This window comes from Pituophis catenifer, unplaced genomic scaffold (genome assembly GCF_029215685.1).
Source record: "Pituophis catenifer annectens isolate HBS135680 unplaced genomic scaffold, rPitCat1.0.hap2 SCAF_2, whole genome shotgun sequence".
NCBI lineage: Eukaryota > Metazoa > Chordata > Lepidosauria > Squamata > Colubridae > Pituophis > Pituophis catenifer.
This window is the reverse complement of record NW_027256882.1, coordinates 80,910,455-80,982,543: the sequence shown is the minus strand read 5'-3', so window position 1 is coordinate 80,982,543 and position 72,089 is coordinate 80,910,455. Positions and strand designations below refer to the sequence as shown.

At 36.9% G+C, this 72,089-nt stretch overlaps 1 protein-coding gene across 1 annotated transcript; it reads right to left on the bottom strand.

Annotated features, from left to right (window-relative positions):
* Positions 1 to 34,485: 34,485 nt before the first annotated feature.
* RFT1 (RFT1 glycolipid translocator homolog) lies at positions 34,486 to 64,784 on the bottom strand. Its single transcript, XM_070933692.1, has 13 exons — positions 64,642 to 64,784; positions 60,450 to 60,535; positions 57,478 to 57,594; positions 56,318 to 56,507; positions 54,480 to 54,581; positions 53,739 to 53,873; positions 50,794 to 50,872; positions 49,207 to 49,257; positions 46,674 to 46,804; positions 42,898 to 43,042; positions 41,350 to 41,455; positions 35,601 to 35,850; positions 34,486 to 34,681 (listed from the first exon to the last, which is right to left on the bottom strand). Exons 1-13 carry the CDS (start codon positions 64,738 to 64,740, stop codon positions 34,514 to 34,516), a joined length of 1,659 nt encoding a protein of 552 aa, XP_070789793.1. The 5' UTR covers positions 64,741 to 64,784; the 3' UTR covers positions 34,486 to 34,513.
* Positions 64,785 to 72,089: the final 7,305 nt, after the last annotated feature.

Sequence of the window (72,089 nt, the reverse complement as noted above, 5' to 3'; positions counted from 1 at the left end):
TTCTCTATCATTAAAATTCCCATGAAAAAAATTGCACACTGAGAAATAAGTATCACTACATGATAAGACATTAAATTTAAGAAGGCCAAATTAAAACAGAGATTTAAAATATGCATAGTTTAAATATACGAGAAACAATAAAATAGTCTGAACTATGTATGACACCCATTTTTCAGGTAGTAATTGCCAAAATATTTTATGATAAATACATTTATTCAGGTCAATATTAGTAAATGAACATTTACTTGCCAGTATCTCACCTTTGCTGAGGGTCCTTTAAGCAACTTTTGTTCATCCTTTATCTTTGTCATTTGGTTCATCATGGTTTGTTAATAAAGGCCAAAATTAATACTTTACATATTTAATTAAATATTTCTTTGTTAATTACTCTCACAATGCTTGCAGAGCTCCAACTAGTATTTTACATAAAGATTATCTTCACATTGTAAGATAAAAAGTCAGTTTTAAATGGACTTTGAAAGGTGGGGGTAAAGTCTTTTGATCTACTGGAAGTATTCCACCTGCCAGTACTTATTGCTTCCTTACAGATGTTTATTAAGGTTATACCTGGGATGTATAATGTTGATTTATCATGATGTATCACTATTCAATTTCTATGGCATTAATATCCATAAACCAATATTATTTTAACTCATGAGAGCTACAGAATGACAAAAGTATGCATCAGTAGTGACTGGCATTTGTCAATCTGTGAAACAAAATGACTGTCACTTTTCAAAAATCAAAGCATCTCTTAACAGAGAAAAGAAGATGGATTAAGACAGGCTGCAGTGGCAATATTTTATTTTCAAATGCACTATCGTTGTTCACAACCTGCTCAAACAAAAAGGAACAGCAATAGTACAAACATAAATCTAAAATAAAAAATTGAACTAATCAAATGATGATAAAACACGATTGTTTGATCAACCATTGATTTACTGGCATACAAATATTATGAGATTCTTCTGCCCTATATGGCACTTAAGGAAACAAAATAGGGCCATCCATTCATATTGTGGCCATATCATTTAGCAATAGTCTTTTAAAAGAAATAGGAGTATTATTCAATCCATATTAGCCCTCTCTAATCATTCATCAAAATGCTAGCAGAACCAATGTTCAGCCCTGACCCACCTTGGTCTCCTCATGTTGATCAAAACAAATAATAAATAACATCTACCACAGCCAAGTTAACCAACAAGCACAATTAACATAACTATAATACAGGCTCAACCACATCCTCAGGACTCCAGGTACCACAAATATAACCTAATCTTCAAAAATTTAAAGAAAGCCAGCAGAGTCAGAACAAGTCTAATCTCTGGGAGAATCATGTTTCAGAAAGCAAGTACCATATAAAAAAGATTACCTTCCTAAGTCCTGCAAGATGACATTCTAATAGATAAGTATCTTTGCTTCCATCACATTCGTACATTTTTGTTCTTTAAATTTCTCACATCTCTTTTTCAGGATCCCATCAGCTCTGCAAAGCTATAACTTTCTCACTCTACCCATCTCCTCCCTCTTCTCTCAAGTATTTGTTTTACAATGCAAGCCTCATTTGTTCTTTCTAAAGATGAAACCATCACAGTATGTTTTTTTCCCCCATACCGGCCACTCACTTCTGCCCTCAGTCCACATTCATTCTGCAATCATTCACTCTTTATCTTTTCTGTTCCTGTCTTACCACATACACTTCTTAAAGCACCTCATTCACACTTCATTCAATCCATTTTTATGTTTCTCTTAACATATCCAACTCTCATCAAGAAGCCAGTTCTTTTATGAAGTCATTTTGCTTCTTTTGGTGAACATTGGTTTTACTGAATTGACCACATTCTACATACTACCGTTCTACTAGCATTTGCATGTTTTAAGATTCCTCACTCTATTTTCTTACCTTTACCAAAAACTCTTGATCTAGGTAAGCAGATAAGTCTTCACCATTTATGTATGATTTAAAATGATTCACTTCATTTTTTCAAAGAACAATCTTACTAAATATTCAGATTTACACTACTGACTGCATTATATAATCCTCTAACATCACCACAAATCATTAGATTCTCAGCCAGTAACATGTTATCATATGCATACAAAGTCACATACAATCATATCCCCAACCAATGCACATCTAAACTGATCATAGGGAATTCTTATACATTTTGCAGAAATTCCCAAGGCAATGCCACACATCCCTGTTCAACACTGCTCAGGACAGTACAGATAATTTTAAGCCCATTTTGGCCAAAATATATATTCAATCAATTATCCCCCAGAATTCTTATGCTATACTGTGCAAGATAGTTTCTATCTAGAGACTACATTCTAAATCAACATATTGTTTCCCCAATTCACCATCCAAGAAACAACTCAAAATGCAAACATTAACATGCATTGATTAAAAATGCAGAAATTATATAAGAGTACACCAGATATAAGTAGCAACTACCTCAATGTAATTGTTGTTAGTCGTGAAGTCATGTCTGACCCATCGCAACCCCATGAACAACGTTCCTCCAGGCCTTCCTGTCCTCTGCCATCTCAATGTAATGCAGTCACTTAAAAAGCAAGAATACTTGGGGGCATTTTATTTTACCTCAAGAACACCCATGGAAACAATGATTCTGTGACTCTGCATTTCTCCTTTTGGCTAGGTGATCTATCTTGTGATATATTACATTTCATTATCATCCAGAATGTACTGAAATTATAACCCTAGAATATTTGCATATCTGATCACTTACCAAACCTTTCCATGACCTGTTATTTTGTTTTCCTAGGCACAAACATTGTAATCCCTTGTACAGTACAGAAACAGATTGCAGCAAATGTAGTAGAAAAATATTTTATTGGAAATATTTTGATTAGGGCTACATGCAGGAATAACTCTTCGACTGATTTATTGAGGTGGTCCAGTTGCTTTCGTAGCATGGAGACAATAATTTGGTCCTTAACACCAATAAGACCAAGGAGCTTATAATGGACTATAGAAGGAATAAATCAGACATCCAGCCCTAGCTTAGCAATGGAGACCGAATGGAGCAAGTGGCCAGTTTTAAGTTTCTGGGTGTTATCATAAAAGAGGACCTGACCTGGGGCACTCACATTGCACTGAAGATGGCATTTAATTTCATTGTACCAGGTGCAACTACAATAGGACATTGTATAATAGGACGATGCTGACAATAGGAACATTGATTGGAATGAAAACCCCCCTTGTGGTCAATTGGATTGACTTGACATCTAGAAAAGTTGTACTCATGTTTAATTATTAGATAATTATTAGATAAGCCATAGCCATGATTTATTGAATAAATTGGGTGCATACAGTATAGTCATCCAAAATCAGAAACAAACCACTTGATCCGTTAACTAGGTTGATGTGTAGAGTTTTTAAACAAATCATGATTAGAAATTTCTATCCCTTAGTAAAGAGTGTCAATTCATCCCTCCTCTACTTAGTGGGTCTCAGAGATATGTTCTGGTATCCATTCACAAAGCCAAAATGAGTAGGCATCATGACTGCAAACTCCACCCTCTAGTACTTGCATCATGATACCGCATGCACGAATATAATAAGTGTGCGATATCATGACACATATTTTGTCACTTGTTTCTTAACTCACAAAAAGAGATGCACATATTTCTGAGGATAAAATGGGAGGGTTAGAATCAGACAAGCACCCTTAGTTCACTGGGGAAAAATTAACTGACTGATTGATTGATTGATTGATTGATTGGTTGATTGATTGGTTGATTGATGAGGTTTGGAATGGTACTTTATTTATTAAGACCTAGTCCTGACTTTAAAAGAACTGTAGGAAAGCTACAGGTCTCATACTGGGGAATGCTAATGACTAACAAAAATGGATTTGCTAGCACATGAGATGCAGGTAGATAGGACATCTGGGTATCATAAAGATAACAGAAGATTAGAACTGGCAACTTCAGTTCTAGCCCTAGATAACTGCTCAACAAAGCAAGCCAACAGGTATTGTGCATAATAAACCTGTGTGTTCTAAAATCCCAAAATCAGTTAATAAAGAGCAAACACCCCAAATTAATACTATCTAAAAATGCAGCCTTAACTGAAATGGAATACTGCTTCTGGGAACATAGCTACTGTAGATTGATGCTTGCAGTTTGCTGATGTTTTAGCCTGTTCTAAAATATCTATATGAATCCCCAAACAAGGAGATAGGGATGTGAGAAATCTTTTCCTTTTAACTCTCCTCTGAATAATTTCCTGTCCCATGGTCTGGAATTGCAGAAAATAGATCTTCATTTTTCTCTGTATGTTTCCTTTACTGATCTCTTCCTGTTTCTGCTTCCTCTGCTGCCCCTTTTTTGTTTCAGATATTCTGCTATCCTCCATTTTTCTCCTCATGGGAATTGTTTGTCATTTTGTTTTTATGTCTCCTTGTTTTTACAGATTTTCCATCCATCTTGATCTATTTCATCAATTCACTGGCAAAATGCTACTTCCACATCCTTAATAAAATAAGCCCTGTTTATTAGTATCAAATCAAGGACAGCCGATCTTATGATTTCCTCTATCCCCTGAAGGAGAAAGTTGTCAGCAAGACAAGTCAGCACTTTCCTGGAAGGATCACACTTGGCAGAATTTGTCTCCTAACAAATCTTATATTACTTTAAATTCCTCATCATTACAACTTTGAAAAATATGCAGTCTTTTTTCAGAAAGCATCACTCCATGTTCTCCTAGACTAGTAGATGTTATACTACTATATGCCAATAATAATGCTGTTTTATTTATTCCTCCATTTATCTCAACTCGATGCCATTATTGTTGTTGTTATGGTTTGTCACATAGTCAACCAGATGTTCAGACTGGATTTGGCATTTTTGTCTATCAATTGAGTCCTTTCCAAAGACCTGGGATATGCAGATGTGGATGTTTAATGGTGTTGCAGATATCATTGCAGGATGTAAGCTGTTCCAAATAAAGCTGCCTTATGCAATTGACTGATGGTGAATTAGTCATTGCTGATGGTGTTCAAGTGGTGTTCCAGTTATTTTGGGATTGCACCCAATGTGCCTATAACTACTGGTATTACCTTTTATAAAGTTTATTTATATAAACTTACTGGTATTATCTTATAAAAAGTTTATATTTTAAGATCATCTTCACTCTCTTAATGTATTCATTTCAAACCTTTTTCTTGACTTCCTTATGTTGATGTTGATGTTATTAGTTTGAAGGATGCCCAGGTATTTATAGTGATCATCTTTATCCAGGGTTTTAATATTATTTCCATAGGGCATCTTGATTCTGTCAGTTTTCACTATTTCTCCTCGTTCCATGGCAAGCATGGCACATTTCTCTAGTCAAACTCCATTATCTTGACTGTATATACAGACGGTGTTGAGCAGTGATTCTATTTCAGATAGAGTTTTTCCATATAGCTTCAAGTCATCCATGTAAAGGAGATGGGATCGTCTGGCAGATGCTTTTAATATTTGATAGACATGACCTGAGTTATTCAGTATTGTGGACAGAGGAATCAGTGCAACGACAAACAGTAGCAGTAATAGTGATTCTTCTTGGAAGATTACTCTCTTGAAACATCAGAATAGGATAGAATAGGAAAGGTTAACAAACCTTTCCTATTCTATCACCATTGACCAGCCACCATGTCTTCCATTGTGCCATCAAAGCTTCTGATGTTTCTACTAACTCCTGTTATTTCTAGGCACTTCATTATCCAATCATGTGGCAGGGAGTCAAATGCCTTCCTGTAATCAATCCATAGTACATTCAAGTCGAGCTTCCTTCTTTTGCAGTTTTCCAAAATCATCTTGTTAATTAGAAGTTGATATTTTGTTCCTCTGCTGTTTGGGCAGTTTCCTTTCTTCTTGGGTGGAAAGAGCTTATTTTTAACCAAATGCTGTTGGACTGCATCAGCTATCGCACTAGTTAGTAATTTGAAAAATGTTGATAAGCAGGTAATTGGTCTGCAGTGGCCCAATGCTGCCCCTTTGCCGCATTTTTTATCAGGTAGGTTTTGCCAGATGTCAGCCACTCTTCTCTTTCTCTTTTTCCTCCTCCTCCTCCTCCTCCTCCCCTTCCTTCTCCCTTCTCCTCCACAATATTTTTTATGGAGTCCTTGTTGCTCTCTGAGCTTAGTAGTTTGTTTGCAGATGTTTTATTAAGTAATGAAACATCTTTGAGCAAATAACCAAGCTCGCAGGACACCAAGGACTCCACAGTTCAACCACGAGCTATATATATTTTCTTCTACTGGAATATTTTTATTTTTCTTTCCTCAATTCACTGGTCATAATTCTTGCACAGAAGAGCCTTCATTATTTATATATATTTTGTTCCTGTGTATCAGTTCCCACATCTTTGAGAAATTCATTCGGGGCTGAAAATCCAATCAGACATACAAAAGGATGTGTTATTCATTAGTATCAGGTTAATACTAATTATAGGAAAAAATAAATAATAGAGCAATTATTACAATTTATAAATACTGCAACAACTGAAAAAAATGCCCTCTTAAGTAAGAGAGACTTTCATGAAAAGGTCTAAATGGCAATGCTGTAAGGGACTGAACCATCTGCCAAGTTTTGCAGCAACTCCACTATTGGAGTTGCTGCATCATTGTGTGTGATTCTGCCAGAATTAAGACACAAACATTAAGTACAAAGGTCACTGAGCACCCCTTGAATTTTCTTGAATAGTTCTTGAGTTAATCCCACTGTGTTTACCTACTATAAAAGAAAAATAATGTACTAAATGTCTAACTCTCCTCCACAGTCTGACACCCCTCTTCATGTGACTTCCTAAGGCTCTTACTCAAACTATACCCTGTTCCCCCCAGAATAAGACATCCCCTGATAATAAGCCCAATCAGGCTTTTGAGCGCATGGTAATAAGGCCAAGTGCTTATCTCAGGGTTCAAAAAAATATAAGACAGGGTCTTATTTTTGGGGAAACACAGTAGAAGAAAGCAGAAAGTGGCATTTTCCTTTCTGAGTTCAGGCAGGGTTTTGGTATTCATTTTGTGGGTCTTATAAATCACTAGCTTTCAGATTAAAGTGAGCTAGTTGGCAATTAAACCTGATTCTAATGCAGAACTGAGTATATATTCACAAGTCTTCAACACTTAACTGGTTGAATGCCTGAATAAAGGTGGAAGGTTAAATCCGAGGCCATCATCATGTATTTTTTTAAAAGCATGGGTTCCCTGGAAACATATTAGAGGCTACTTTTCAACAAGAAAACTGTTAATGCCTAAAAAGCATATAGTCTGTCACTTCTATCTTTACTTCCTTTATTCCAGCAACTCAAGATAATGTAGACAAAACTCACTCGCCAAGTTTATGCTCACAATCAGCCTGCAAGGTATATTAGACTGAGAACTCATGGTAGTCCCAAGGTGATCCATTGACCTTCATGACTGAACAGATTTTTGAACCTAATGCAGAATTTCTACATATCATTTGAATGTGCCCACTTGGCTGCTAGCAACCCTTAAGATATGGTCATCAGCTGATTAAAGGTAGCAAAGCTCATAATTTCCTATTAATGGAAAAGACTGATACTGCTATCACATAGTTTTACAGAATTTGTTTTTATGTCTCAAGTAGCATATGATAAGGAGGTCATCAAAAACAATGAACCATTGAGAGCCTTTTTATATGAACATGACTTACATTCTGAATGTTGGATATTAGGCTCTGTTCTTTATTCATTTTGGCTTGATAACCAACTTATCTCTTTGTCTCTCTGAGAGAGGGAGGGAAGGAGGGAGGGAGGGGGGAGAGAGAGATATATATACTTTCTTTCTTCTCCTTATATTGGGAGCTATCTTCATGGACTTACTCTTTCATATACTCCAAGTCAATCGTAAAAATGTAAAGTTGGCTTTCTTAGAAAGGAGTCATTTGAGACTTTAGACTTTAGTATAAGATTTCTCTAAAGCAGGGGTGTCAAATCACGGCATCATGGCAGCGTCACATGACATATCGATATTTTTTTTTCCCTTCGCTAAACCGGGTGTGGGCATGGCCAGCACGTGATGCATCCGGCTCTGCTCTAAAGGCAGAATATTAGACCAGGATCCACAGCACAAATACCCCAAAAGATTTGTTTTCCCTCAGATTTCCAAGAAATCCAAAGCTCCCTAAAAGCAAGTCTCTTCCAGGGCTCTTTCCCACAATGTCTCCTCATATAGCTCCCTGCTTCTGACCATAATGAGGGAAAAGATGAACTGCTTCCATTCAAATAACTTTCAAGATTTCCTAAAGCAATATCTAACCAAATTCCATTCTTTAAGATTTCCTAAAGCAAGACCTAACTCCAAATCCCCATTGGGGATGGATTTTTTTTTCATAAGAACTTACTAAAATGCAAGCATTAAGCAGAACAGAAATAATGTTTAAGAAATATAAATTTGAGGAAAAGAAAAGCCAATAGATTCACTCGTCTATGGTTGATGGCTCTGAATGCTTAGTCCTTAAAAGGTATTCACTATGTTTGCAATGCTAACAAAGAAAGATGCATCTTGTTTTATGACTATTTTTAACAACTATATGACAAGGAGATATATGCTGGTCCTTTTCATACTGGGAATTGCTGTAGCTGTTGTATCAGGGCAGACCAGACAGCTTTGAATCGTCTTTAGGGCATTTCCCAAATTTCAAATTTCAGCCTCAATTGTATGAAAAGAAGCTGAGGATTTTCTAGGGATGAGCGTGTGCTCATCTTTAAAACCAAGTGTGCATCTCTTCTAAGGTAAGATAAAATTAGTCTGAAAAACATGCATAGTTTCACAAAGAATGCAGTATTTTGCAGGAAAACATATACTGTAGGTGAAGAGAAATACAAGTGCTATTTTTAGTGTGGAGAGTTCCTTTAGATCTACTGCCCTAGAACAAAGTGCAGAGGAAGTGAGAAGAAAAGAATTATTGTTAAACTTTAAAGCAATCTCCCCTCCCTTGGGCCTTTTGAAAAATGCAAAAGAATTTGGCACTTATAATCTCAATGTGGCTGAAAAGATCCCAGATTGAAAAGCACTGCTTTAAAACCATGGTTGGTTGTAATAATACTAGCCATAGTATTTTCCTCCATAATGATAAAACATTACACTATTTGAAATAAAAAGGATAGCCAGAACTGTTAGGAGCCAGAAGGTGCCAATAAGATAATATGACAGCTTTGTGTCTGAGATGACGATATTCAGCAAAAAAGTAGGATTGTGATCAGCCCTTTAATTCTACCCAGGGACTCTGGATTTAGTTTCTTGTTCACATTTAATAGGTTTCTAAGGGACAGCTTCAGGAAGCTCATTGTAAAATTTGAAGTTTTTGATAAGCCCACCATCAACGTTTTACATTTTGCGACATATTTGAGGGATAAGTATTTTCAACAATTACACTAATTGTAAATGCCCCATAAATATAATTAATGTCTTCATTTTCCAAAATCTAAAACGGCCTACTGCTGCGTACTGTTTTTGTTCCTTCTCTGGCCACCTGTCTTTTCTTTGTCTCTTATCTATTTTTAGATGGTAAACTGTGCAGTCTTATACTTATCTATTGAAAAGCTATACCACTGAGTTCTTTGAGGTTTACTCCCTGGAAACAGAATAGACAATTGCAACCCAAAGACACTTTATTTTTTGAAATTCTATAAAGTACTAAAGTAGCTGCTATACCAATAATATTTGGTAAAAATGGCTCAATAGAATGAACTGGTACAGCTTAAAAGAACATTTTAAAAAGTCACCACCAAACTAACAGGTGACTTATTCACATGTACGTCTGCTGGAAGATCCCCACTAATTAGCTTTCTAAATGCCCCCCCCCAAAAAGGAATACCTGGATATTCTTGGGCTTCAGCAGAGTATTTTTCAACCTTGGCAACTTGAAGGTGTGTGGCTGGGAAATTCTGGGAGTTGTAGTCCACACATTTTCACCAAGGTTCAGAAACACTGGTATAGATTAATCTCTAAATGTAAAGTACCTACAATAAGTCAGTGGTTCTCAACCTGTGATCTGTGTCCTCTGGGGCGCTGAAATGTCATCACAGACGGTCTGCAAAGGCTTGAAGTAATGTTGTGATTTAAATCTTAAGTCTGTGGCCACAAAAAGCATTTAAAGGCGATCCATGGTGAAGAAAAGGTTGAGAACCACTGCAATAAGTCATTCTTGGCCAAACAGAGGGGCTCTGAAATGCAGGACTCCCAGATGCTAATCATTCTTACAACCTCTGAACTCTTGTATGACAGACGCTGCTTCCTATCAGTCATATTTCCTCTACCTTAAGGTTCCTTCATGAGGGGCCCCATCAGCATCACTGTATTACATTTCCAAAGATGCTTCTGGGCCAGGGCCACCCTTTGTGGGTGGATAAGAAACATCATCACAGAGGTAAATGGAATATTTTCTGATCCGGCAGTCAATTCATGAACAGGAAAGCATCCCAATGGTGCTCATTTCATTAAATTGCCCCTAATGTGCTCTCCTAATTCAAAATGTAACCACTGCCCCCCCTTCCTCCCAATTAGATGTCCTTACCATTCAAAGTCCCTGCACTTCTAGTCTTCTGTTTGGATTTCAGTCATATTTTGTCCTCTTGGATTTTACCATTTTGAACAATTGGTTTGGCCAGCCCATTTCTTATTCCTACTACCAAATTATTTAGATTGTTAATTAGACATAGAATTATTTGATTAAGTAAAACCAATTTTTTCCAAATTCAAATTCTTGATGGATCCTACTGAGAAAAATCCTTTGTGAGAGATACAGGTATAAATCCTGTACATGAATGGCTAGTTCCCTAAGAGACTTGGTCCTTTTACCTCCTGATTGCTTAGCTGTCTCAGGAATTTTGGTGAAAGTCTATTGTTGCAATTGAGAAGTTACAAAGTCTACCAGATCACTTTTCTCTTTGTGTCTGTTCATATTCTCAGAAGTAGATAAGGCAGAGCTTCCTTTCACAGAAACTGTTCTTAGCTTGTCATTCCAGATGCTTTTTAAAATCTCGAATATGGTGTTTTACTAATTTACTAGGATGAGTGCTAAATGAATGAGCATGTAATGTTCTTTTAAAGTCTATTGTATTTAGGCTCAATCATCAGTGCCTATTTGTATCACAATTTTAAAAATTCATGTGCAATTTATCTGCAATGTTTCTTGATACATTTTTTTAAATCCGCAATGATATAGGGTCTTCTGCTTGAACTGGGGTTTGGACAAGAAGACCTCCGAGGTCCCCTCAAACTCTTTTATTCTGTTAACATTCTGGTATATGATTTCTTGATGAGGAACTACATTGCAATATTTGGAGTGGTGTCCTTCTCCAGAAACAGAATTTTAAGCCATACAACCTGAATTTAGTGAAACCAACCATTCCTAATCTTTTGATTTACTTCCATTGACATCTTCCCCATTCCACCATTTCATGCATGACTATCCGGCTGGTATGGTAGTGAGACCTCTAGTCCATATATTTCCTCAAATGAAGTATAGCAGATGGAAGTTTTTACCTTTGGGGTAACAATTTCTCACCCAATTGTTTTCATGATGTCAGCTGAACTGATTTATTTCTGACTCTGTTGTAGTTTATTGAAAAACTGCAGCAAAGCCAGTTCTGAACATCCTTTTCTTTTGAAGTTTTGAAAAAGCTCCTGCTACACTTGACTTGCTCCCTTTGGAGACAATTTTTGTTTAATCTCATTTCTCGCTTAGGGTTGCACTCTCCGGTCAGGCACTCTGCAGCAGCTGCAGTGAAGCTACTTGTCCCTGACCCCCCAAAAGCTTCAGCTGTGAAGTGCATCCATTGCCAAGAACATATTATTTTTTCAATCTATTTAACCATCTATTCAACTTTTCTGGCAACCTGCAACCACGGTTACCGAATTGCAAAACTGCCATTGTGCTATTTAATTTTAAAGGTCATGGCACCATAAAAACCAGGAAAAGGAGGGGGGGTTTCAGTGACGGTGGTGGTAGTTGTGATGTTTGTGGATTTCTTTACATTTGTTACAATTTTATTTACTTTATTATTTATTTTTCTTTTACGAATTATTATTCATAAAAGCCTTCCATTCCAGAAGACTCGGGCAGATTGTAGTTTCTAAATATTCAATCAAAACAGCTGAAAGGATTAAAAAAAGAAGAAGCCCAGACTACAAACAACCATAACAATTTTTTAAAATGACAGGGATTGCACAGACATATGGAACCAGGAACACTGTTAGGTTTCAGGGCCTTCCAGAATCTCAAGACAGTGGACAACATACATATCTCTAAGAGTATGCTGTTCTGGAAGAACACAGCATATTCTCATTGCTCCCACAATGTTTAAATTGAAGGACCTGGAGCACACTCACTCTACCCAAATATACCAGGAGACAGAAATAATTGGAGATAAGTGGTCCCTCAAATTATTAGGCCCCATAATTTTCCTTGACCAACATAGCTTTTTTAATAGCAACTACTCTGTTTCAGACAGCCATGGTTGAGGGGGGATTAGGGGTAATTCAAGAGGCAGGGCACTGATTGAATGATATTCTTTGTACAATCCTATCAGTCAACTGGAGGGAAAACAGGTGATTACTATTTGGCTTATGTTGTTTATGAGCAGGTCAGCTGTCATATTTCAAGGTCAACAGAATGAATATGATCAGAGTCATGGCAAACTGCTTATGAGGAGCTGGGAGGTAGCTGGCAATAGGGAAACACCCTGAGCAATTAATTGTAAGAAGAATTCATTTCAGTTAAACATTAGAAGATACTTTCTAATTGCAAAAAGATGTCCGACACCAGGGCAAATTATTCTGTGGGTGCTGAGTTCTCCTTCCCTGAAGAAATATAAATAAAAGCTGGGAGGGTAAGATAAGTATCCCTCTTGTTTTCCTTTCATTTCAGAGAGCAGGGAATTAGTCTAGGAATATCTGTGATCCCTCCCAATTCTGTGATTTTGAATTAATAGATTCAAACAAGCACATGTAGACTTCAAAGTATTTATGCATCCATTTGAAGAAGGAAAAAACAACTGTAATTAAAATTTTGACAGAGAGAGCACTTTAAATAATCTCTTTAATAGGAAAAAAAGAGTGTTATGTGTGTTCTCTCTTTTCTTATATAGGAATATTTTATTTTAGAGCAGGAGTGGGAAACTGTGGCCCTTTTATGACATGCTGGCTCAGGAATTCTGGGAGTTGAAGTCCACAAGTCATAAAGGGGCCATAGTTCCCCACCTCTGTTTTAGAGGGGGAAATATCAGTTATAGAACTTGTGATCATTTGGATGTCTCAGACTAAGAGAGATGGGAAATCTTTTGGAAGGTAGAGTAAATATCACAGTCCACGATGCAGCAGGTCAGATAATAATGAGATCATCTCTTGGTGTAAAAGGAGTGGTGGGCCAGTTATCTGATGTCAACAGGTGATGATAAAGGAAAATATATGCGTTCTTTCAAACCTGCTACCCAAGATCTAAATGGCCAAAACCTCCTATGGAAATAAAAATAAATGGCTATTTTATCTTCCTCTCGCTAGGCTTGCAGTATGCAAACCAATTTCCACAGCAGAGAAAACAGCATTCTGAATCGCTTGTCTAAATACTAAGATTCTGCCACTGGCATGGTTCATGCTTTTAAATTTGTAAATTATCTAGTATTCTTATTTCAGTTTGCATGCTTTTTCATGGTGGGGCGGTTGGGTCTAAAATTGTTTGCTTTAAAGCCATATGTCTTACTGAAAAAAAATCAAAGCGTACAAAAACTCTTATTATGCTGAAATGGTTTGATCCACTTAAGGCAAACTGCTGTGTGTGAGACAGAGGAAGTGCATGCTCGTACAGTACTAAATCCCCAGGTACAAAGAAAAACCATTTTATTCTCTTTAGCAACAAGTGTGTGTTTTCCTTGTGATGTGGTTTGACATCTATTCTTGAAGGTACTTTTCCTGTAGTCCATCCAAAATAATTTAAAATGAAGCTAAAGATTACACACTTCTCCTGACCCGATTGTCAGCAATCAATTTAGCTACTTCATTAAGAAGAAGCTTCATTGTTTCATTATGTTAAGGATAGCGTAAGGAAATAAAAAAACATGTTTCTGAAGTCACAACAAAGGGTTTCCTTTGTAGAAAAGAAGAGCTTTTTATAGATTACTAGCGCCACCTGCTGATAGAAGAAAGGAATCAGATTTGTTAACATTTTCTATTGTTTTTCTTCTCTAACCCATAATTAAAACCCACTTTTTTTTTTTTTTTTTTTTTTTTTTTGAGGCCTTTGAACTATGGTGCTGGAGAAAACTCCTGCGAGTCCCTTGGACTGCAAGGTGATCAAACCAGTCAGTCCTAGAGGAGATCAACACTGACTGCTCTTTAGAAGGCCAGGTCCTGAAGATGAAACTCAAATACTTTGGCCACCTAATGAGAAGGAAGGACTCACTGGAGAAGAGCCTAATGCTGGGAAAGATTGAGGGCAAAAGAAGAAAGGGACGACAAAGAATGAAGTAGTGGATGGAGTCACTGAAGCAGTAGATGTGAGCTTAAATGGATCCAGAGGATGGTAGAGGACAGGAAGGCCTGGAGGAACGTTGTCCATGGGGTCGCAATGGGTCGCAATGGGTCGGACACCCACTTTCTGACAGTATCAATATACACAGAATACTTTATTCAACCCAGAAACTCATGGTTTGAACTTCATAATATTTTAAATGAATGCTTCCATTAATGATAAGTCAGCCAACTTTGAAAAAAGCCAAAATTATTCAAGTAACCCACCTTAGAATCGTATATTGTCATTATAAATTATTTATCTTATGTCAATCAGAAAGTGAGGATAAATAAATCAGTTAAAATGAATTACAATAGGAAAAGAACATAATACTTCCAGATGAAAATAAGATGTAAATTGCACTTCAGGAATGTTGTTTTATTTTTAGCTATTGTAGAACCAATTTGACTTGGATTCAAGAGCGAAGCAATGCCACACTTTACAGAGTAGTTTATTTATCCCACTTGTTACTTGTTTTCATATACTGTGCACCCACATACATATATAAAGACAAATTAGTTAGAAAAGACCATTTTTAGTTCAGCCAATATTTTAATAGGCATTTGTTAATATGACATTTACTAACATAAAAGGGAAACAATGTTTTATACAAATTCAATAAAAGATAAAAAGTACGAACATAAACATTTTCCCCACTCCAAAAAAACACATTTAATGCCAAAACATGCAACCCACTAGTAATCCTAATTAAATAAAGTAGGAAAAATGTGCTGAAAATATATTGAATATTTCAGGAGGGCATCTTATAATAAGTAGGTACCAGCTGTTTCCATACATAGTTGTGGTATAACTGGAGAACCTTGGTCTAGTATCATCACAAGCTCACAGGCACACATTCTGGAGGGCAACCTTTCAAAAAAAATGATCTCAAACTGTTCAGTCTTTTATATATCCAGATTCCTTCCTTCCATTGAGGACCTGTATATTTGTCAAAAAGAGGGCTGTAAAAATATTTGCAGACCTCTCGCATCCTGGACATAAACTATTTCAACTCCTACCCTCAAAACGATGCTATACAGCACTGCACACTAGAACAACTAGACACAAGAACAGTTTTTTCCTGAACGCCATCACTCTGCTAAACAAATAACAAACACTGTCAAACTATTTACTAAGTCTGCACTACTATTAATCTTCTCATCGTTCCCACCACCCATCTCCTCCCACTTATGACTATATGACTGTAACTTTGTTGCTTGTATCCTTACGATTTATATTGATATTGTTTCCTGATTGCTTATTTGTATCCTATGACTATCATTAAGTGTTGTACCTTATGATTCTTGATGAATGTATCTTTTCTTTTATGTACACTGAGAGCATATGCACCAAGACAAATTCCTTGTGTGTCCAATCACACTTAGCCAATAAAAATTTCTATTCTATTCTATTCTATTCTATTCTATTCTATTCTATTCTATTCTATTCTATTCTATTCTATTCTATTCAAGATTAGCTACTAAAGCAGACAATGCAGTGACTTCAGAACTGGGCAATATGTTTGTGATTGTCTGCCTTCCTAAAGCCCAAACTCCTATATATTACAACAGTTGAAACTTGTCCAAACATATTTTACAGCTTCTGGATGAAGCCCAAGGGGTTGATGTCTATTTGGGACTTATACATAAGATAAGACAAATAAAGTCATAGCTGGTATTAGAATAGATGGAAACAATGGGTTTTTTTTTTTTAGATGATGGCTTTTGATTTATAATTGCAAGATGTCTTTCATGCCAACGTCTGTCTTCAAATATAAATAACTTAGTATTATTTACCCAAACACTATTTAGGACTATATCTTTAAAAAGGAAGTCATTTGCCTACAAAGAAACAAATGTGGAATCTTAATAGATGGCACACAGTTGGGAGGCATGAAGAAAGCATGATCCATTCTATTGTAATGGGGTTTTTTTCATTGCTTAGGACTGTGTCTTCTGTAAAACAACAGAGATCAACCTCATAAAATATTAGTTATGCTGGAAGGAACAAAAGGATGACATATTGTAAATAACTTGTTATGCTAGTCTTTTACATATTTACATTTTTGTGGTGGGAATTAATTCATTAACTGTAAAAGAACAGCAGCTAAAGCCCATATTGCCAAAACCCAGATAGTGCAAATATGCCAAACTATTTTTAGTTTCTCGTGGATGCAGACACATTCTGTTCAAAGGTCTCACATGCCCATTAAAAAGGCATCTGCATTGACAGCTTGAATGATAATTCATGCAATTAATAAGAAGTTCATCAAAACCAAGAAAATTGTTATAGTTGCACCAAATAGTTTTTCTTTTTAAAACAAACAAAAGTAATGCTCTTCCCTCTAGAAAAAACATTTTCACAAAGAGGATCTCAATCCGCCAGCATGTTGGAAGCCACTTTTATTTTCATATAATTTTTAATAAATACATTTAACTGAATTAAATAAATTATTTATTTATAATTTATTTAACACGTGTATTTAAATAAATTATTTATAATTTATTTAACACATGTATTTAAATAAATTATTTATTTATAGCAACATATAATAATATATTTGTTTAATACATTTTTAATCAATCTATAGCCTCAAATGCCTAATTCTTATGAGAAACTACATCAATATTGGGCTTATTGTCCAAAGCAAATGCACCATTTTTCTCATACCTTAAGCCTTGCTGTACATCCTGCTGTGAAAATAAACTGGAATGCAGTTGGAAGAGTTGTAGCATTTTATTCAAATTCTACATTATAGTGCACAATGCTAGTATCTAAATTCTTCTGGCAATTGCTAAAGCAAGCAGCTAGGACTAATCCATTATTTTCTTTTAAGGGTTGGTGGTTGTTTGTTTGGTTTTTTTTTTTTTTTTGTCTTTTCAAAATATTGTGTCTTTCAAATACCACTTTGAAAACGTCACCACTTCAAGCTTCATGATAAGAAATGTCAACCTCAGACCTCCAGAGGATAACCCAGGGCCAGTCATGCTACAAGGAAACTAGCTGGCACCTTTTTCTGAAGCACTGACATGAGAATCATATCTCTGCAGCTTACTTCTTACATTATCACTGATCAGGGCTTAACCTAAGCACTTTTTTGCTAGCGGAAGAAGTGTCAAGACTGACCTGTAAATTATGTCTCACGCAGGGAACTGATGCGCTACAGAAAGTCTACAGTATATTCATTTAAAGGCAGACAGGCAGATACAGAAATGTATGAACATACTCAAGACTGAGGGAAACGTTTTCTTAATGCTACTAGAAGGGCTGCCTTCCATTAAACATTAATGTAAGTCAGGCACCTTTATCCTTTCCCCCCCCCCAGAAAATGTATCTCCATATAAAGTTATGAAATATTAAATGCCAGAATACATTTTATATTTTATGGTAAAAGAATAAAATGAAGAACTTTATTTTTAACAGCATCAATACAGTGAGACATGTGGAGGTTTGTTATGAGATGGATAGCCAGCTGTTCCTGCAAGACCGATGTCTCTGCATGGTTCCTGGGTAGCCTCCCATCTGACAAAAATTAAAACACTTAATTCTAACAATTGAACAGTATTATATGTTTCAACTTTCTCCATCAGGTAGGTTTTAGAAGTATTGGGGTTACAGTTCCCAATGATCTGGAAAGACTACTTTCTCTACCAGGTAATTAGTAGCTAATATTGCTACTAATTAATATATTAATTAATATTAATACAGTAATATAATATTACTAATATTAGTCATGCCAGCCACATGACCATGGAGACATCTTCGGGCAGCGCTGGTTCTTCGGCTTTGAAACAGAGATGACCACCGCCCCCTAGAGTCGGGAACAACTAGCACATATATGCGAGGGGAACCTTTACCTTTATCTTGATTGCCCTCATATGACTTCTGGCACCAGCACTCAAAACTCTTTTTTTTTTTTTTTTTTGTAAACGTCATTGCTCCTGCACCTACAGCTGCCACTGGAATCTGCTAGAATTCCACAAGTGGCTATTGTATCTCGCTAGAAACCAGTATAATGCAAATGACGACAAATATCCCTCCATCCTTTTGGTAGATATTTGATGCAGGAGTGGAGGAGCAGCTGTCCAGTGCTGAACTCAGTCAGTAAGATTCAAAGGCAATGGGGATCATGTCAACTCAATGTTTATATACCCACAAATTTTCATGGACAAAAATGTAGTTAATAAATTTACCACAAAAATGTCTATTCATTCAGCAGCGTGATTAAGGGCAGGCAGGGCAGGGCAGGGCAGGGCAGGGCAGGGCAGGGCAGGGCAGGGCAGGGAAGGGCAGGGAAGGGAAGGGAAGGGAAGGGAAGGGAAGGGAAGGGAAGGGAAGGGAAGGGAAGGGAAGGGAAGGGGAAGTACTAGTTATATGATGAAGTAATCTTAACCCACCCATAGACCTCTGAGTAAATGTAATACATTAGAAGAATTAGTTTCCAAACCATTTTAGTTCAGTGGCAACAGTGGTAGAATATGAAAATTATTTACCTGTGCCATCTTCCAGGGTGGTTTTGACTTCCCAGTCTAGTCTACAGTCTTAGGACTTTCGGCTGATCTCCTATAGAGACTAACAAGTTCCAAGAATTTGAATCTGTATCTGAATTTGAAAACAAGGCCTAGCCCTTTCAGCTTTTCAAAATGAACCACAGATGCAACTCAGAATGTACTGTATTTTATTGTGCTCTAAACTACATAACCCTAGTATTCCAGAAACTAGTTAAATTAAAATATATTATCAATAGTTGGAGAGGTTTTGTTTTGTTTTGAACCAGTGTGGATTCCTGGTGACTGCCTGGATTAGTCCCTGTAGTTTTCTTGACAAGATTTAAGAAGTGGTTTACTCTTGCCTGCTTTCTAGGACTGAGAGAGGCCCAACAAGCTGGCTTTGTGCCTAAGGCAGGACTAAAACTCCAAGTTTCCCGACTTCTAGCCTAATGTTTTAACCACTACATCAAACTGGCTCTATCACTAAGAGTATAGTAGATTAATATAGGGACTAAGATGATGGAAGTAATGTACCATTTCAAGGTTGAGTCAGCCTTCCATCCTTCCTAGGTGGGTAAAATGAGGACCCAGATTATTGGGGGCAATATGCTGACTCTGTAAACTGCTTAGAGAGGGCTGTAAAAGCACTGTGAAGCAGTATATAAGTGTACAGTAAGTGCTATTGCTATTGCTATTTCTAGCAATATATCACTCAGCCTTCTGAGGTAGTCCAGACAAGAAACACACTCAGAAGTATTAGCTCTAACTTTATTGTAAGGTTATATTAACAGAATCTTGCAAGTCTAAACATATATCTCTCCCATCTCATCTGAATAGAATAGAATAGAATAGAATAGAATAGAATAGAATAGAATAGAATAGAATAGAATAGAATAGAATAGAATAGAATAGAATAGAATTCTATTGAGTTCCTTTTGAGTTCCTTTTGAGTTCCTTTTGAGTTCCTTTTGAGATGTTCACCACAACCTCATTCCTTCTGCAGATTCAGCTGCCATTTGTCTGACCTGTAAGAGTGGGTGGGCAATGGCAAAATTAACTTCATAATGCACCATTTTTTTATAGAATAGAATAGAATAGAATAGAATAGAATAGAATAGAATAGAATAGAATAGAATAGAATAGAATAGAATAGAATAGAATAGAATAGAATAGAATAGAATAGAATAGAATAGAATAGAATAGAATATTTTTTTTATTGGCCAAGTGTGATTGGAAACACAAGGAATTTGTCTTGGTGCATATGCTTCAATTTATGATATAAAATACAAAATTACAAAAGCAAATAGGGGAGGGAAAAGGGAAGGGAGAGATGTAGAAAAGAAGAGAAAAAAGAAAAAAACAGGTGTTGACTTCCAACTTCCTTTGGTGCAGTAGAATAAGGCAGTAACATCAAACTCAACTTTTTATTTTTACATAATAGTATAAACTATCCATTTCTATAATAACAAATCTATCTAATCAGTAAAACCAAAGTTTTGGGGGCTTTTTCCATCTCAAGCACAAAGTCCAGAAGTGGTTTCCAAGTAGAAACAAATGTACTTGTGGTGTTGTTGTTTTCTTTGATCAAAGCCTCAACTTGGTCATCTCTGCTAACTCCATCAACTTTTGCAGCCATTCATCCATTGTGGGGATCAAAGCGTCTTTCCATTTTTGTGCATAATGCACCATCATTAAAATAAAGTCATTATTATAGCTGGGGGGAAAATGACTCAAAGTTCAAGTTTCAGACTAGCTTGGGAAAAACTAACTAGAAAAAACTGATCATTAAAACAGAAACTCTTAAGCCTTCAATAGGCATATGAGTCTTGCTGGGTTGGGAGATTGGGTGGGAAAACATATATGGCAGACACATCCTTTCACCAACTCCACATAACTAGCTGCATCTCTCAGATCTTCAGTAATTCAGCTGTATGTCTTCATTACCACACAAACATCCCAACCAAGATCAACTGAAATCTAATTAACACAGAAAGAGATGGGATTCCAGCTTTGGACATAAAGTCAAAAGCCAAATAATTCATCTCTTCGCAGTATTAACACATCACAAGTCATAGGCTCACAAACACTGGATAACTCAAAAGACTATAATGGCTCTGTTCTTCCCTTTCAGAAAATAGCTTTATGCAAATTTTATGCCAACATTTTCAAATAATGGAAAACTCATATACAGTTAGTCCTTGATTTATGACAACTGAGACCAAAATTTCTGTTGCTAAGCAAGACATTTGTTAAATGAATTTTGTCCCATTTTCTTGCCATAGTTGTTAAGTGACTCATTGCATTTGTTAAGTTAGTAACAGGGTTAAGTGAATCTGGTCAGAAGATCAGAATAGAATAGAATAGAATAGAATAGAATAGAATAGAATAGAATAGAATAGAATAGAATAGAATAGAATAGAATAGAATAGAATAGAATAGAATAGAATAGAATAGAATAGAATTCTTTATTGGCCAAGTGTGATTGGATACACAAGGAATTTGTCTTTGGTGCATATGCTCTCAGTGTACATAAAAAGGCATGATACACTCATCAAGAATCACAAGACACAACACCCAGTGACAATCATATGGTACAATAAGCAATCAAATCATACTAAGAAACAATCAATATCAATATAAATCACAAGGATATAAGCAACAAGTTATAGTCATGCAGTCACAAAAAGTATCACATGACTCCAGGACATTATAATGTCATAAATATGAACCAGTTGCCAAGAATCTGAATTCGTACTGATCAAGTAACCATGGGGATGCTGCAATGGTCGTGTAAAAAATTGTCTGTTTTTTCAGCGACACTGTAATTTCGAACCATCACTGAATGAATTGTTGTAATGTTGTAAATTGAAGACTACCTGTTTATAGAAAACCTTGCATAATTTCTCTACTATAATCAAATGTCCGTTTACATAATCAAATTAGTAATACAATATCAAACATCAAAGGACTTACATGTCAGAAGCCACTAATCGTCAGTCAGTTTAGTCCCTTGGAGCATGTGGGCAAATGTCAAATGCAGACTACATTCCTTCAGGTCTTTCTAGGGAAACTAAGAGTATGAAATAAATAAGTATTTCCTCTGGTGTAAGCAATAGTTCAGTCTGACATCTTAGTGACCCCCGACTTTCAAGTTATTGATCAGCTCGCGCTGGTCCTTTCATGTTCAATCCTAGAAGAGATCTACAGCATTATTTCTTGATTGGTCTGATATGGAACAGCTTTCACATAATTGCATTTCCAAGAGCAAGTAACAATAAATGTATCGATAACAGAAATTAGATGTCCAACCACTGCAGTAATAGATCTCCTACAGCTATGATTCCATAGGTGTAATAGATTCAAGTGAGATGCTTAAAAATGAATATACAAGCCTGCAAATTAGTCTTTCTGCAGTATCTTTTCATTCTGACAGCCGTAACAATGTAGCTGAAAGAGCTCCTTTAGTGCCATTTCTATCCATCCTTCAGCAGGTAAGTGGTAGCAGAGAAAAACAGGGAAACTTCTAGCAAGGGCTCAAATGACTTTATGAATAGTAGTGGTTGTGGATAAACAAACTGAAAGCACTGAAGATAATGAAAGAGCTCTTTGCAGATGGGTACAGTGAGCATAAAATCACCAAATGCTGTACTCGCACTCAGAGGCTTCTGAGAATGAATAGATATTTTCAGTCCCCTATGAATCATCTCCAGGCACAGAAATCTTAAACAAGCAAATAATAAATATGATGTATTATATCAAATTAATATCAGTAACTACTACCTGATATTTACCTTCTTTTTTTTTCTTTTCTCTCATTTTTCTACCCAGTCTGCTTAGTTAATAAAACTTACATTATGAGCAACTGGCAATTGTTGCATTCTATGCTGCATCAGTTAATATGATTTTATTGTGACTTATTGAAATTCAACGAATCCCAGAAGACTGTGCTGATGTTTTGGAAGCAATTAATTTTTGATTGATTTAATTCACTCTAGTACAGCGTGTAAACTGTTTGTGGATGTTTGAATAATTCTATTATATATATAGGAAAACATTGCAGCCAAATGATCTGGAAATTAATTGCTGTTGTTTTCAGTAAATGTAATTTATTGCAGCCCTAATTTATTTATTTATTTATTTATTTATTTATTTATTTATTTATTTATTTATTTATTTATTTATTGGTTCGATTTATATGCCACCCTTCTCCAGAGACTCAGGGCGGCTTACAATGCGTTAAGCAATAGCCTTCATACTTTTGTATATACCTGCTTAGTAGGGCTTTCGGGCCCCCCTAAGCGGTGTTCTTTTTATAGAAAGTCAGTTTATTGCCCCCACAATCCGGGTCCTCATTTTACCTACCTCAGAAGGATGGAAGGCTGAGTCAACCTTGAGCCTGGTGAGATTTGAACTTGCAGTAATTGCAGGCAACTGGCAGCTAAGTGCTACTTAACAGCACTTTAGCCCGCTGCGTCACCAAGGCTCCTATTGTGGTAACTTATGCAGTTATTTTATGAAATAAAACAACAAAGTAAATGAACTTTGTCTTTAAAAAAAAAACGAATGGAAAGAAACAGAATGCTCCTTTTGTGTTTCAAATGATCAACTTCCCATTGTACAAATGCAATCCAACCGAGTGGCAAAAATAATTAAACAAACAAACAAAGTAAAATCAAGGTGAAATGCTATCCTTTGTCAAGGATCTCTTAGAAAAGCTCAAAACATTAATACTACTTGTCTAAGTAGAAACCAAGATGAATATACATGCCTAGGTCAGTGGTGGGTTGCCCCCAGTTCGGACCGGTTCGCAAGAACTGGTAGTAAAACCAGTGGAAGCCCCTGCCCACTACCCCGGATATCATCATCGGCGAACTGCACATGCGCAGAAGCAAGGCGAGCGAAGCGAGCGCATGCGATCTCGTTGTGAACCAGTAGTAAAGGTAAATAGAACCCGCCCCTGGCCTATGCACAGAAACATACAATGATGAATCAAGAAAGATATACACATTCAGTGAAATAGTTATTTTTTACTATATCATTTCTCCATGATCTTCCTCTTATATTCAGACTATTCTGTAATGTGGGTTGGATTCAAAGCCTGTGACTGTTTGAAAGGCAGTAATCAAACTGTATGGCTGAGCAGTGGCTGAAGAGAAAAGTCCTGGTCTATGTCAGGGGTGGAATCCACTTATCTTTGCTACCGGTTCGCAAATGGAAGCGCACACGTGCACTCACTTGGCTCATGCGCAGAGCATCAAAAATGGGATGTGATGATGTCTGGGCAGGTGGGCGGAGCCTCCTGCTGATGGTGCTACTGGTTCACCCGAACCAGATAGAACCGGCTGCATTTCACCACTGGTTTATGTCTAAACCCAACCCTGACACCAATTCCAGATTGGAATGTTGTCATTCCAACATTCTAGTTGGAATGTGTTTTGTTTCCTGATCTTGGTGACAACAACACAATTTCACCAAAAGCCAATTGAAGCTAGATATGAAAAATTCAGTAGGAAGTGAAAAGAACAGGCTGATATAAACCAGGATCTCTTTCCTGCAATTTCACACATTCTTAGGATTTATTACACAAGCATCAGGTTGGAAGGGGAGGGAAAATAAACCTGATAACTTGATAACAAGCTAAATTCTGGATTAGAGAGAGGTGTGTATAAGATGCTTCATCCTGATGTTCAAAGAACATTTTTACAAAATACGCACAATGTGCTAGAAAGCAAATATCTCTTATATGAAAGGCAGTGAGATTAAGCTAATGGAAATTGTAACACCATCACTTTGGTAACAGTAAATTCTACTGAAACAAAAACAACAGTTCCCCCAAAATGCTCTATAAAATACTATATATGCATAGGTTCCATGCTAATATATACACATTCAAGTAAATGCTAGAATAGTAAGAGAGGAATATCTTTAACATTTGGTATGTTGCCAACAAGAATGTCAGGCCTGAGCAGTTATATTTCCTGGCAATAATCAAAGCAGTTAGATTTCCTGACATAGTCCTGACATATAGGTAGGCCCACAATGTCCTACATATAATTCCTATTTCACAGGAAATACATCATGAGGAAAATGTACCGTATTTTTCAGAGTATAAGTCGCACAGGAATATAAGACCCACCTACCTTTTTTGGTGAGAAAAAGAAGAAAAAGAAATCTCCCTCTGCCTCTGAGCAATTTTGCCTTTTTGCAGCAAACAGCCTGCTTTACTTTCAATTTTGTTTTCAGCATAGCTTGATTAGCACAAGGAAAAAAAATCTGCTCCAGCAATTTACCTCTTTGCAGCAAGCAGCAGAGCCCTGCCCAAAACAGCTGAGAGCAAATCAGCTGAGAGTCGGGAGGCCGATCTAATCAACTTGTGCTAATTAGATTGTGCTGAAGCTGAAAGGAGCTGTTTTTTCTTGCTGTTTGCTTGCACGGAGGTAACTGCTGCGAGGCAGAGGCCAAAGGGTGGGGGCCAGTGGGTGGGCGGGGCTACATTTGGTGTATAAGACGCACCTAAATTTTCACCCCCTTTTAGGGGGGGGGGAAAGGTGTGTCTTATACTCCGAAAAATACAATAACTATTAGCCGGATGTTCCACCCAACAAGGCCACAACTTGCCTCCGAATAGTCTACTTGCCTCCAGCTAAATTCACTGAAATGGAGGTCATTTTAATATTCCCACAATGCAATGAACCTAGTGTATGGAAAGAAAGGGGGAATTTTAAAAAATGACATTAACAAATCCAGTCAACATGATCTAATAACTGCATTGCTGGCATGCTGCTGCCAGGTAGAATCCCAATAAATCATAGCCAAATCCCACCCTCTCCATCTTGGTTACTCAGAGAAACCTGGTACAGCCCTGAATCTAGGATTCATCCACATTTACTCATGGAAGTTTCTACATAAAGTGCTTCTTTCACCACGGCAAAAATTCCATCATTATTGGACGTGTTTGTTACAGTTTCCAGCTAATGTTATTCAAAGGTTATTGATTTTAAAGAGAAAAAATGTGACTTTAATCAATATATATTTATACTACTGTCAAAAAGAGGACTGAACATGGCAAAGAGCCATTGCTCTTAGCAGAGGGGAAGCAATTGTAGAGAAGAGGCAGAGTACCAAATACAGCAGATTCAAGACAAAAACATTTCCTCCTGAACAATGAAACATGTCAATCCATTCTAGATACATCTATTATTTTGCTACTGTTTTTCTGCACACACCTTCCTCACTGGACGTATGGATTATTCTTCCATATACCACAGCCAGCCCTGGAATTGACTTGTGCTGGCCAGGAATTAGGATATTTTTTAGCCACCTGTAAAATGTACAAAACAGGTTCTTCTTTTGTGGCTAGATCACAAACTGCCAGAATGAGGCCACCTTCTTGGCTTTGTTATTGGCCAAAAATAAGTCATTATCAGTACATGTTTCTGGTAGTAGCCAACATACCAGCAGATGGGCCAGGTTCTGTGTCTCTCCACATTCACACAGCATGTTGTTATATCCTTCAGCCATATCCTCCTTTAATGTTATTCCTTGCTCAATGGTCTCCTTCCTCCATCTTTTAATTAGATTTTGTTCTTGTGTACCCTCAAGAATGTTTGTTCTTGCCATAAAGCTGTTCCTAGATCTGAGTCAGTGGGGCTTGGGGCATATGTCCATTCAAAGGATGTTAATCATTCTCTTGCTTAGTTCTCTCGGCATCTGATGCTACTTCTCTCCTGATCTTAGGTGTAGCAATACTAACGAGAAAATATATTTTCTCAATTGGTGTAAATTTGAGACAACCTGTCATTAGATATACTGCTTCATTGAGGGCACTATCAACTTGTTTTGCATGTGCAGATGTGCCTCACCCTGAAGCACATACTCTGTTGCAGAGATGTTCAAAGCCAAAGCTGATGTGCGCAATGTAGATGGTTGAGCTCCCCATGTGTAGTTCATCAATTTCCTGATGACAGTGTTCCTTGAGCTGACTTTAGCCTTTAGTGTTCAGGCAATGCTGTTTAAAAGAGAGCTGGACGAGATAGATAAAGAAGCAGAATAACCAATCTAAAGCTTAAACCTATAATCTTTTCTGTCTCTTTTTTTCCCTGCAAATTATCACTAGATAAATACTTGATAGCTTTCATATATTGTATTTCAAAATTTGAGCTTTGACACTTGGTATTTATACTTGATAGCCGCATGCAATTGACAATAAATGTACACTGAAAATGATATGTATCATTAGCAGCAATTTACACATATCTGATGAATAGATAATATTCCAAGATGTACTGTGATCAACAATTAAATCAAGGAGTAGTTTTCCCAGGCAAATGTTGCCATATTACAAATGGGGCATTATATCTTTCTTTTCCCCCCTTTCTTGTTCCATCCAGAATTCACTGACAGCATCAACTGCTTTCATGACAAAGCAACATTATATTCAGTGGCTGCATTTTCTTCGCACCTAATTCACAGATGCAGAAAAACAAACAAATCCACAGAAGTGATTTATGAAATTGATTAAAATGATTGGGCACATATTCTTAAACATTGTACTTCAATCTTGGTGCTGAACCAATTTGTTATCAGAATAGTGTATTTGCTTAGCACCCTTTGACTTCATAGCACATCATTTTCTTGGTCTCAGTTTCAGTCATTACATAAACATTGCCTTATCAAATTAAAAAACAAACATATAACTAGAATTAGATAAATATTTGCAGAGATGACGTTCCTTAGTTGGGTTTCATCCTTTTCCAAACAAGTTGGCTCACTCATCTTGAAAGGCAGCACTTAAGGATAACACCAGTTCATAAAAATTAAAAGGATCAGGACTAATTCTGACTAGAAAAATGGAAAAACCATTATAAGATGGAATATGTTCAAACTGGTTCACTCCAAACTTTACTCATGGGTCCCTATATGGAAGGATCACACTAAGATTTTAAGAAAGCATCTTGCATGTATTAATTAGTGTTGCAAGGATGAAAAGGAATATGTGAACCCATCATTAAAAAATCAAATATTATCACTACTTGTTCTACTGTAATTGTAAAATGAATATATGTTATATACATATACACATACATTACTCCAGAAGTTTAAGGCAGCATATATAGAGAGCATTTCCTCCTCTAATTTTTCCTTTCCTGGAGGTTTGAAGTAAAATGGTCTTTAAGATACTACATTCTAACCATAGTTTCACCAAGGTTAGAATTATGACACTCTAGGTCTAAAAATAAAAAACTTGCTGTTTAGGGTTGTACAAACCTTGCATTAATATCTTGCTCACTTCCAATATGAGCTGCCTTGTTGGTTTTGTTTGACTTCAATACTCTTCAATTGAAGAAATTGACTTCGATTTCTCCCAGCACTCCAAGAGTCCTCACAATCCTTCAACCTTAGCAATTTTATGGCTTCTGGACTTCAACTCCTTGAAATCCCCAGCCAGCATGAGAAATTCTAGTGCTTGCAAAATCAGGAAGACGTGTTTGCATCCAGGTAGCCTCTAGTCAGAAGCTTCTTCTAGCTTTTGCAAGTAACAGTGGAAATGAGAGAGAAGGTAACAAACAACCACCAACATAACATTTATTCGGGTTCTTCATTGAGGCAACCAGCTAGGAGGTAGGAGTCTAACAAAATGTAGTTTTAAGATATCTAACGATGTAGTTTAAGACATCTGAGGAAGGCTAAGGGGAATTTTCAAATTTCTTATTGTTACAGTTCACAGAAAATTGCGTATTGTTTCATAGAGGTCTTTGTTGTTGCAAGAATATGCCTTACCAGAAAAACAACCCCTGATATTCTGACAAATAATCATTATGAATCCTATGATTGACAAGAACAGGGAGAAAAATGATAAAATCCCTGGAAAGTAAAATCAGTCCGTTCACAAGGAATATTTCTTTCCAGAGCAAAGTGTCAACTCTCCAGAGAAAGTTTGAGGAAGAAAAGAAAGCTGGGACTACTTTGTGCTCTGTTTTTGGTGAACCCAAGATCAGTGCAGATAGTTGTATACGGATCTGCTGACATCTCAGTTCCTTGGTACTTTTAACCAGTTCAGTGAGAAATAAAGTTGTTTATTTGCAAATGTGTTTCTGAAATGCAGGTTTTCAGTGTCTATTTTCTTCAACTGCAATGAAGTTCCAGTGGAGACCATTATTTTCCACAAATTAAGCTGACTGTTCTCACCTGGGTAAATAATTCCATTGTTTCTTGTGCTGATGCTTTTAGCTTTTTTGTTTCTATATAACTGTTTCCCGTTTTTGTAATTAGATGCTAGCTCTTGAGCACCTGTTCTGTTCCTGGCCTAAGTCAGCCTTACATAGGTTGTTGAATTTAATGGGCTCCCCTCCTCAAGAAGACTTTGCTAGATGCAGACCACCAGAGAAATAAAACCAGCCCATTCAAAAGCATAATTACATTTTCAGTAGAGACATGTTTGGCATCAAGCTGAATATACAAGCTGTGAGTGCAAAGTGAATTAGAATTCCAATAGGCTTTCTTCCTTTTTTCTGAAATCTGCCAGAATTGTTATGACTTTACAGAAAATGAGCTAAGCTACTCTCTGCAATCCATGACATTCAACTTAGTTAATAGAAGAATGAGTGGAAATAACCATAACTACAATTGAGATATTAACCTGGAGTCTACCCTCCAGATGTGAAGTCAATTACATGCTGAATTGTTTTTGGTTACTGCATAAGCTGCCTCAGTCATTAGTTTTTACACATTTCTTTATCATCAGTAGGTAATGCATGATTTGTTTTGTTCTTATTGGGACTCATCAAGTGCATAATCATTATAGTTAATATTGTACAAAAGTAAGTTTGGCCTACTAGTTTTGGCACCAGGCTAGAAACCAAGGGACTATGAGTTTTAGTCCTACCTTAGCATGATAGATGGCTGGGTGACTTTGGGCCAGTCACTTTTTCTCAACCAGCAACATTAGGTTCAGGTGAAAAACTAGCTGGTCAATTCCTGTCACAACAAACAACACTAGGTTGAACACCCACACAAAAATTGCTAGGAAGGAAAATGCTAGGAAGAAAAAAGTTCTGTTCAAACCTCTACATTGGGTATTGAACTCATAAGCCATTGTGCTTTATAGAGCGCACCTAGATTTATGAGCTATCATGGCCTTTGTAGTTAAGATAATCCAGAAGAGAGATATATGGATGAGATTTTACTTACACATGGTAGTGACTTCTTGATTTATCAAAATCCACAAGCAAAGAGGAGCAAGTCTGCCAAATTCTTTGCTGCAATTAGCAAAGCACCTGGCAACCACGGGCTTCAGGTACCAAGGTTTTACTGCATCAACCTTGAGTGGGCAGAACTGATCACAACTGCCAAGAAAAAGATCCTCCTAATTGCATGAGTAATCTCTTTAGTACCAACATATCCAAGTCAGCCCAACAACCATTTGCTTCATTTCAAAACCAAATTAACTTTTGAAAATGCATGGCCATATGAATTTTTAAGGGGGGGATGCACTAGAAATTCTATCCTTAGCATTCATTCAGCCGTGCAAGCATTGCCAAATGATTTGTTGGCAGATCATCTCAAGTTACATTTGCCAAGGGCAAAAGTTAATACATGTAAATACCTTCATGAATTAGCCATGTAAAAAGAGAGCCACTTCTAAAGAATAGGCATCATTTGAACCAATTTCCTTCATTGTTACTGGTTTTAAAGCAAGCTTCTTAATATGCTATTAAAATAGCATTTCATTAATGGATCAATTTGGTTCATTATTGCTGCATTCCCCTGATATTCCATGGCTTTTTATTTGAAAACTAAAATGAAATAGTAAAACTGATTGCCATTAAGTAAATGAACAGTGGGAGAAGATGCAATTTGGTATCAGCAACTGCGTCCCTTCTGAATTTCACCAAACGTATTTCTGCTATTATTCATCTTTAATTAGCTTTATTAAAATATATTTTGTAAAAAAAATTATATAAAACCTATTTATGATAGATAGGTAGGTGATAGATAGATAGATAGATAGATAGATAGATAGATAGATAGATAGAGATAGATAGATAGATAGATAGATAGATAGATAGATAGACAGACAGACAGACAGACAGACAGACAGACAGACAGACAGACAGACAGATTTGTGCATACAGAAAAAAGACTGCCATTTAATTGACAATATATTCAAAAATGCTTGCTGGTTATGTAAGCCTTTATCTTTTACTTGTTCTGCAATTTCAAGAGCACATAGAACCAATCTATAGCCTTCTTGCCATTTGAATATTTGTGCCTAATCCATATTAGTTTGTGCTTATGTCTCACTGACACTTCAATAACCACAACTACTGAAATTCAGAATCTCATTTTAATAACATTAAATGCCTTGCTTAGATCACATCACAAAGCATAATTGTAAAATACCTTAGAATTCCTACCCTGTCCAAAGGAGGTTACTCACTTGAATGTTGAGTTGCAGGATTTATGTTTTTAATACAGAGTTACTAAAATACTGCAATTCCAAACACAGATTATTTTATCAAATTAAAAGAGAACTAATCTGAAATACTTTATTCTGATCCTTACGAATCTCAAACCCATGCACCCTTAAATGTATCGCATAGACAGATTCTTGAGAATGATGGATATTAAAATCAAATACATTTGGAGAGATCCTCTCCTTTGGGAAGGCTGTTTAAAGGACAGTCGTAAATTTAGCAGGCAGCAGCAGCAATATATTCTATAGTAAGAAACAGAAGCCAATATTTCTACCAACCTTTGATTGAATACATCCTGTGCATGCCAATCTTTCACAGGAACATGGAAACATTTTTCAGGAATGAAAAGGCCTTCAGTTCATCAAAAGCACATCATTTTAATGTAACAGTTATGAACTCGGAACACTGGAATTAAATTTATAAATAACAAATTCAAAACGTAGCTTTTATTTATTTATTAGATTTCTATACCGCCCTACTCCCTAAGGACTTTTATGATCCAGTACTGGATCATTACCAGCAAAGAGAGGCAGAGAGGAAACTAGGTTTACTGGGTCCTTCCTTGCCTAGAAGTCCTCCCACCCCTTAAAGTTACAGCTATGAACTAAGGATGCTGTGGAATAGCAGAGTAGTTTGTGCAAGATTGTAGAGCAGGGGTGCCAAACTCAATTTCATTGAGGGCTGCATCAGGGTTGTGTTTGACCTCGAGGAGCTGGGTGGGCGTGGCCAGGGAGGGTATGGCCAGCTTGACATTACTTGTATTGGGGGCATCTGTGGTGGCCTGAGTGCTCTGCCAGCAAAAACTGGGTTTTCGTTGGCAGAAGCACTGCGGGACAGTCTTTTGCTGTTTCCAGGTCAGCACCATGGGCCAGATCTAAGCACCCCATAGGCCGGATTCAGACCGCGAGCCTTGAGTTTGAAACCCCTGATGTAGAGCATTTATGGCTCTGAGCAGGAATATGGCATGGGAAGATCAGCTATTCCTATTGCTTCTGAAAATGCCACTGACTTGTTACTCAAGAAAACAAATTGAATGTGTCTTCAAAGGTTTCTTGGAGCTTGAACATGATAAAGATTAATGATATTTATCCCAAGTGATTTAATGATACATAATTGTCCGTGACTTTAATAAAACATGCTTTACCTGAGCTTTGCTACTGAACTGTAATATCTGAAATCGAAGGAAACATATTAGCTGCATGTTTTATAGAAACACTTAAATTTGTGCTTTATTTACTGATGCAAGATAATCATAACATTAAATGTTATGTTACTAATGCTTTCCATGCTAGAGTTATAGATATCAGTATATCAGTCTTTCCAGATTTATTTTTTAACACTTTAATGTGGCTTTTGTTCTCATTTTCCAAATAATTTTTCTTATTCCCCTTAAATTTGATGTTTTAACATGGTTTTATATGAATTGTTTTTTTTTAAATGGAATAGAATATTATAGCAAATAACACTTGATGTTACATTTCAAATATTTATAAAATATATTAATATCCGCATTTGCTTATATTTAAGTTTTGTATAAAAATGAAGTAAAATCCCTGACAATCACTTATGATTTTTTAAGAAAAAAAAATCCCCATATGCTTGCTTTATGCTTACTTTAGCAGTAGAGTTAAATTACTATTTTAACGCCTGAATAATATCTGGTTATTCCTTCCCACTAACAAAACAGTTTTCATCCGACAGATAACAGTATATTTCACCCATGTTTTTATAATCATCTCAAATCAATTCATCAGTCCTCACAGACTCTTCAATGAAATCCTCTTCATTGAAGGTTATGGACCATATTTTACTTCACTGGTCTGCTGTGATTAGATTTTTTTTGAACTTCACAGTCTAAACAGAGAAAGAGAATGACTGGCTCAAACTCACCCAGCTGGCTTCGATGCCTAATTGAGGATTTGACTCTCTTCATTCCTAGTCTAGCACGTTACCCACTACACTACACTGGCTCATTCCTCCATGTGTATCATTAAAAGCAGTGGCAAGTTTCAAAAATTTTTACTACCAGTTCTGTGGGTGTGGCTTGGTGGGCGTGACATGGCTTGGTGGGCGCAGCTTGGTGGGCGTGGCAGGGGATGAATATTGTAAAATCTCCATTCCCTCCCCAATCCAGGGGAAAATTACCGCAAAATCCCCATTTCTTCCTGATCAGCTGGGACTTGGAAGGCAGAGAATAGATGGGGGCGGGGCCAGTCAGAATTTTTACTACCGGTTCTCTGAACTACTCAAAATTTCCGCTACCGGTTCTCCAGAACTGGTCAGAACCTGTTAAAACCCACCTCTGATTAAAAGGCATTCCAAACAAGCAGAACCCTCTGAAGCAGTAACCTCCAGCATAAAATATACTTAGAAAACAACTCCATTCACAAATTGCTGGCACCTGGCAAAGTTGTCAATTTAAAATGTTTCAGGCTCAAAACCTAATTTTGTCACCAACTACAGGTAGTCCTCAACTTACTAATGTAATTGACCCTCGGATTATGGTTGTTAAGTCATGGTAGCTGTTTAGAGGATCGCCATGTGACCATGATTATTTTTAACAACCTTTTTGCAGTTGTAAGCAAATACCATATTCATTAAGTTAATGCCATGGTTGTAAAATAAACCCGTTTTCCCCAATGGACTTTTTGTTCTTGTTGTTGGAAACCAGGAATAAAAATGCCAAAAGTTGCAGTCATATGACTGCAGGATGCAGTAAACAGCCATAATTGTGAGTTGGTTGCCAAGCATCCAAAATGCAATTCCGTGAACTCAGAGGAAAGTACAGTCATCTGCACTCCAAAATCAGGTTGTACATAGTTCTGGGGAGGTCCATTGTAACATTGAACGGTTGCTAAATGATAATATGTATGTATTATCCCTGTATGTCTGTTTCAATATTTCAATCAGATAATCAACTGAAATATTACATCTTTATACATCTTTATATAATAATTATCCATTTAAATACAAATCCCTATATCAAATACATACTTAACATTATTTTAATTGTTCTTTGGAATATCTTGATAAAATATGCATTCTAACAAAATGGATTAGGTTTGTCTCTGTGAAAAATATTGTCGTGAGAGTTGCCGTAAGGCAAAGTGCTCCAACTGTGACATGAATTAATCTGGCCATCCACCCTTTATCACAGCACAGAAACACCTATAAGGAAAAGAAACTGAAATTACTATGACAAAGAAAGCAAACCTAATTTACCACCAGGTTAATACTTTTGATTCAAAGGTAAAGGAAAGATGATATCACCTACAGACTATATAATCTGTTTCCTAATCATTTTATTGCAAAATTGTTATGTAGCAATAGCAATAGCACTTAAACTTATATATCGCTTTACAGTGCTTTACCTCTCTAAGCACTGACAGAGTCAGCATATTGCCCCAACAATTTGGGTCCTCATTTTACCCACCTCGGAAGGATGGAAGGCTGAGTCAACCTTGAGCCAAATTGCAGACAGCCAGCAGTCAGCAGAAGTAGCCTGCAGTACTGCACTCTAACCACTGGGCCACCGTGGCTCATATTGTATAGTTCAGATATCACTTAAAAGTAATGTCTGATCCAAAACTATTCACAACTTTAGCAGAATGGAAGCTGCTAGAGACAGTGCAGCATGATAATCAGATACAAAGCCTTTAAAATCATTCTAATAAAGGTAATTGATCTCCTATTGACATTATTTCTGAACCATTTATGGAATAAAAACCATGAACCATGCGCCACCTATTTCATAGATACATACAGACACACTAAGTACATGGAGACAGACACCATATTCATTCAGATGTATTTGCAAGTATGATCTGTATATACGGAATAGCAATATGTCATTTATTCACTTTGCTTATTATGGCTAATGCAATTTATTTAGCAATACTTTTTTTCTCTAGGCTCAGAAACCCAGAAAAGGGTATTTTAAGTTGACAAATTCAGAAGATGCAGCTATTTTGACCTAGTGGGTTAAAGAAGAACTTCACAAAGTGACTCCCCAGTCCAAATGGTAGAAGGAAGTGCTGGTTTAGTCACCTGCTTTGAAACAAAGTTGGAAGAAAAAAATATCACCCACCTCTGAAACCTTAGTGCTCATTCCACTGATGAGATAAACAATAACCAGGAATCGTGAAATAAGAAGGCCCTTCAAAGGTCTGTAAGGGCTGCATCCGAAGTATCTATAAATGTAGTGGAGGCTGTGTAAAATTCGGATCCCCATATTGAAGCAGTTGGCAAGGACAAATCCTATGCTCCCTAGCCAAGAGGTCAAGAAATAGGACATGCACAAAAATGCAAAGGACAAAGCCAGCATAACAAAGTTGTACCTAAAAACAAAAATGAAAGAAGTGAAAACATTTTACACCACTTCAGCATCTTAGCAATTTAAGGTCTTAGAGATGGAATTATTTTTAGGCTACTTTAAGTAAACCTCTAACTTGTTCATATGCAGATCTCATTGGCTAGGAACCTAAACAACCAGCAAGTCGGTGGTGCAGCGGACTAAGTGCTCAGTGAGCCTCGGTGGTGCAGCAAACTAAGTGCTGTTAAGTGCTAGCACTTAGCTGCCAGCTGCCTGCAATTAATGCGAGTTCAAAACTCACCAGGCTCAAGGTTGACTCAGCCTTCCATCCTTTCGAGGTAGGTAAATTGAGGACCCGGATTGTGGGGGCAATAAACCAACTAAACAACACCGTTTGGGGGGGCCGAAAGCCCTAATAAGCAGGTATATACATAAAAGTATGCAGGCTATTGCTATAATGCATTGTAAGCCGCCCTGAGTCTACAGACAAGGGCGGCATATAAATTGGACTAATAATAAATAGGTCACTGCTGAAACATCTGCAGATATATGGAGTAGGTGAGTTCTAGTTCTCTTCTTTGAGACCAACTCAGGAAGTAAATTAAACCATGAAATTTTATTCACGTGTTGAATTTGTGTTTGGCTCATTTTTTGTGTCTGACTTTTGTAAATTGATCATCCTTTAGTTCAATCCTATTCCAGACAATTTATTAATCTAATCTATGAGCAGCAATATTCCAGATATGGCCAGAAGAGAAAATTGTTTTATCATTTTCTCCCATCTATCACCCCACCTTCCAAAAACTTAAAAAGAAGAAAAATGCATTTCCTATTGACAATTGTGGAAAAAAATACATTTAAAATGTTTATTTCATAATGAAAGAGACCCAGATTAGATCCACATTATAAATAGATTGAGATACAGCATATGCACTGCTTTGAACATTGAGAAAATGTTCTATATAAATACAAACCTCACTGAGACTCAGTACTAAATTATGAGCTTTTGTATCTTTTTTTATTCTCTCTTTTCTATCTTTTGTTGCAGCCTCAAAAAGACTAAAAGCTTGCAGGCCTGTATTCAATATAAGCACAGTTTACCATCACACCCAAAGTATAGCAAACTTGAGGTATAGAGCTATGGCAGAGAAAACCAATTACCAACCACAGCTGCTGATCCTGACTTACTCGCTTAACTATTATTACAAAGATTAACATTAGTTTTGGATTTAGCTATAATGATAAAAGTATGTAAGTTAAACAAGAGGTTAAAAATGTCTGATCTCTTGACATACATCCAGAGAGAAAGTTTGTGTATGTCATACTAAAGAGTAATTTAGCATTATGTCCAAATCAGGTGATATAAAATGGGATGATATAAATAACAGCACACAAGCAACCATCATAAGTTTGATTAAACTTTTTTTATTTAAAAAGAAGGCTCTACTGAAAAGCTGACGAAGTCTAAAAACTGAACTGAAAAATAGATAGTCTAAAGGCAGCCACAAATATGCATTGAATGGTAATTGAATTGACTGTCCGTCAATATTAATATTTCTGTTATGTGGATATGAGTTTATAAACAGTGACATCTATTTATGTCAATTTAAAATGAAATATTTAATAACAGTACCTTTCTCTCTGTCCACACCTTTATCTACAGAGAACTGTTTTGCATTCCACTGATCAAACTGAACCTAAACAGTATCTTAAATATCCTTTTAATATTACAATGTCTCTGCTTTCCTCACACTCATAGGATGTCTACGGAAGTTCTTTAATTCACAGACTCCCATGCATGGGAAGTGGGAATTAATAACAAATTCATTAAAACGAGGATTAATTCAATATTATTCTGATCTTGAACCAGAATGCTGTAATGAACATCTTCAAGGTTTTTGCCTTTCTCACTAGAGGATAGCTTTACTGGGAATGTACAATTAATCACATCTTACAACTCTCTGAAATGTATTTTACTTGATCAAAAGTCAATTTAAAACAAAATTATGGAAGCTGCACAGTGACAGGAATTTGCAGAGAAGCCTACATCAGTTTAAATATGTAATTCAAAATGTTAATAGGTTTAATTAATCATTTGTTTTCAGTGGGATACGTTCTTTATAAAGTTAAATTTGACTGAAATATACAAGAGACATATCCTTAGTCGATAAAGTTAGCATATGTAGCATCAGATTTTTTTCAGCAGAAGAAAAACAGAAAAGGTTCACTGAACAAGTGTTATTTACTTATAAAGTTTAGAAGCAAAGTTTTATTTGTTTATGTATAAGACCTCCACAACATATGGTGCTGTCAGAACAAAGTTAGCAATAGGCTGGCAGCTATTATTATGCCAGTCCCAGTACTGAAATTAGTTCACAGCCATAACAGAAAGACCTAAGGCAGACATTTAGGATGAAGCTTATTCTCGCAAGAAGCCACTGCACTGTATTTTAAAGGCTAACCCTTTCACCGAAACTTACAATTTCACAAATAATTGTTCTGTTTCTAGCAGAGTCTGTGGAGTGAGTACAAAGTTTAAAGATCAGTATCAATAAGGATCATGGCATCCAAAATCAAGCAGAATGAGTTTGTTCACTGTGACCGAGGATAGCATCTTATTTGTTTCATCACACCAGTGAACAGTGGAGAAGTAAATACTGTACTAATGGCTATGCTTAGTGTAAGACTTTGCACTTTATGTATTGAAAAAGACTATTGTTAAGTTCCTGGTGCCATTTTATAAACCATTGATGTGGATTAGCATTTCATTGTATCCCTGTCAATTTACATAATGCACCACTCAGAATATGACAGAAAGGCACCATACAAATAAAAAACTTCAATGAGGGATTGCTAGGAATATTTGAAAATCTGAATATTTTAGCTATGTGGATGGCTGCTTATTGGCAAATGAATCAGTTAGGTGTTCACTGACTGCTAAAAAAGCAAGTCACATGTATACTCTTCCTTGAAAAGGAGTTTCATAAACATAATGGACCATATCTAGAAGTAACCATATGTTTATTACTATATACTATATATTAATGAGCCACGGTGGCGCAGTGGTTAGAGTGCAGTACTACAGGCTACGACTGCTGATCACCGCCGGCTGCCAGCAGACAGTTTGGCAGATCGAATCTCACCAGGCTCAAGGTTGACTCAGCCTTCCAGCCTTCTGAGGTGGATAAAATGAGGAGCCAGATTGTTGGGGGCGATATGCTGACTCTGTAAACAGCTTAGAGAGGGCTGTAAAAGCACCTCTCTAAGTCTAAGTGCTATTGCTATTTCTATATAAGAAATATTCAGCTAAATAGTGACTGGAAATGGCAGGGGAGCCTATCTATATACTACTAAAGCTACACTACTATCTTTTTTCAGATAACTGGGTAAATCAGTGCACCATAGGGCAAAACATTTTGAACCAAACAGAATAACTTAAAGAATGCATTCAAAATCTGGGACCCATGCCTTTCATGGAATTTTATAAAATTGTTTAAAACATTTTATTACATAAAAATTATCATAAAACAGTTTATGACATAACAAATTTTTGTATGCTGATGTTTGACTGTGCTATACGGTTCAACAAGGGTTATTTTCAAGGCAGATATATCTGAATGTGTCCCATTTTGGGGGGAAGGCAGTACATAAGAAGTTCTCTCATTGTTGAACCCAACAGAGAGACTGCTGGAGGGAAAACAAGAATAAAGAAAGAAAGCGGCCAGAAACTTAGAAGAAGCAGTGTGAGTTTGCTGTAGTTTGCAGTTGGTAAGCCCCTTAGCAAAACCCTAAAGGTTCAAAATAGGAAGGTACAGGAAGAATGCTGCTTTAGGTTTTCCAAAGTTCCATGAAAACTTTACAGAGTTCCATGATAGAGGGAAATCACTTAAACGCAGTTTTGGGCACCCATGCTAATTTTTCTAAGGTTTAGTGAAAAGAGCAGGGTGGGTCAGCTAAATTTCAGAAGGAAGTCAGCAAAGGTTAGCAATAGAAATAGCACTTAGACTTATATACCTCTCTATAGTGTTTTACAGCGCTCTCTGAGCGGTTTACAAATATCAGTATTTGCCCGCACAATGTGGCTCCTCGTTTTATTGACCTCAGAAGGATGGAAAGCTGAGTCAACCTTGAACCAGGCAGGATTGAACTCACGGCGGTGGGCAGAGTCAGCCTGCAATACTGCATTCTAACCACTGCGCCACCAGGGCTCCTTCAGGTTCAAAGATTTTAAGTAAGATTCTATGGCCTGAACAACTCTGAAAGCCTTTGTTCATTGATTATTTTCCCTGCTCCAAATACAGATCAGGCACATAAAAATTAATTAAAAGTTTATAACTAGAATGTTCTCAACTCTTCTTTAAAAATAGGCCAGTATCAAATATTGTTATAGATAATGAGGAATTTATTAATAAATTCTGTTATAATTAGGTGAGTTGTTTTATGCTGTAGGAAAATAAATACGCAATAGGAACTGCACCAAGAAACCAGTTTTATTTATTAGGACCTCAAATAATTTGTATTATTAATAAAATACTTTTTTAAAAAATAGCTAAGATTCTAACCAATTCAACAAACACTTCCCTCCAAATACAGCTTGGGATTCTATCCTACAGACTTGAAATTTAGTCCTTTAATATAGATGTAGCTCTCGACTTATAACCATTCATTAAGTGGTTGTTTGAAGTTACAATGGTACTAAAAAAAATGACTTATTCCATACAGACAACCATTGTAGCATTCCCATGGTCATGTGATGACCATGGCAACTGGCATATATTTATGATAGTTCCAGTGTCCTGGAGTCATGTGATCACCTTTTGCAACTTTCTGACAAGGAAAGTCAAGGGGGAAGCCAGATTCACAGTAACAACTGTGTTACTAACTTAACAACTGCAATGATTCGTTTAGCAATTGTGGCAAGAAAGGTGGTAAAATGGGGGTAAAACTCACTTAACTATTTTGCTTAGCAATGGAAGTTTTGGGCTCAATTGTGGTCATAAGTCAAGGACTACCTTTATTAGAAAACAATCTAGTATAAATAATTCACAAATCATTATCCTTTTTGAGAATTGTACTCATGAATATCTCCTATGCCTAAATGGTAGAACGAATGGAATGAATGGAAGAATACAAGATTCATGCCCAGGATCACGTTGATCCTCAACCCTCAAAATACCCAGGCAATTTCATTTAGTGGGGACACCCCTAATTTGACTTTAAGAAGCTTAATTAAAATAAATCCTTCAACTCCAATTGATTATACACATAGGTGAACCTTCAGACACTAGGTGAGTTATGTACATAAACTACTTATCTAGCAATCAGTAAACTTCCCAGTTAAATTAGATCTTTCAGTTCTTGAATAGTTCGTCATGTAAATGAATGCTTTTTCCGATCCATGAGAGAATAGCTATCAAATTTAATAAGCTATTACTTATTCTGAGGTTCTACAAACTGGATTCTCTTCCTCATTCAAAATTACAATTAAAATTAACTTTTGGTAATTGTGGCAATTTTACATTACCTGTCCACTTCTTCTTTAGACATTGACGCAAAGGTAAAACACTCTGTTATCCCATTAACAGCAAGCAGCAAGACATACAAACTATACCAACGAAGGAGAGTTGGACCTGATTAAACATTGTGACAAGTAGGTAAGTTAATCACACATAACCTTAATTTTGTACACAAATGCAAATAAAAATATTAATAAATTATAAAAACACAATCAATTTAGAGTGTAATCTAGCCATTTAAATTTTTAGTTTAATTCAAGTATTCCATTTCAAAGCAAACATAGTATAAGAAATAGTATCAATAATTAGGTTTGAATATGGGTAAACTCTAAGTGCAATTTATTTTTATTTAGTTATTTAATGTATATGCTGTCCATTTCACTGTTAAGACAGCTCTGGGCTGCTCCTTTTTTTGGTCTCCATCAATATCAGAGAAAGCTTTACTAGCCAAACTAAAGGCCTCAGAAAGCCTGTTGCAAGCCAGATGGCTGCTTTTAATGTGCAATCCATTAACAGAATTATACATCTTTTTCACGAAAGCAGCAGATGCCAAAAGACAATTGATTAATCTATTCTGCTTATTCCAAAATTAATTTTATATTAAAAAATTGAGTCATCCATTGAAAGCTAGATAAATATATGTGGAGTGCATGAAGCTACCTCATAGAAAGTCAAACCAAATAAATAGATAGGTTGATAAGATATTTCAATTCTAGCAACTCTCTCAAGTCTCAGGGAAAGGTTGCTGCTTTATTTTAAATTATGAGAGTAGAACCTGCAGCCCACCAGATGTTACTGGGCTACTGTTCCCTCTGCAACTTTAATCAGTGTGCCCAATGGTGAATGAAGCTTTACTTCATTCACCATTGCTAGAAGCTTTACTTCAGCAAAGTCTAGAGAGCAGGGGTTTCCTTCTCCAATTATAAAAGATGAACTGAGTACAGAAGTAAGCCACTAACAATATAACACTGGTTCTCATTGTATAATTTCCCTTCCTATTTCCTCTATGTAATGAGTTTGCTTTCAAAATGGTTGCCAATCTTTCCATCAAAGGAAGATATTCCATTTCTGGATGCGGCACCTAGAAAACCATCCCAATATTCATAGCACTCCAACCTCATTGGTTGTTATGTCTCATTACACTCATTGTTATGTAATGTCTCATTACAACAGCAAAAATCCAATGCACAAAGCTTGTCTATTCAGAAAACCAGAGTTGAAGGAAAAGAATTGTGCATCTTTTCCTGATCTTGTTGAAAATAGGTGCTTGATTTAAAGAAGGGCAGATAAGTGTAACGTGAATGTCTACCCACACTCTGACTCATTTCTCTCCTTTGAATTCAGGTCATTGCACAGTCCTAACAACATGAATTAAATCTAAGGCTAAGCAAATCTAAGCAAAAATCTAGACAACTATTTAGTTGTAATACGATTGCTATGCATCAATTCTTTCAAATATTCTGTACCTTCTCCAGAGATAAAAGTCTATCAAATAGGCTTTCAAAACATAATTTGAAATTTATGAAAGTACATTTCAGAAAGTAAATAAGTATTACCTGATCCTGAACTGAGCATTGATCCTCCATAAAGATCCAGTGCCAATTGCGAATAAGCAAAACCAAATACTGTAATGGTTAAGCCAATCAAAAGCACCAGTTTCAACAGTGATTCTAATACAGTAGCTGCCATAGAAATTTCATCCTAAAAAGGAATTATATATTTATTTAATGTAAACAACAAAACTGTTCAAGATTATTATGCTAAGTGTATACACAGAATAATCAGATTTTATTCATTTATTGATTTGTATTAAATTTATAGGGCAATTGGGAACTCTTGCCACCTTTATAATGTGCTATGTTTAGTTTTTTAGTCACAGTGAAATTATTACAAATAAGCAAAGGCCATTTTTTATAGAATATGTTTGACAGTATACACATTTAAAGTAAGGTGACCAGATTTTAACATTGGTAAAGAGGGACATTGTGGGCGTGGCTTATTTTGTGGGCGTGGCTAGCTGGTCATGTGACTGGGTGGGCGTGGCTAGCTGGTCATGTGACCGGGTGGCCATGGCTATGTCTATAGGGTAAGGTGAACAGATTTTAACATTGGTAAGAAGGACACCATTGTGGGCATGGCTTATTGTGTGGGCGTGGCTTGGAGGCCATGTGACTGGGTGGGCGTGGCTACCTGGTCATGTGACCGGGTGGCCATGGCTATGTGTATAGGGACTACTCAGAGGGCTGAAAAGTCATTTCTGACAGGTCCTCACACTTTTGACTGGTCCTCACACTTATGACCATCCTCACATTTATGCCCGTGCAGCATTCTTAACAACCATGTCACTCATTTCACAACTGCTTCTCTTCAACAAGGTGACAAGATAGGGCAAAAATGTAAAATGTGAGGACAGTCGTAAGTTTGAGGACTGGTCAAAAGTGTGAGGACCAGTCAAAAATAACTTTTTCAGCCCTCTGAGTAGTCCATATGCACAAAAGGACTAACCAGAGGGCTGAAAAAAGTCATTTCTGACAGGTCCTCACACTTTTGACTGGTCCTCACACTTATGACCATCCTCACATTTATGCCCGTGCAGCATTCTTAACAACCATGTCACTCATTTCACAACTGCTTCTCTTCAACAAGGTGACAAGATAGGGCAAAAATGTAAAATGTGAGGACAGTCGTAAGTTCGAGGACTGGTCAAAAGTGTGAGGACCAGTCAAAAACAACTTTTTCAGCCCTCTGAGTAGTCCATATGCATTAAAGGATTACAGCAATAGAGAGGGATGAAGGAATGGAAATTAGAGTAGGAGTGAGGGTAAGAGAGGGAGGAAGAGAGGAGGAGAAGGAGAAAGAAAGAGGAAGTAGGGAGGAGAAAAAGAGGGTGGGGGAAAGAGAAAGTAAGAAGGAAAGAAAAGAGAGAGGTGGTAGGTTTGAGGAGAAAGATTGCTGTACAATAAAAAAGATGAAAGGGAAGAAAGCCAACCCCAAGCAAATATAAAGATATTAAGATAAAGAATGAATTGTTAAACTTTAAAGAATAAAAGAGAACAAATATGAATAAATAGCAATAATTAGAAACACACATACAAACATACAATGTATTTTCTTTGAACAGAATATTTGGCTGGTTCACAAATTTAAACAGCGTTTAGTCATTTCAATTAAATTTACAATTTCTATATTTCCTTTTTGCCATATTTATTCCTCATCTATTTTTTTAAAAAACCAATATTACCCTTCATCCTCATCTCTAATCTTAATCAAATTCAATTTTTCCCTTCTATTCTATATTATACCCCTTCCCATTGTCATCTATTTTTATATCCATCCTCACATTGTTTAATTATGTAATTATGTAATACAGTTGTTTAATACAAATTCAACATTTTAATATAAATCAATTAGTTATAAAACTATCTTTTTTGTATATTAATCAATATGAACATGAATATTCCAATTATTTCCATGCAATCCAATTTCTTACAAATCAATTAATTATATTTACCAATAATAATAAACCAAATAATTTCTCCCATATATTCCTCCGAACCACAACTTAACCATTTCTGCTTTCAACACAATATACAATTAATAGTATCTCAATTATTACAATTCCCTAGTTAAATACAGCTTTTTTTCCTTTGTGTTTTAAAATCTTGAACTCTCCTCCTAAATTTCCCATTGTTTGCAGTTTTTCACCTACCTTTTTTGGGGAGGAAAAATAAAAATAGAAATAAATCTCTGTCTGCCTCATTTTGTCACGCTGCACCAAAGACCCTGGTTTCGGTTTCGTTTCTGAAGCTTAGCTAGGGGGAAAAAAAACTGCTTTACACTGATTGCCTGTAGGGCGGCCCTTTGAAGCCCCGGGCAAGAGTTTAAACAGTTTTTTTTTCTTCTAGCCATCAGCTGGGGCTCAAGAAAAATCGGGACTTTTTTGAAACGCCGCGGGACGCGGGACAAATTGCTCAAAAGCGGGACTGTCCCGCCAAAAGCGGGACGTCTGGTCACCTTAATTTAAAGGTACGTGATATGCTGAAACTTACAGACTTAAATTGATCTGTACAAATTGCTTCATTAAAAGTATCTTAATTTCACTGGGAAATCTGCAATGGGAAAATAAATCTATTTGACAGCTACCTTCAAATGCAATATAGGGAAAGCAAAAACACTCAACACTCCTAGTAAACTATGTCAGACTTTATTTTTTACTTTTACAGCAAATCAATCTGATCTTAAAATAAACATGATACTTAGGCTTAATCTATCTAGGCTGCAAAAATCCAGAGGACTGCAAGTGAAAATTCTCTTTGTTGCCATTTAATGATCTTCCAGATTTCTGCGGCCTAGATTTCCAAGCCTTAATTATCTTGCACTGTGTTTGTTTTAGGTTTACTGTAGATCTTTTCTCCAGGATTCAAAACAGCACGTGTAGCACTCACCTTCAATTTTTTTCCCCACAGTAAGAGGTCTGTGTAGTAGGTAAATTATGTAATATTACTTCTATATTTTGCATTTTACTCATAAACTCTAATATGAAATGTATATTCATACTTATTCAAGAGCTAGCAATCTAATCCTGAGTACTTTCACCAAAAATAATTTACTACACTGAAATTAATTGAAAATAACACCCTGCTTTTAAATCACAAATTCTAGTATAATTTCAGTATGTGTATGTATACACACACACACACACACACAAACACTGTACATAAACCTTTATTTGCACACACATTGCTTATAGGACAATGTGTTTCCTTTAACATTTTTTGAAAACCATGATACATCAAGATTTTTCTTACTTAGTTCTGTAAAGTACTTTAGAACTAATTAACATACAAAGAGGCCTCTTGGAAGGCTTCTTCCAAGAAGACCAACACTGTGTTCTGAAATCAGCCAAACAATTTTTTCTGAGAAGAGTTCATTATCTTCCAGTTGCTGTTCCCAGGACTAATGGTGGAGGAAGCTAACTCTGAGGCCATATTATCCATACACTTATCCCTCAGCCTTTTAGACCTTCCATTAACTTCAGAGAGCAATTTGTAAAATGCGACAAATATATTCCTTTCCTTTTACCCGTCCTCATTTTCTCACCATTCAATTTCACCAAACAGCTTTCTGTCATAATACAGAGGTTCTGTATCATGAGAGGAAAAAACTCTACATACAGTACATTCTCCATTCTATGCTTAATTGTACATCTATCAGTTTTCCTCTCTCTTTCTAGTGAAAATGTGTATTAATGCTTTAGAAAACATTGATCAATACTTTCATCCTTTTTACTTCTATAGCATGTTAAATTAACAAATGTTAAGACTAAACTTACCTGTTTTTGCAACTTAGTATCTTTCCCACGTTCTAGAACTTTAGCAAAGTATACATAAAAACTCTCTTCTATTGGTAAAAATATAAATCTAGCTGTCAAAGAACCAAGGTTGTTTATAATATCATATACACCTTTGGAAAGGAGGAGAAAAATAAAGTTAATATGTTTATTATAAACTTAATGTCTACTCACAATATAAATTAGTCTCTATCTAAAAACATGTTTCTATTAAGATTAAAAATATTATAAGTATTATATTAAGATTAAAAATATTATAAGTATTATAAATAACATTCTACAAGGTTCCAGATAAATTATCTGAATAACACTTGCAACCCAGAGAGCCAATTTAACAATTTAAAAATAATATAATAATTTATTTTTATAACAACAATCAACCTAATAGAGAAATCTACTCTATTCACACTAATGAACAAACAATTATTTCTGTGGCAAACTTATTTCATAGAAATGGAAAATCATTTTCAGTTCCAAGAAAAATAAACTATCCTTTTTCAAAGTGCAGAATTTTAAAAACACTAAGATATTGCATTTGTTTCACATTCATTGAACTATCATAGAAATCTTCAATCTGATATTTTCCAGGTTTGTTAAACTTAAATCCTTATAATTCAATGCTCTGGGAACTCATTGACAAATAAAGATCAGCATATTGCCATGTTAGAAAGTCAGCTGTCTCAACTTATCCAATGCAGCATATACGGTATTATTTCATTCTTTCATTAACACGGAATCAGATATGTCATTATCATTAAGAGAAAGTATACACTTAGAATCAGTTCACTGCATGACTGAAGTTTACATATGGCATCACTAGGAGACAATTAAAAACTGCCACAATCTATTCATAAATTCATACTGAATATGACTCCTCGCTTCCTCACAATTCTGATTTCTCCACAGAAGTACCAATAGCTCTTTTACAGACAGCCATTCCCCAGGGATTTTCAAGCTCTGCAGTCATTTATACTGACTCCTAGTTGGGCCTATGCCTAGGTTCCCCTCCACCCTTTCTCTTTCTCTCTCTCTCTCTTTCTTTCTTTTTGAAAACAAACTCTTTCCTCATATTCACCTACATTCACAGAAGATTCCACAGGAAAACAAATCAATAGTCAGGGATAATGTTTGCATCCCACTATCTCCCCCAGATGGTTTGCTCAGGTCATCAGTTGAGATCCCTAATACTGATATGCCATGATTATAATTTAATCTCCATCCTCTCCTGGAACATAGCTAGATGGTAAATGAGGAACCCTCTGGAATTACATTACTGTTTTTCGTATTTTCTTTTTCCAAGAAACCTGAGTTATGCATGATCTATTTATACCTGGATATGCCCACTCTGCCCTTAGAGTCTCACCCGGTATAAACAATACGAACCCCTCATGAAACTGAGAATACAATAATTGCTCCCACTAAATTTGATATCCCTGTGGTTATATTAAAGCCATATCCTAGCATGGCTCTAGCCTTTTTCCTTCAATTTAAGCCTTGTACTATTATGATTAAGAACAGATACCTCGGTTTTATAAACATATGACATTAATGCATCTTCTTGAAAACTATATGATTAATTTGCTATATTTATACCCAGATAGTCCAGTACTAGATGCAGGCAACTTAAACAATGCATGCATTGGGGTTTGACGCTTCCCTGTTAGTTCATTTTAAATGGTTCCCCCCCTTCCAAAAAAAAAAAGAGAGACCTTTTTATTCCCAGGTCTGATAGTCTAAAGCAGGGGTGTCAAACTGGTAGCCCTCAGGCTGGATGAGTCACGCACAGGCCACGCCCACCCCAGCTCCACAAATGGGAAAATCATGAAAAGTCACATGATGGTAACGTGACATGGCGACTTTGACACCCGTGGTCTAAAGCATTATAACAATGTGAGGTTTTTGACTGTCCAAATGAGTGTGGAATTTCTAAATGCCTCTGCCAGAGGGATTCTAATGGGGAACTCAGTTCCAAGGTCCAAAAAGTTAAAAATGATACTATAAATTTTAGGTACCTATGTTAATCAATAAGTCATTTTGTATTGAGATTTGTTTTGCTTGGACAATAATGCTTTATCTGTTGTTTTATAATTGATGTTTAATTATAATTAATGTTTTTCGTGTTGTAAGCCACCCAGAGTCATTGGATACGATATGGACCGCAAATAATTTTATAAATAAATAATACAATTCCACATTTTGATATCAGAATATCATTATGGAGAGAAGATACAGTTACTTTGAAGAGTTGCACAGAGGTGCTCCATTTGCGTCTGGACAGTCCGAAACATTTGATTTTAAAATTGAAGTACTGCACACCTCTGATCATTGTGACATTTAGTAATCTTAGCCTCATAATCAGATTAGCTGATATTACATAACACAATAACGAAATACCTCAAATCTTTATTATATTTATCATCGAAAGTCAGAATCACATAAAAATGTTTTTAGATTATTTTTAGATATTCACATATATTTCTGCCATGCAGGTAAATTTTGTTAAAGTCTTTCCTACCTTGGTCTCCAAAATTTAAAACATTCAGGAAAGTCATCACATATCTTTCACCTATAGAATTAATATTTCAAATTAGTATTTCTTTCTTAAAGGGTGATCCTGCTCAGGCTTAAGAAGCCAGTGGCCTACTCTGCTTAAGAAACCTTCTTTGAATCCAAACACACAGTATATTCACAGAAAAAGAAGTGGCAATAAAGGTTACTTTACCTTATCTTACCTTACCTTACCCTATTCTACCCTATCTTATTTTAACTTGACAATTTTCATCGTGTTTCCTACTTCACCCTTTTAGGAAAGGTCGTTGGGAGAGCCCAGGAGGAAACAGATTATCTGGACCCTTTTAAGTCAGGTTTCAGACCAGGGCATGAACCCAAGACAACACTGATTGTCCTTCTGAAAGACCTCTGGTTGGAGCAGATGTGTCTACTCTTCCTCTCTTGATCTCTCAGTGGCCTGCAATACCATTATTCATGGTATATTTTGGACACTGAAACCACTCTGGGGTTGGAGTAGAAGAACACAGCATTGTAGTGGTTCTGCTCCTTATTTCAGAACCAGTTGCAGTTAGTGTTGATGGAGGGGAGAGATCTATTCCAAGCTCCCTTCTTTGTAGGATCTCTCTGGGCTCTCCCCGTTTATACTGAACATCTACATGAAGCAGCTGAGCAAGATAGTTTGCAAACACTACAATGAGAGTTATCATCAATATGTTGATAATTCTCAGTTATGTATCTCTATCCCAGGATATGCAAGTGATGGGATTAAATAAGGGAAGAACAGGGTCAGTTCAATCCTAGTGGCTTTGGATTTTAGAGCTCTGGCTCTGATGATTTCCATTGTTAGTTCTTTTGATGGGGTAGCACTGCCTAATCAGAATTGTATGCAAATTTGGGGTCCTCCTGGACTTGCAGTTCCTATTCAAAGAGTAGGTAACAGCTAATCCAACTGCATATTTTCCTGGATCAGGAGCCCTGCTCATAGTCACTCACGCCTTACTATCTCCTGAGTAGACCATTGCAACACACTTTACATGGGCTTCCTCGGATGGTCTGTAAGTTAGAGGTGCCCATCACTAAGTTTGTCTTTCTTACGATTGAAACTGTGGTTTGTCCTCAACCTCCACTACTTTTCTTATTTTTCTTTTTTCATTTGGAGGGAGGGACGGAGGGAGGGAGGGAGGGAGGGAGGGAGGAAGGAAGGAAGGAAGGAAGGAAGGAAGGAAGGAAGGAAGGAAGGAAGGAAGGAAGAAAGAAAGAAAGAAAGAAAGAAAGAAAGAAAGAAAGAAAGAAAGAAAGAAAGAAAGATGGGACTGTAAGATGAAATAGTAGACAAGTATTTCTCAAAGATTATCAAAAGATTATCAAATAATTCAGTACCTTCCATGTTGCAATGAACAGAGACAAAACCTATATTAAAACAATCTCATGAAATCAGCGTGTTTTTTCTCGTTGCTCTTTAGCCTAAAGTTAAACCCATTCCAACAATTTTAAAAATGCATAAATGTCAATCAATGACATTCTTATTGATATAGTTGGCAAAAGGGGACTGAGAATAAAAAATGTAAGTTGAAGAAAGTGTCGTACTCACCCTCTGTTAAAACCTGTTTTAGGAATGACTGCTTAAAGAAACTCCAAGTCAACCTTGCTTCCTTCCAGTTAACAATATCCTGAAATATATACAAATAATTAGGTATAATTAAATAGCCTGTCCCATTTTGTCTGGGTTTAAAAACAGCAGAGTTGGCCCCAGTTAATACTTGGATGACAGGCCTCTCTGGTACACCAAGGCTAAGAAGGCTAAAAAGAAATCCTGGAAGAAAGTAACGGCAAGCACGCACCTCCATTCCACTTCCAAGAAAACTTGGAACTTCCTGGACATATCCAGGAAGTCACTGAAGGTCAAGCTTGATTCAATTTACTGTACATATCATATCACTGATATATCAGTGAAAATATTACATGACACAACCTCTGAAAAAAACCTATTTAATTAAAACACTATATTTAATTAAAATAATGTCTTAATTAAATAAAAATACACATACACACCTGTTCCTGGTCTAGGAGGAAACTAGGAAGTTTCTGCAAATGTTAATGTGGAAGACTCTTCATTTTTAGAGCTACATTTTAATATGCAACTCATAGAAATGTCTTCTATTATAACATCTGAACTATTCACCAGAAGATTAAAATGCAGTCGTTTTAGCTTACTCAGGTGTTTTCATATTAGAATTAACTATATATTTCCATAGTAAAATAAACTGGCTTTAGGCTAAAGGTTTTCTAACACTTTCCTGAAAAATGATCTGCATACAAGATCATTGAGCTAGTGCAGCTATTAGCAAAAGCCATTTTCTGTATAACATATTTATCATTTCTAAAAGGTACAATCATCTCTGGATCTAAAGATTTGCTTACATAAATAAAAATCCACTAAATGAAGTTTAAATCTAATATCAAAATGGTTAAAAATACATTTTGCTCAATAATTTACAGGAACCCCTATCTTTTCTTCTCTGAAACATTTCAGAATTATTTTAGTAGTTCAGTGTCAAATTTCATTAATATCAAAAGAATAGTTTGCACCCTAATGATTTTAATGACACCAATATTAAAACAACGGACTTCATTTCTTTTCATCATAGGTTTCTTAATTCTGTTTAAATTTAATAATCTACTCTGCAGTTTGTTGAGCACATTATACACTAGATAAGTCAACATTTTGAATTCATATAAGCCATCTTGTATATATTTGTATAACTTTCAACATAATGTGAGGTTATGCAAAAAAAAAACTGTTTTACAATCAGAATATTAATTTAAGTATACAAATTGGTTACACTCTTTTATAATTAAGAATACATGATGGATTTAAACTAACAAGCCACCAGAAACATATTTTATAAAATAAATCTAAGTTCAGAGAAATCATTGAAAGATTTTTGCTTATAGGGTTAGATCTTGCAGTTATTAAACAGTTATTCTGGGTCACTAAGCAGACAGAGTCCCAGGTAAGGAGCGCAGGGTGTCTTAAGTATTAAGGGAGGCCTGGGAGGGTCCACTTACTTTGTGGAGAAGCCAGCAAAGAAGATTGCTAATGGTATCACAAGACTGCGGAACATTTGGCAACCAATCATATGTTGTACAGGTTGCCAAGCACTCAGATAACGATCACTTAACTACAGAGGGTTATGTGCAATGCTTTCTGATAGTTGGAAAAGCTTTATGGGCCATAAAACACCCTTTCCAAGGCCACTGTAACTTCAAGCAGTCATTAAACAATCAGACCTAAGTCAAGGACTATTTATATTATAAAAATAAAGTTTACAAAAACACAGCTGAGACATATGATATAACTTCTCCAGTACCACTAAAACTACTCAATGGTGATAAACAAATGACCAGTGATGCGAGTTAATAAAATATTTTCCTCATTTCCTCTTATATGTAGATGGTATAGGCTGGAGAGTATAGGCTGGACAGATGGATACTTTGTTAGGGTCACTTCTTAAGGGATAGAAAAACTTTAATGCACAGAAATATGCCACATGATGTAGAGAATAAGAAAAAGATGGCCTTGACAGGAATTTGTAGGAAATGTTACTTAGGCAAATGGGCCAAAACATTTTTATGTCCAGAATAGCCAAATGACATTTGAAAGTGAATCAGGAAAATGCCTCCCTAAATTACTGAAGGAAGAGGAGATACAGACTGATCAGACTGCAAGATTCTGTTAGGTTGCCTTGATAAAAAAATATTGTTTTTATAGCACTATTATTATTTTGGAAATCCTTTGTTTTATGTATCATAGTTAGGTCTCACAAAAAGAGAAAGAAAGAGAAAAAAATGTCTCAACCCATTTCAGGTACCGATTTTTTTATTTACTAATATTGAATATCCAAGTCATAAATAATCTTACTATAACAAATATGTGCACACAAGATCTCAAGTATTATATGCTTATTTTTTCAAACAATAAAATGTAAATATTAAAAATGTAGGGGGACGCGGTGGCTCAGTGGCTAAGACGCTGACCTTGTCGATCAGTAAGGTCGGCAGTTCGGCGGTTTGAATCCCTAGCGCCGCATAACAGAGTGAGCTCCCATTACTTGCCCCAGCTTCTGCCAATCTAGCAGTTCGAAAGCATGTAAAAATGCAAGTAGAAAAATAGGGACCACCTTGGTGGGAAGGTAATAGCGTTCTGTGTGCCTTTGGCATTTAGTCATGCCGGCCACATGACCACAGAATTGTCATCAGACAGCACTGGCTCTTCGATTTAGATACGGAGATGAGCACTGCCCCCTAGAGTCGGGAACGACTAGCACATATGTGTGAGGGGAACTTTTACCTTTATTAAAAATGTAACCAACTGAAACCTGAAAAATGACTCTGAAACTAAAACTGATTAACAGCTAACTGGTAAACATATGATACTTAATCTAAGAATTTATTAGGACAATTTGGCTACTCATGAACAACAACAAATATCTTGTGCCAAGAAGTTATCTAATTTTTTTAAGTTGTTGGACTTACCTCATTTTGTCCCAAAGCAGGCAAAAAAGATACCATTCTGGTAACAGGAAATGATTTTTTGGTTGCTTCAGGAGAACCCAAAAATTTCATGAAATATATTATATAGCACAATACTAGAATGGTAGTGTATAAAAGCTGCAACAGAAAAATAATTCATATTGATTTTATTGTCAACATAGCAATGCAACAACATTCTTATTTGAACAGCAACAAAAGAGAATGTCGGCAACATTCAAAAGTCATGCAATTACGTCCACTCCAATCCTCTTAAGGATCAACATGGTAAGACAGATGCCAAGGGCCACAGGATACAAGCAGTATGACTTTTCTCTAGGGGGAACCTATCAACTTCAGTTTTCAGTTCAACCTCAGGTGTATTTGTGAGCATTCACCTTAACTTGGCCCAAGAAATTTAAGATGATGAAGGGAATGCTATAAGTAGGAAATTTAATGCTGAATTATTTTCAAGACTAACCCATCCCTTATGTTCATCTCACCTCCTTGGCAGAGTAACACTGACACTTCTGCATAAGACACAAGCATATACTAGCTTTCCATCCATACCAGTTATCCATCATGCTAAATTAAATGTTATATGTGTCTAGCATGCACAGTGATATAAATATATTTGCTTGTGAAATATTAACAATGTGATGTAACTTAAGGAAAACATGCCAGTTTCTATAACCAATTCTTATGATAGATCCAATAAATGGTAATAAAACAGGGAAAAAATTGTACCTGAGCCAAAGAAAAGATATAGAGTCCCCAGTGTGGATACAAAACTACTAGAAGAACTGTCAAAAAGCATTTGCAAAGGATTGACAAACTCTCAGCAATCACCTATAAAGAACATACAAAGATCTTATCAGAAACACAACTTACTAATACTTCCTAGTACAGAACTAGATAGACTCACAAAGGAACTACAAAACAGAGAGGAACATGATTATTATCTAGTATGGGAAAAGTGGTATGTCTGGTTGGAAAATAAGAAAGGGACAAAAGATTAGGAAATAAAGGAAATGACCAAACATAGAAAGAGGAATGTAAACCACATATATAGGTCAATCAAGAACTATAAAGATAGACAGAAAAGATAAACCAAACAAGGTGGAGTCAAACGGTAAATGAAATTATACAATACCGTTGCGATAAAATGGACATGTATGTAAATTTTTGTTTATATGTTTATATGTTTTGTATGTTTTACTGTTTTGTTTGGTTTGTATTTATAAATAAAAAACCTTTAAAAAAAACAACTTCCTAATACTTATCTGTCAGATTCAAAAAGCATGGAATCCAGAATTCTTATATTGAAACTTTTCTACAAATATGCACTTCTGAAAAACCATGAATACTTTCTATAAGACCACAAACTTCTCAAAGTACAATTTTTCTTTAGGATGACATTTTCAGTTGTTTGGGCATTCATATCCTCTGTGCCAAAAACAATGAACTGAACCTCAGTTAAATTATTCTTGCTTTGTTTCAGGAAAATCAGGCAGTTATCAGGATTAAAAATCCTATTGATTTCAGTGAACTCAATGTAGTTGAGTTGAGTTTATCACTCAATGATGAACAAGTAAAGCAAGACTATGGAAGAAATCCTGTAGTCCCAAATATTTCCAGGTCTGCAATGATGGCTCTCTATTGTAAACAACGCCATCATCAGCTTTGAAATGGAAAGAAAAATAATAAAAACAATTGCCAGAGATGAAAAGGAAGAATCTTCATGTACTTCATGGTTATGCAGGTGCGGCTTCTGCAAGACTACCTCTATGTAAACCTCATTTTGCCAGTGAAGCAGCACTTCCACCACTTCTGCTTAGCCAGTCTAGTGTAGTGGTTAAGATGCTGACTAGAAACCAAGAGACTATGAATTCTAGTATGAGACCAGAAGTGTGACTTTCTCAGCCCAACACATTTCACGGTGTTATTGTTGTGAGGAAAATAAGAAATAGAAGAATTATGTACACTGCTTTGAATTGTACAAAAATAAAAGGTGGTATTATTATCATATACACAACAATGTGAAATCACAGCTGCCAGTTCTTTAACTGATGTTGGCCTTCATTCGCATCAAATTCTTTCCAAAAACCTAGGCTGTCCTAATTTATATATGCAGAATTGCAAATCCAAACAGTGTGATTTTTTTTGTATCTCACATTTGGAGATTTTATCAATAGGCAGATTTTCTAAGTATTGTCCAAGGCTTTTGGGCATGGTACCCAATGTGCAATAACCATTGGGACCATCATTGCCAGTTTATGCTATAATCTTTCAACTTCAATTTTCTGATCTTGATATTTTGTGATTATTTTGTATCTTTGTCTTATGTATGGTTCATTCACAGTCAGCCAGGTATTCAGATTTATTGTTGTTGTGGTTATTAATTATTTCATCAATAAGACTAATGCATTTAAGTTAATGTATTTAGGTTAATCAGTAAATCAATACTTTACCTATAAGAAAAGGTCAGAATATATGTCAGAATAAAGATTTTTAACTTCAGACATCTGTTCATTACTGTAATTTTAAAAGAAGCAAAAAATACAATTTAATATAGTTTCACTAACCTTTAGTCGTACAAGTAAATGTATTTGAGCTAAAACCCAAAAAGGTTCACCCAGGAGTTCAATCACAGCAGAAAGACAAAAAGCAAGTACTCCAAAATTATAGTAAGGAACTACATTTTCATTAGGAACTTCAAGTACATCTAGCCAGATCCAGCCCAGGAACACACACCAACATACACCCAAAGGAACTCTACAAAAGTTAAGATAAACCATTAAGCCAAAATTAATAATTTGCTCGTTTCTCTCCTATCTTCAGTGTGAATTCTTAGAAAAAAATCTGCATCCAGTTTTAGAAAACCAAGAGTCAGTACAATAAACTTTAAAAGTACAGGCAACTATTTTTTTCCTGCATCTGCAGAAATAAATTATTTCTGCAGTTTAATTACAATATTTCTTGGAATGCATTACAACTTATAAGGTTTTTGCATAAATATTTATTTGAGAAATCTATATTTTTCATCCAGTGCTTCAGGGTAGGAATGCTCTTTGGAAACTAATAACCCAATACAAAAAGCAAAAAAGAAACAGCACAAACAGCAAATTTTGCAGGTGTCATATGCAAATATGCACGAATGTGGATACACACAAACAAACACAGAGAGAGAGCGTGCTTTTATTTGCTCCTTCACTCACTAAAAAAGCCAAGGCACTTATATTTCTTTGAGTATTATATAAAAGACCCAGTCTCTCCCACCAGCATTGACTTTCCAAAGTTTATTTAACTTTGGAACATTAGCATTGAAAATTGGAGATTGCTTTCTTTTTTCAGGCAGTAAGGCAAGAATTATTCCAAAGAAAATCATTCTCATGCAAGAGCTGAATAGCAGCTTTTCTCAATTTCTCAAATGTGGTTTATGGAGATGTGGTAATTAATATATGCAATTAGAATTAAATTAGAATTAGGTAAATGAAATTACCTAATTAAATATTAGGTAATTAATATATGCAATTAGGATGAAACTATTACAGATAAACTAAGATGTAATTTAGGTAAGTATTAACAATTTCATAGCCTATCTTGAGGAACTCAACTGCCTGTTTCTCAATGCAATCATGACTTCAAAAACAAGCTCCTATGCCTTTTCAAAAGTGCAAGCAGCATTGCAGAAGAACTGCAGAAGAAAGAAACTAAAATGTTCAAATGAGTGATTTAAACTTACGTTAGCCATAATAGATTAAATGTTTGTGTCCAGTTTCTCCTTGAGTTCCCACTCAAACAAGCTTTACGAAATGCTTCTCTGGCTAAGAAAACTATTGTTGAATAAAGCAGCGTCAGTCTAGTATTTTGGGAGGAAAAGGAAAGAAAAAAGAAAGAAAAGGGAATTTCATTTTAAAAAGGGAATTTCAACGATCGATAATTTTATTATATTGCTGTTAATATAGTTATATTAACTATATAACTATTATAATTATCAATAATATGTATCAAAGGAGATTTGATTACCTTAGGGGTTATCAATTGTGCATTGCACTCACCCAGGTCCACATGCAACTTGGGAAGAGTGATAAAATTTTATAGAAGTTGTGCCAGACACAAACTAGGCCTTTGAAATTTTAATAAGCTCATAAGTCATTTACCACCTGCTTCCTTTTTTTAATAGAGGAAATATGAACTGCCCAATATGTATTTTCAAATTACTTAAGTTTCAAAATACTTAAGTTTTAGTCTTTTTTTAATTAACCTTTTAATTAACCTTTTATAAATACATAGCTTTTAAAGAGTTCTTAAATTTACAGTACTTGTTAAAAATCTGAGGTCATATTAAAATTTCAGTGTTTTTTTTTTCTATTTTACTTTGCTTACATATATTTTGGGAATTGGAGATCTCATTTCTGCAGAATATAACAGTTACAATCTATATTCGTGCTTGGTAATAATCCCCAGATATTTCTTTTCTCTAGATCCTATCTAAGTTATATTTAAATGTTATACTAAGTTTCTTAATAACACTATTAATTACAGAAAAATATAATCTTACAATATTTTACCATTTTGTATGCAACTGTAACTCACTGAGTATATTACATAATATCAAGAAAAAGTAGAAATTATTTTTATTAATTTATACCACATATTTATCTGTGTAGTCCCATTGTTTATTTTGTACCTGTCTGAAGACAAATTTCTCGAGTGTTTCATAATAAAAATTAAAATCAGAAAATATACAAAATGAAAATCATAAAACAAGAGCACATGGAAAATATTACTCAACATTTTCTTAGGTCTATTCTAGAGTTCTATTGCTTTGGGTGTATTAGGTTACAATTTTAAATGTCATATTCTTTCAGCAGTAATTTTGCTCTAAAATAACCATAGGTAAAGAATATTACATTAAAGTATCACTAAGTCTGCATCAGGTTACACTGCAACAGCTCTCTTTTAAAGGTAGAAATGTATTTTGGACATGTGACTGTTATTTTTCAGGCAAGGTTTTTGTGAATCAAGGGAACATAGCAAAACTACCGTGTTTCCCCAAAAATATGACATGTCCTGAAAATAAGGCTAATCCTGATTTTTGGGGTGGGCAAAATATACGGCCTCCCCTAGTGGAGCCCTAGTGAAGGGTTGGGCGTGGGCAGCACAGAAGGCACCCCTTCCCTTCCCCGGTCAGCTAATGGCAGCTGGGCTCCTTAATGGCAACCCGCAGATCAGCTGAGCTGATCAGGAGCTGCCCCAGTGTTCTTGGTGCTCGCCCGCCTCCCATCCATCCATTCCCCTCACCTGAAAACTCCCACCCCACTCGCAAGAGAGCAGCCACCTTGCCACCCAGCGGCACTACCCCCTCCAGCAAGGCAGAGCACCACTCACCGACCGAGCGGTATCCCACAATCATGATGTGGGCGAAGCCGGTGAGCACCAGATCCTTGAAGAGTCTGTGCCGCTGCCATCCCAGCACTGAGGTTGACTTCCTCTGCGGCTTCCAACCCTGTCTGGAAGCTGCTGGAAGCCGAGAAGAGGCCGGTTGGGCCAGCCGCCTGCTGCCGAAGTCCCGCTCTATGGTTTCAGGTCCATGCAGCTGCTCCAGCTCCCAGAAGACTTGGCAGTAGGCAGCTGGCCCGACCGGCCTCTTCTTCGCTTCCAGCCGGGGTTTGGAAGCCGCAGAGGAAGCCATCCTCAGTGCTGGAATGGCGACAGCACAGAGTCCCCATGCGGGGCTGTGGCTCCCATCACCCTTCGCCGCCTCTCTGCCCCAGCTGCCAAAAGACTCTTCCCCGGCTCCCAAAGACTTGGCAGCAGGCAGCTGGTCCGACCGGCCTCTTCTCCGCTTCCAGTGGCTTCTAGACGGGGTTTGGAAGCCGCAGAGGAAGCCAGCCTCAGTGCTGGGATGGCGGTGGCACAGACTCCTCAAGGACCTGGTGCTCACCAATTTCGCCCACATCGTGATCCTGGGATACCGCTCGGTCGGTGAGTCGCGCTCTGCCTGGTTGGAGGGGGGGATGTCTGCTGAGTGGGCACCAAGTGGCAAGAGGTGCTGGGCGGCTGCTCTCTTGCAAACAGGTTCCCAAAGAGCCGGGCACAGAGACGTGACGACGCAAACACGGCCTCGGGCAAACAGCTGATAAATGGCTGTGTTGCGCTGCTGCAGCAGCGCAACACAGCAGCAACCATGAGCATCCCCAAAATAATAAGACCCCCGATAATAGGGCCAAGCCCTTATTTCGGGATTCAAAAGAAAATAAGACCCTGTCTTATTTTCAGGGAAAAACGGTAGTACATTTGACAATACTTGGTATGCAATTAAACCCAGTATATTTCACATTTTGAAATAATAAAGAAGCAGCAAAACTTCTTTATTTCACTTCAAGAATCACTCAGAACTACTGAATACCTATTAAAAACAGGAATGACTTTGAAAACATAGCATTTTCAAAACCACTAGATATTTACATAATTTAGAGGAAAAGGCATTTATTCAAAAAACTAAATCACAAACTCAAATTTGCATTTATACATCAGTGAAGACATTGATTCATCCATACAATTCAAAATATCTCCCTGCAGAATCATGCCAAGCAGCAGAAAGTTAAGTAATTTATCCAAATTTATTCCAGAAAGAAATTAGAGACAAAGCTAGTATAACTTGTAACCATTAATATTTCATGTTTTTATAAAATGATTATGATTTATTACCTTACATTCACAAGACCAATTATTTCTTTTGATACATAACGTAAAGTAAAAGCATTTAAGCCAAACGTAATTAGCCGGAATAGCACCTGCAAAAAGAAACGTAAAATTAATCAAACATTAACTTTCAAACTATAAGACTTCAACATTTGTTTGTTTGTTAGATTTCTTTTGTTCAGAATTTCATCTTAACACTATGATCTTATTTCCACTAAATAACAGTAAACCCTACAATTCAATTTGTCATCACTCAACAGACATGTAGGATTATTTCCTTGTTCTAATAGTGGAAGTTGAATACTCCAAAAATGCTGCCTATAAACTTTTACTACAAACTCAGTAATAACTCTACAGATACATAATTTATTGATTATACATGTAAGAGCATCAAGCCCTTATAAGGAATTAAGTCTAAATTAACATTCTCACCTTTAGCTACAATCACACTCATAGCATATGAAACTCTTGGAATACGTATTAATTTGTAATATTACTAACATTCATCACAAAATAAAATCATTAACTTGCATTACCAAATAAATCTTACAGCATGGAAAAGAGCAAACCTGCTGTATTGTAGGATGTAGAACAGAATGGTAAAATCTGAGCATAATGCAAAGCTTTTCCAAAAAAGTATCAGCATTATTGTTAGCTTTTATATAAGGTTCTATCTATATATGGCAATAGAAAATAATTACACACAATATTGTAATTACAGCTTGGCTGTAATGATTCTTAATTTACTACCATACAGCTACTGAACTGCTGTTTGTTTAGATTAGAGCCTAAAACCTAATCTGTAGGGCAATGCTTGTAACCTTTTCAGAATGATCCTCCATCGGTTGTTTAAAGCTGAGTCTGTCTCTATTACTTATATCAAAGAATTCTTATACATAATAAGATTCCTTTTTTCCTGGGTTAGCCCTATAGATTACAGGCAACAGCTGTTTTAGGCAAATGCAAATGCCTTTGCTCAATTTAATTATTCCAGACATGGAAGCTCAACAATGTAGTTGTAGGACTATTACAGCTGCGAGTCATGCACAAAATGCACAAAAGTGAAAAGCCTCTGAAATAACCTCAATGGAGGAATGCCTGATGAAGAGAATAAACTTGCAGAGATGACAAAACAACTTGCTTAATTAAACTAAAATTAATAATTACATTTATCAGTGACTGGAAACCCTTTATGTATATGTGTGTGTATGCACATATCCATCCATACACTATATACACACACATGCATGCACTGACACATATACCTACACACACACACACACCATATTTTTGGGGGGCATAAGACGCTCCAGACTATAAGACGCACCTATCTTTTGGGGGAAGGAAAAAGAAAAAAAATCTGCCTCTGCCTCTCAGCAATTTGCCTCCTTACAGCAAACAGCAAACAGCCTGCTTTAGTTTCATTTTCAGCACAGCCTGATTAGCACAAGAAAAAAAAATCTGCCTGTCTCTGCCTCCCAGCAATTTGCCTCCTTGCAGCAAACAGCCTGCTTTAGTTTCATTTTCAGCCCAGCCTGATTAGCACAAGAAAAAAAATCTGCCTCCCAGCAATTTGCATGCTTGCAGCAAACAGCAGAGGCCCGCGTGGCAATAGGCAATGGCAATTCCTGCAGCCTGAAACAGCTAAGGTTCGGGAAGCCGATCCAACGGACAATCAGGCTGTGCTGAAGCTGAAACGGGCTGTTTGCTGTTTGCTGCAAGCATGCAAATTGCTGGGAGGCAGAGGCCAAAGGGTGGGGGCCAGCTGGTGGGCGGGGCTACATTCGGTGTATAATACACACCCAAATTTTCACCCACTTTTGGGAGGGGGAAGTGTCTTATACTCCGAAAAATATGATATATACCTACACATACATACCTACATACATATATCTACACACACCTATATTGCGAACTATCCTAAAAATACGAGTTCCAGGTGTAGCTATAAAAGAAGAAACAGACATCGCAATATCCGGAACTTTAAAACAGATTATCCACTTAGCTTTTGTTAGCTTCTGCTAATATCGTCAGAGTGTAAAAACTACAATTGAAGATATATTTAATTGAAGATATATATATTTATGCAGCATTGCATATTTTAAAGTTTTAAAGTTCCGGAGATCGCGATGTCTGTGTCTTCTTTTACACACCTATATTCATATACTCTATATTTCTTGACATTATATGAATCACTAGGAAAAATATCAAGGAAAATGTTTAGCTTTTGAATACATCAGTGGTGGGTTTCAAAAAATTTTACTACCAGTTCTGTGGTTCTGTTCTGTGTGGCTTGGTGGGCATGGCACTGATTGGTGAACGTGGCTTGGTGGGCGTGGCAGGGGAAGGATACTGTAAAATCTCCATTCTCACCCCACTCCAGGGGAAGGTTACTGCAAAATCCCCATTTCCTCCCGATCAGCTGAGACTCGGGAGGCAGAGAATAGGTGGGGGCGGGGCCAGTCAAAATTCTCCGAACTACTCAAAATTTCCACTACCGATTCTCCAGAACTGGTTATAACCTGCTGAAACTCACCTCTGGAATGCATGTATCACTAAATCCACTTATGGTACCTATCTCATTGTCAATTGTGAATAAAGTGGTAACATGAGACTAAAAGAATTTTATTCAATTCTCTGAAATGAGAACCATCTGACGCTTTGCATTGAATTGAAGATTAAATAAATTACTTATTCAATGTGAGAAATAAAGAAAACAAGAACATAAGAAGAAATATAATATGACAGGAATAGCTGTAAATCCAATAGTATCAATAGTAAGTTATCTATTAAAAGAATGTGATGCTGATAAGCAAATTTCTCTTAGGAATACATTCTTTGTTAGGCTTAGACCTTACATATTCTGCCATTTGCCATAAATGTTTTTATGGTATACAAATAACTATACAGTTATTTCAACAAATAGTTCTTATGAAGTACTTTCTCAGATTAAATGCAAGTGATTTCTGGGAAATGTCAAATATGCAAATGACGAAGTGATAAGGGAAAACAAAGCATCTTAGAGGACAGTATCAAGATTCAGGAGAATGATGACAAACTGAATAACAAGCAGAAACCTGCAAAATGAAATTCAATAGAAAAACAATGCAGAACAGCTGAACAGGAAGGGGAAAAAAACCTTAAAGCCACAAATATAGTGTATGCAGGAGAGACTATATAGGCCAGCAGTATAGACAAAAAGGACTTAGTGTCATGACACTGAAAACTAGAATGTATCCAGAGGAGACCCAAAGGCACTTTTTTCAAAAGGCAACTGGACTTTCTTGGCGGGAGTTTCTTTGCCAATGTTTTGCTTTTCATCCAAGAAGCCTCTTCAGTTCTGACTGACTGTTGGTGAATGACTGTTGTAAGATACCCAGAGCCAATGGATAGGAGATGGACGGCAAACAATTTTCATAAATAAACAAATATTTCCCCACCAAGAGTTCAGTTGCCTTTTGGAAAAAGCACTTCTGAGACAACCTTGGCCTGAATGATTGAGAATCATGTCTGTGATGTGAAGGGCATCTATGTGAAGGGCATCATATCCTGGAACAGTGGGGGAGTGCTGAATATGTTTATCCTGGAGAAAAGAAGATTCTGGGAAGGCATAATACCTATTTTCAAGTCTCTCAAGGGCTGTCCCATAGAAGATAGGGCAGTAGGTTTAGATTACAAAGTAAGTTTCAGCTGACCATCAAGAAAATCTCTTAAAGAGCTATTCAACAATGGAACAGGCTGCCCTGTGAGGTGGTGGACTCTCCTTCCCTGGCAGTGTTTAAACAGAGGCTGGACAGCCATCTATCTGGGATGCTGGAGCAATGGATTCCTGCAGTGGAGAACAGGTTGCAATAGAAAAAAAAATCATTTCCAACATTTGGATTGTTACGATTCACCAACGGGAAAGACTCCGGTCATATATGCTGTGATCAATTAATTTTTGAAACTCCACTGATTTCTGCCTATTGGAAGTCACTTTGCCTCCCGGCTTCTCCAGCAGCTTGTTGACGTGTCTGGGACACGTTCGGCTTCTGTCCACTTAAACGGGAGCTTGAGATTCACCACCTCTCCTGGAAAGAGCCAGTTCGAGAAAGGAGAAGCCGGCAGTCGGGAGAAGAGGCGGAAAGAGAGCGAAAGGCTGCAGCTTTGCGCGCCCTCTGATCTCCATCCCCGCCTTCCCATCTTCTGAGGCGGGTACCTGCAAGAGGGCGTTGGAGGAAGCCAGTTTGGCGGTATCCCTGAGCGCGTCCTGGGAGCCCATTTTCCCCGGCACCGTCCCGCCATCCTTCGCGCCCATGCAAAACGATTCTCCGTGCGCTCCTTCCGACCTTTTTTCCCTTCCCTCGCTGGCTGCCTTGTCAGAGGAGAAGCAGCCCGTGGCTCCTCCCCGTCGCGCTCGGATCCCGTCAGCCGCAGAGGGAGGACGAGAAGGCGGCGGCTTCGAGGCTTGTTCCACCTAATCCGCTGTCGATACCGTTGCGCTCTTCACACCTGCAGATTCACACGTGGCGAAACCGGGAATCCGGCTGAGAGGGCTCGTGCGGCGGGAAGGTGTCCTTCTCTGAACTGGCCGGTTGTCTTGGGCAGGTGTGTTTTGGGGCGTTGTTTGCCGCGGTAAGGCGGAGGAGACGCTGGTTTCCCTAGTCCTTATTCCCCAGTCCTATCTCGTACTGGGAATAAAGATCAGGATTTGGGATGGGTTGCCTCTCCACTGAGTTTGCGGCCACTGCCTGCTACTGATGTTTTTCTAGTTGGACGGGTTTCTTTGAAATGTCCTATACGCTTAAATGTGGCAAAGGTTAATCTTATGCATGGTGCGCCCATACAGTTTAAACGGAAACAGATTTTATTACGCTAGTATTCATGCACATATAAACATGCAGAATAACAGAGTTGGAAGGGACCTTGGAGGTCTTCTAGTCCAACTCCCTGTGCAAACAGGAGACCCATGCCGTTGCAGACAAGTGGCTGTCCAGTGTCTTCTTAAAAGCTTCCAGTGATGAAGCAACCACCATTTCTGAAGGCAAGCTGTTCCACTGGTTAACTGTCCTCACTGTTATTTATTTATTTATTTATTTATTTATTTATTTATTTATTTATTTATTCGTCAGATTTATATGCCTCCCTTCTCACAACAATAAAACAACCCGACAATAGATAAAAATTAAATAATATTAAAAACCAATTTAAAATCCCCAAATCCCCAAGTTAAAATCCACAGCAGATCAGGGAAGTTCCTGAAAGAGCCATATCTTTAGGTCGGCGCAGAAGGTGCGGAGGTTGGGGGCTGTCCGGAGCCTGGTGGGCAACCTATTCCAGAGGGTCGGTGCAACCACAGATAACGTCCTCATCCTGGGGACCGCCAGCCGACACTGTCTGGCCGAGGGGACCCGGAGGAGAGCAGCCCTATGTGAACGCACTGGGCGGTGGGAGGCCAGTAGGAGGTGATCCTGCAAATACCCCGGGCCCATGCCATGAAGGGCTTTATAGGTGAGTACCAGCACCTTGAAGCGGATCTGGAGGACCACCGGCAACCAGTGCAGCTCACGCAATAGTGGTGTTATATGGGAGTAGCGGGATGCACCCATAGCTACTCGCGCGGCCGCATTCTGGACCAGTTGGAGCCTCCGGGTGCACCCCAAGGGCAGCACCCAAGGGTTAGAACATTTCTCCTTAGTTCTTGGTTGCTTTTCTCCTTGATTAGTTTCCACCAAGGAAATCAGGAATATAAGGAAACATGCTTCCCTTTCCATAGATTACTCTGTATCTCCTATCTTTTGAAGAAGACATTCCTTGTTGGTGGAAAATGCCTTGGCAGCTTTGATTTAATGCAGGCCTCTCTCAGCTCAAAACTTCAATAGCAAAATCCTGACACATAACAATTCTCTGTCCTTCAGAGCTTTTGGTGCTACAAAGAAATATACCCATGGAATTTGAGAGGTTTCATTTGAGGAAGATTGTCCGAGGAATGCAATCTTCTTTTTTGAACAATTTTATGTTCTTCTGTCTAGGAACAGCTCCATAGGAAAACAATTTTTGGGTCCCTCCAGATCAACTGTGTGTATCACTCCAAGGCATTCAGATCAGTCTAGTACTAAATGTAATCTCACTACCTATAGTTATTATGAACGTGAATTAAAAAGTGAATCTTTCATCACTGAACCATTTTCCCTTTGAATTTGATAACTGATACAACACTGTCAACTGCATAGGAAAAAAAGGAAGATTGAGTGAATCCTTATCACATGCCAAGCCAAAACTAAATAAATCATAAATCATACACAGTGCATGAATTGCATCTGCCTTCTATCTCAGTGTGCCTGGGTTGTCTCTTTCAATGGTTAGCCTCCCTGTGTAAAGGGAGAAGCTGATAATGAAAAATGGAATAGAAAACTGTTACTTAATTTCTAATGCATATGCCCATTATACTAAGCCTTGATTTCTAATTTTTCAACAAATGCTCCAAGTTTGTCCACCTCACAAATAAGCTTCCAGCCTTAATTATTAAACCATTCACACAATTGGGCTGGAACTAAACTAACAGTGAACACTGATTAACCCTTGATTGTGACCTCATGTACTATGCAGTCATAACTATAAACTGTTTTTTTCTATAGCTAAATCATAAAATGGTTTATAATAGAATAAAATAGAATAACAGAGTTGGAAGGGACCTTGGAAGTGTTCTAGTCCAATCCCCTGCTTAGGCAGGAAACCCTACACCACTTCAGACAAATGGTTATCCAATATCTTCTTAAAAAAATTCCAGTGTTGGAGCATTCACAACTTCTGGAGGCAAGTTGTTCCACTGATTAATTGTTCTAACGGTCAGGAAATTTCTCTTTAGTTCTAAGTTGCTTCTCTCCTTGATTAGTTTCCACCCATTGCTTTTTTGTCCTACCCTCAGGTGCTTTGGAGAATAGCTTGACTCCCTCTTCTTTGTGGAAGCCCCTGAGATATTGAAACACTGCTATCATGTCTCCCCTAGTCCTTCTTTTCATTAAACTAGACATACCCAGTTCCTGCAACCATTCTTCATATGTTTTAGCCTCCATTCCCTTAATCATCTGATTTGGTTTAGCTTGTGTAAACCCAGACACTGATTTATGAACCATAATTCATGGTTTGGTATGTTGTGAAAAATATGTGTGGTCCTTTCAATAAATTATAGTTAAATAGTGGCTTAGAATACTCTGTGACCCTCAACTAAAAGTGATTGACATTGGCATCAGCAAAAAATGATGAAACATGTACTGTATTGCGGTATCACATTGCAAGCCCCAGCTCTTTGTAATTGTGTCCCAGTATCAAGTGAAGGGACATAAATCTCATGGTTTGGGTTGTGATTGTGAGCTGTACATCAGAATCTGGCCTTGAAATTAAGAGGTTAAAGAAAATAGGTGGGAATTCCATAGAACTCTCTGTAGAGGTTTTGGGTGAAGGGTGTTCTGCCTATGTAAAAATCAATTGTACTCACAACTGAAATCCAGTGAGAATTCCTTGCCACTTAATCATTCCAACAAACTGGAATTGGCAATGGGGGAATACCACACCCTGTTAAAGGTCATGGCCGGCTATGTGGAGGAGCACACATTGCAGGAATATATAATGCTACATTTATTGACAAAATGACAACAATAACAAATATGGAAGAAGAAAACTGGTCAATATGAACTATAATATGCAAGATTCAAATTTGAACTAAAGCAGAAATCATGAAAAAAAACCATGCAAACACTTTATATAGTTCTACATTTTCTTCTAGATCAATATGTCAAATCATATTGTTTGACTAATTGTCAAATCAATTATTCATATTGAAATAATTGCCATAAGATGTTTTTTATTTCAAAACCAACTTTATCTTAACTTTTATTTGTCAAATATACACAAGTATCTGTAAATAATAGCTTTTATAAAGCTAAATAAATAATGCAGTTATTTGGGGGGGGGAGTTTTGGGATTAAAATAATCTTTACAGAATATTATTTTACAGAGCATTAAAGAATTTTTTGTTATCTTCTTCTAATGTATTCTGCTAATAGTTATAATTGCACAATTAAATATATCCTTTGAACCCATCTTCAGACCAAAACTTTCCTGCATTGTATAGCAAAAGCACTTGTCTTTCAATACATGTGTTTACATAAATTGCCTACAATCAGTAAACCCAAATGGATCTGGATCAATTCCTTCAGATAAATACAATTTATCAAACACGTTTTATTCATATATAGTATTATTGAAAATATCCAATGATACAACACTCCAAAAACACACATTTTTATTACTGGGTGCAATCATATTTTAGTATTTCAAATGTTTATATAATTTTCTGCTATCTTCTCTAAAATGAATAGTATTTATTTCTTCAGAGTTTTCTTATAATGCTAGCTAAAATGCATATGTCAAACTCTCATTCAATAGGCACTTGTTTGCCTATTTTTCTTTAGATGAACTATGTAATCGCATTACATCAGTTACTTTTTAACACTTGAATACTAATACAAAAGATTATAATAATTCAGGAGATAGACTAGGGTTAGTTCAACAATAAAAGAATTTTGTTCAATAACATGTATCTATGTATTAGTTCCACTAGATGGCAGGCCTTCCTTAGAGCAACAAGTAGAAAGATAATTTATGAGAGTGAGGATTTTATCTTAGCAACATCTTTGCTTCTGGGTAATTTTTTTCAATCAATTTTTACTATGTCATTGATGGAGACCTGCAATTCTAAACACAGTTATCTGTGAAGATGTTCCAACTCAGGGAGACCTGCTTATGAAGAAAATACATGTGAGAATATACTAGCAGGGCAGGCTTAACTGGGTTATTGGAGAGGGAGGGGGTGTTGTTTTGGATATACCTAACCGTATCAGCAGTTGGGGGGGGGGTCAAAGGGATTAGTTTAAGCAACAAATGTAAATTAACTTGTTGGTTAAATCTTTCCTTCCTGCAGCTGAAAGAGAGAAAAAGGCATAGGGAGGAGCCATAAATAGGATTTCTCTGAGCATTTTTATCTCCTTTAAACTTTTGATTTCTTCTTCTCAACCTGGACAGAAAGGATATTCCTCTCACTTCCATTTGACTGCAATAAAATTGATCCCAACTGCAATATTGCAGATATTTTCTTTTCCTGGTCCATAAATTAAAAAATAATAAATCCAGGATATGGTAGCCTCCTTTGCAACAACATTGTAAAATTAGAAATTGTGCAATGAAAATAATGAAGCGGGTAAAAAGTAAATATACTGTTTGTTGTTGATCTAGTTCCTGTAACATTCATTCCAACTATAAATTAAAAGGGTGATCGAACCATGATATAAAACCAGTCTTCATTGTTAATTCTTCATGGTTTGCATTGTCTGCAGATTTCCATAAGTAGCTACTATAATGTCAATAGCTGTACAGATCTGTTCTATAGCTTTGCAGTTTTATATGAACCTCACCTCATTTAGAACATAGAATAATAGAGTTGGAAGGGACCTTGGAGGTTTTCTAGTTCAACCGCTTCCCTACTCAAGAAGGAAACTTCAAACAAATAGTTATCCAGTCTCTTTTTGAAAGCCTCCAGTGATGGAGTTCCCACAACTTCTGAAAGCAAACTATTCTATTGGTTGACTGCTCTCACTGTCAGGAATTTTCTCCTTAGTTCTAAGTTGCTTCTCACCTTGATTTGTTTCCATCCATTGTTTCTTGTCTTACCTTTTGATGCTTTGGAAAATAGTTTGAGCCCCTCATCTTTGTAGCCAGGGTAAAGTAGAATACATAAATAACTATTCTTTCTTTGTGATTTATTTAATGATAAATATCTGACAATTTATTTCTTTTTAATAGCATATGTTTGAAACCAAGTTTTTGCATTCAACTGAAACCTGATATAAGGTATACTATAGATATCGAGATGTGTTGCTGGGTGGGTAATTATGGAATTAGTCTTCCAAGTAAGCAGGCAAGCTATTTTATGCATCAATCAAAATCCAGCAAATAAATTAAAGCACAAACCATATTTCACTCCATTCATTCAGTTCCTTCAATCAAGTAGGCATTTTGCTCTGTTGTGACTAATGTAGAGTTAGCAGCAATGTCCTCCAGCCCTTTTTCATGTGAACTTTTCTGCTTTCACAGTCAGATACAGGAAAGGGATGTTGAGGTGTTGGTGTTCCAGTGGTTCAAAGAACAAAGCAAATGAAACTGCTGCACTGGGGTTATTAGTCTAGTTTTTTGAAGCGCTAAAGTCATACTTGTCAAATCATTGTTCAGAGGGAAAGTGGCTTCAAATAATTAAACACTTTACCCTTAATTTCCTAAAAGGGTTTAGAACTTTATTTATTTATTTATTTATTTTATATCAGATTTATATACCGCCCTTCTCCCTGAGGACTCAGGGCGGTGTACAGCCAAATAAAAACATAAACTACAAACATTAAAATACTATTAAAAAGATATATATAAATTTGGCCCCGTAATTAAAAACAATAACAAACCAATTAAAAACATTTAAAAGAGTTAAGCCACCCCGGCTTGCTGAAAAAAGAAGGTTTTAAGGGCACGGCGGAAGGCACCGAGGTCTTGGATTCTCCTTATCTCTGGGGGAAGTTGGTTCCAGAGGGTGGGTGCCCCCACAGAGAAGGCCCTCCCCCTCGGGGTCACCAGCCTACATTGTTTGGCTGATGGCACCCCGAGGAGGCCTTCTCTGTGGGAGCGCACAGGTCGATGGGAGGCCGTCGGTAGCAGCAGGCGATCTCGAAGATATCTAGGTCCTATGCCATGGAGCGCTTTAAAGGTGATAACCAACACCTCGAAGCGCACCCGGAAGACCACTGGGAGCCAGTGCAGCTCATGCAGGAGAGGTGTTATATGGGAGCGCCATGCAGCTCCCATAACTATCTGCGCAGCCGCATTCTGGACCAGTTGGAGCCTCCGGGTGCCCCTCAAGGGGAGCCCCATGTAGAAAGCGTTGCAGTAGTCCAGGTGAGAGGTGATGAGGGCATGAGTGACTGTGCGCAGGGCATCCCGATCAATATTCAACTTGAATATTACATGGGGTAAAAATGATGTTATGGTGCCAAGACTGGTAAGTTATTTGAGGATGAGCCATAAGAGTGTGGGTTTTATGCATTGTTGGTTCATGGAAGTGTCACTGTATTGTGGAGGTTGCATAGAATGTTGTTGACTCCTTGGATGGTAGGTCAACAATTTCCACAGCCATGAACTTAGCAGGGCCCCAAAGTGGCAGCCTCAGTAGCCCTGGAAGTTGTGTGAGGATTCTGGAAGGTTTTGAACTGACCATGTCTTGAACTGACAAGATGGCTGGTCTGCACTGGAGAACCACTCAGAGCAGAACTTGCATTGAACCTTAGTAAGGGTGATGGGATTATCAGGCTTCAGATTCTTTCTTTTTTTAAAGCACAAAACCAGAATGGTGATCTGGACTTCCCCGCCCTCAGCACCGTGGAGGACCTGATGACTCAACACCCATGCTGGACAGCAATGGGACAGGGAATTGGCTGGCGGTCTTATAAGAAAAACAGCCATAATCCTGCAGGATTTGTCTTGTGGAATGATGCCATTTTAGCCCTTCTGAAATTCACAACATATGGAGGACAATAATTGTCTGTTTTTTTCCAACCAGCTCCAGAC

What these genes read in the sequence shown, in the direction of transcription:
- RFT1 (XM_070933692.1), bottom strand. Translation starts at nt 64,740, where the DNA reads ATGGGCGCGAAGGATGGCGGGACGGTGCCGGGGAAAATGGGCTCCCAG. An exon ending in TTTAATCTATTATGGCTAAC is followed by an intron (nt 56,508 to 57,477) that starts GTAAGTTTAAAT and finishes TAACTTTTGTAG; the next exon opens with AGTTCCTTTGGGTGTATGTT. An exon ending in ATTTACTTGTACGACTAAAG is followed by an intron (nt 54,582 to 56,317) that starts GTTAGTGAAACT and finishes TGTTCTTTATAG; the next exon opens with GTGATTGCTGAGAGTTTGTC.